Source organism: Mya arenaria, chromosome 3 (genome assembly GCF_026914265.1).
Source record: "Mya arenaria isolate MELC-2E11 chromosome 3, ASM2691426v1".
NCBI classification, from domain to species: domain Eukaryota; kingdom Metazoa; phylum Mollusca; class Bivalvia; order Myida; family Myidae; genus Mya; species Mya arenaria.
This window is the reverse complement of record NC_069124.1, coordinates 20,387,235-20,459,323: the sequence shown is the minus strand read 5'-3', so window position 1 is coordinate 20,459,323 and position 72,089 is coordinate 20,387,235. Positions and strand designations below refer to the sequence as shown.

General features: G+C 33.6%; 3 protein-coding genes and 1 long non-coding RNA gene across 7 annotated transcripts in view; all 4 read right to left on the bottom strand.

Annotated features, from left to right (window-relative positions):
* The window catches only part of LOC128226505 (uncharacterized), a 9,466-nt gene extending 7,878 nt beyond the window's left edge, over nucleotides 1-1,588 (bottom strand). For all 3 annotated transcript variants that reach the window (XM_052936409.1, XM_052936410.1, XM_052936411.1), the window contains exon 1: nucleotides 1,395-1,588. In XM_052936409.1, the coding sequence (XP_052792369.1) occupies nucleotides 1,395-1,493 (99 nt within the window). In that variant the 5' untranslated portion in view covers nucleotides 1,494-1,588. The remainder of the gene's footprint in view (nucleotides 1-1,394) is intronic.
* A 674-nt stretch (nucleotides 1,589-2,262) lies between these two features.
* LOC128225799 (uncharacterized) lies at nucleotides 2,263-11,651 on the bottom strand. Its single transcript, XM_052935697.1, has 10 exons — nucleotides 11,474-11,651; nucleotides 11,163-11,218; nucleotides 7,566-7,784; nucleotides 6,114-6,251; nucleotides 5,752-5,895; nucleotides 5,008-5,148; nucleotides 4,663-4,707; nucleotides 3,904-4,056; nucleotides 2,657-2,890; nucleotides 2,263-2,473 (listed from the first exon to the last, which is right to left on the bottom strand). Exons 2-10 carry the CDS (start codon nucleotides 11,201-11,203, stop codon nucleotides 2,263-2,265), a joined length of 1,326 nt encoding a protein of 441 aa, XP_052791657.1. The 5' UTR covers nucleotides 11,204-11,218; nucleotides 11,474-11,651.
* An 8,905-nt stretch (nucleotides 11,652-20,556) lies between these two features.
* LOC128227854 (uncharacterized) lies at nucleotides 20,557-52,634 on the bottom strand. 2 transcript variants are annotated; one of them, XM_052938752.1, is made up of 11 exons: nucleotides 52,539-52,634; nucleotides 38,333-38,464; nucleotides 37,855-37,986; nucleotides 37,001-37,138; nucleotides 35,174-35,311; nucleotides 34,379-34,516; nucleotides 33,344-33,484; nucleotides 32,988-33,053; nucleotides 30,996-31,064; nucleotides 21,928-30,676; nucleotides 20,557-21,790 (listed from the first exon to the last, which is right to left on the bottom strand). In XM_052938752.1, the coding sequence occupies exons 1-10, from the start codon at nucleotides 52,607-52,609 to the stop codon at nucleotides 30,643-30,645; spliced, it is 1,059 nt and encodes a 352-aa protein (XP_052794712.1). In that variant the 5' UTR covers nucleotides 52,610-52,634; the 3' UTR covers nucleotides 20,557-21,790; nucleotides 21,928-30,642. The 2 variants fall into 2 exon arrangements, with proteins under 2 accessions (XP_052794712.1, XP_052794713.1); XM_052938753.1 differs by lacking the exon at nucleotides 37,001-37,138.
* A 6,473-nt stretch (nucleotides 52,635-59,107) lies between these two features.
* LOC128227853 (uncharacterized) lies at nucleotides 59,108-65,030 on the bottom strand. The gene is made up of 3 exons (XR_008259861.1): nucleotides 64,255-65,030; nucleotides 63,208-63,277; nucleotides 59,108-62,508 (listed from the first exon to the last, which is right to left on the bottom strand). It is a non-coding gene; the product is annotated as an uncharacterized LOC128227853 (long non-coding RNA).
* Between the last annotated feature and the right edge of the window lie 7,059 nt (nucleotides 65,031-72,089).

The window sequence follows — 72,089 nt, the reverse complement described above, 5'->3', positions numbered from 1 at the left end:
ATTCAGAACAACTAATACAAAATATTTTCAAAGATACGATGCATTCATTGTTTGAAACTATGAGCATCACACACAATATGCCTTATAAATTCAAAGGTTTTAAACTGTGTGATCATAGAGTTTCATGATAAAACGGATCATTGTAGTAAAACTGGGAACAAATAAATAAACCATTATTAAAATTAAAAGCGACATGTATTAGCTAATCTTTCCTTTCAAATGAATTGAAAATGTAAAATATTTGAAGGAAATGAAGTCACATATCAAAACACTCGGAGTCAGCCAAAAAAGGTTTTAAAGATAACATAAATTATCAAATCTTCATAAAATCAAATTACTGAAAGCTTAGTTATGTAAGGATGCAATATTCAACCCTATATTTTGTTTCAGGAATATATCTTCAAAAACAAGAAGGCAAGTACTCTAAATATTGTTTTTTTTTTTCACGGTTTAAATAAGATCCAAGTAATTCATTGAGTCTAATTGCCCAACTAACTGCTTGAAACATTTTAATTTTACCAAATTCTTTAAAATATCACCATAAAAATCGGGATGAGCAATACTTTTAGCAATCAGCAATTTAAGACTACGTTTGTACATTGATATAAGGTTATAATGACCATTTACAAATTTTGAGAAAGATTTCCTTAATTCATAATATCTGAAACCCTGTTTTAGAAGTTTTTCCGTCATAAGTTTACTGCGAGAGCTGAATTGTTTTACATCTGTACATATTGTAGCAAATCTTATGAACTGTACAATAAAACACCATAATTATGATGGTGAATTACCTAATGAAGGGTAATTCATTATTTTAAAATTAAAATCTAAGGCAACATATGCATTGTGAAATGTTGTGTTTTAGCTCGCAAGTCGACATAAAACGAGTAAACATGACTACGTGAAAACATCACCAGTATGTACGATGCACACAAAAGTACAGTGTTAAAATAGAGCTAACGTTATCTTTATAAAACTTAATTAACACAAAACCGCAAATTCTGCTAAAATTGTCTGACTTTTAAATCGTGTTAAATCTGTATCTCAGACTCTTCATATTTGTTTATGAATCGGAACGACTACGCCAATAAGGTTATTTTCTCCGAGTCGAAAACTTGAACAAATATAATAAAAAAAACGAATTAGAAAAGTTAATTTTGTCTCTGTGTGTGTATAATATTTCATATTATAAATTCATGGAACACAATGTTGTACGTTCTGTTCATTAATTATGTATGAATCTTTTCTTTTCGTTAGTTCTTTCGATCTTCACCATTTATATTCTTGTCATTCTGAATTAAATAAGTATAACGCAAAATATTTTCATGAAAATCAGAACAAACTCATATAGTTCGATTCAACAATCGATCCAATTATATCAGGGGCATACTTACTTCTAAAACATCACGCTCTTCACGAGTCGCGTCAGTATTGGTATCAGGTTTGATTGTTTGTCTCGTTGTTTCATTCTTATCGTCTTCTCCTCTTTGCATATCAGTCTCGGGCTTCTTTTTGGTTTTATAATTGATTGAAAGTGTGGTCAGACCATTCCTAACGGCATCAATATGTTGTTTGTAAAGTTCGTCACAATGATCATCAGCCAACTAAATTAAGAACCCAACGGAAAATATGGATACAACTTCATTTATAAAACGAGCGTTTGCTACCATTTAATTATTGCAATTGTCTCAATAAAACTAGTTTATACATTTATACTGATAATGGGTCATATTATCAACAAACGTATGACAAATATAATATATCGCAAGTTCAGAAGATTCACGTAAATACTAAGGGAGCGTCAGACGTCGATGTAAGAATTTTATCGGTAAATTAAAATAAACCTATTCTAATATTTAGTTATCAAAATATACCTCATTACGAGCAATATGAAACGATCTTAGAAATAGAACGTGCAAAAAGTTTTTATGTTAGCTGACACCTATATTCATTTGTATAGTATAGTATCACGTTATTTCAAACTATCTTCTAAAAAGTCCTTAAGCAAAGGTCTACCCAAGTTAATTGTGAAGGTACCTTCACTTAGCCCTATGACGATTTTTGATTCGAAACATCTAGATATTACCAGTTTTGGATGTGTATAATTAATTAGAAATATGTAAAATATATCCAGGAACTTCGAATCTTTTGAATCGTTGTTTTATTAATTGCATCAGGGTTTTGACTGAATATATTTATACAAATGTGGTTAATCATGACCAGTTGGATTGTTCACATAGCATCAGTTGTTTTTAACCCGACTTATCGGTTAAACCATACCTTCAAGATTGTCAGCATTCGTTGTACTTTCTCAGTGTCTGTAAAGTCTCCAAATCTATCAAATGCATCCGTCCATTCATTATCGTATAGTTCGTTGTAAACTTCTGCAAGTTTTGTTGGACGTCTGGGATCGCCAAGATCAGCTATATTTGGATTCTTGTACGCGAGGTTATCTCCGGCAATTTTACTCAGTCTGTTTATGAAATTATAAGTATATACTTACAATATCATCCTGTAGCTAAAATGGAAAACAATAATAGGCAATGGACAAACAAATAATCGGACGTTAAATTTCAAACTCATTTTAGCAGTTTTAATTTTAGCAGAATGGAATCGAGAAAGAATGTGGCTTCAACGAGAAGTAAAATAGCTTAACCTCAACACAAGACTATTCTTTTCTCGTTCGAGTTCTCTGCAAACTGTTTGTGACTTTTCAAACTTCCATGTGCATTCCTGTGCATTCAATAATTGTTGTTGAAACTGGTTGTGCCAGTGATATGTGTAGGTTTTTTGCGTTTGCAAATCTTGCAGTTGTTTACTTGATGTAGACTCTGCTGCTTGCAACTCTTTTTTGAGTTGCATAATGATTTTGTTTTTTTCATCCCGACACCTCAAAAACAAATAATATCTGTTATTTACTGGAATCATTTACTAGCATAACTGTAAAACATGTATACAATGTTATATGGAAACATTGGTGATAATACGTAATGCTTGCCTGTAATACAAACATATATGAACATGCACTATCGACATTTTGTCGTAACACAAACACCATAGAAATTAGAACATAAAAAGATAGAAACGTATTGCTTTTATCAATAGCGGATCTTTACATTAACTTAACTGTGTTATCTACCTCACGAAACTGTTCACTAAATGTGAAATTTGCTAATAGAAAATACTATATATTTCATTTTCTATGCAAAGTCTAAATGGAACAAGAACTTCTTTGTTACAATTTCGGAAATATCGAGGACAGGTCGTTTTCATACAGTATTACCCCAAAGAATGAAATAAAAAAAATATATTATCAAACTCGGGTAGCTGGTGCGGTTAGTTTTATATTAAGTAAAAGGGCATTTATTTGTTATAACATGGTTATAAATAATAGGAAGTTTTCAGTCCTCTGTCAATTGCCAAAGTGTTTGCGTTGTTTGTATTCCCTTTCAAAAATAGAACGATGGTATGCAAGACATTTTCATCTTAAATTAAATTAGAATAAAACATAACTTAATCTTACATGTCACGATTATAAGATATGATCAAAAAACAATTCTTAATAAGTAAATATGTTAAAAACCCATCAGATTTACGTAATGAGTAACAGTGTTTTCATGATTCATTGATACACAGTTTTATAATTATTTCACATAACTGCATAATGTTCTACACTAAGAGAATACCAGCGTTTATCATTTCCTTGGTTTAAATAATATGTATTCTATATAAGAACATTTAGCAAATACGTACATTACATACATAATAATTAAGGATTGAGGAGATAGCTTAGAGCTAATATTTATACCTCTCTCCTTCTTATCATTTCCTTCGTATCTGAGCTTTAGTAAATAAGTATGTTAATACGTTCTATATAATATTGAAATATGTGCAAATACATACTCTTGATTTCTCATATCTTTCTCTTTTATTTCACTTAACGAGTCGTTTGTCTCTTTAAATTTGGCTTCCAACCCGTTTACTTTTAGATTTTCTTCGTCGAGCTTCTTTGCGTAGTAATCTAAATTTGCCTCTGTCGCTTTAAGCTGTTCATCTCTGTAAAGGTGAAAATCACCATTTAGTCACATTAACGGAATTCGTTTAGTACACTCGAGGAACAGAGAGTTTGTACATGAAATTTTATAACAGTGACTTTTCAGAAGCACGGACCTATCATGGACCTGCCACAAAAATGTCGGCATTCCTAGTTTTTTTCTAAAAAGTCTTGTTTTGTTTAGAGTGACGTAAGATATTAAGTAAAAAGGCTGTGCGAGAAGCCATAGCTGCAGTGTTATTGTCTTCCATTGTTCAATCTACTGCTCTTCCTTTCACCAAACCCTCAGAATGTTCTGGGAATTATAACAAATATTCTGAACATTTCGTCAATCATATGAAATTGTCATATATTATACTATTTACATCTAGCGCTTAATTGTTACAGTATAAGAATACGGTAGACCTTTGTTTACATTTGACTGCATGTTCGACTTAAAATATACAACGAAATGTTTCAAATGACGAAAAATATTTAAATATGGTATACATCATTTCACTTCTACTAACTGCATTTGACAATTAATCGTTGCGTTTTGAGATTTTTCATAGTACACAGTTTGTTTTACGGCATATTTTATTCGTCATTAAGGAATAAAGAAAACTTACAATAAGATCTCTTGTTTTTGGAGTCGATATATTTCGTTCACAAAACTGCAATTAATAAAAATGAAAACAATGAACAATTACAGAATTAACAAGAAAAGGTAATATAAGACTGCCATCTCATCAATGAGCCTTGATAGAAATAAAGGAATGATAGAATTAACTTAAGAACTTACCTTGCCAATTCAAATGTATGTAAAATGTTCTGTGTATAACTTCCAGCCATTCTATGCATCCAAAAATATATTGTATAACAACCAAGAATAAATCATTTGAAAATTTGATAAGACCGCCGCAATATCGAGTACGAAGAATAATTAAATATAAATAGTTATACTTCAAACAAACCTTCTCTGCTTCTTGAATTCTTCCTGTGCTATTTCTATTTCATGTTTTTTTAATTTTTCATTCTTGACCCTGTACAATTCCTTAAACAAATCAAGATCCTTTTCAAGCGTCATTGCAACCTTGGAACATTCTGCATTGCCACTGGAGTTATAAATGTTAACTCATATACGACCTTTTAAGCATAAAAAATCCACAGGTTGTTGCAAAGGTACTACAAGCTAACGAGAACGACAAAGCCTACAACTTGGCTAAGTCAGTTCAATATATTGTCGAAATCATATTTATGCTAGTCACACTCAAAGTTTCGATCAATCTGGTATTTCAATAAATTTTCAGATTTCCAACATGAAATATTTAATCTCTAGCCGTTGCGGTTTGAGAAATATCAGTCATCGATTATAATGCATGGACGATGTTATGGGAACTTTAGTTTTATATGCTAAGGGATATGAGACTTTAAATTTGGCAGAACTGTTCGAGTGGGATGTTTTTCCAACAATTCAATATTAGAAAAAAATGCCAAATGACGGTGAACTTATAAGTTACAAACAATGCTGATGTACTGCCAATTTAATATATACAAACGTAACCGTGTGTAAGACTATTCCATTCGGTAAAACGTATGTGTTTTTGTTTTTGGCATTCGACAATTGACAATGTTTTAAATACACACGGCGGTAACAAATTATATGAACAGCTTTTACTTAAGTGGAAAAAGAATATAAAGTATACAAGTTGTCATACCGTAAACCATTAGCTTGTTGGCAGTGTTTCTCTAAAATGTCAATCATTCCCCGAACGCGAGAACATCTACGTAAATAGGACTTGAACGCTTGTGTTAGTTTTTTCATCGCTGTGTCGCGTTTCTTAAGTCTATCGTCTGTTAATCTTAAATATAATTTGTGTGCGCTAAAATTCGTCAAAACACATTAAGAATTGGATAATGGTATCATTCAATAGTTATTTTTGTTACAATGATTAATTGCATGTTTTAATACACAGTATGTACGAATATAGATTTAAAGCGGGATGAGACAGATGGTAATACTTTTCAAGATTTGCAAACAATAGAAATTGGAGCATTTGAACTTAAAGTGTGAACATACCCGCCTTCAGTTTCTTCGTTCAAAGCTTCTTGTAAACAAGATTTTATTTTTAAGTCCTTCATAATGCAATATTTACGGAACAGTTTGTGTTCCTCTCTTACGACGGCTATGTCTTCTTCGAACATGTCAATGTAGAACCTGTTCCGAAACAAGTGTAAGTCTTACATATAGCGTAAGAGCTGGTTTAATTGAACAGTATAGCTGCCATGTCTTCATTTTATTTCAAAACTAACTTAACCCGTATATCCTCTTACGTCTTAATTCTGAGATTGAGATTAACAACTCAAAACTTAAAATTATAAATCTTGATTTTTGACAAACATAAATAAATAAAAAAAACTTGAAATAAAAACTCACTTTTCTGATTCTGAGTATGAAACTCACAACGTTAATGAATGAAAAGAGAGATCAACTTTATTTAGTCTACTAACGCATTTTCCCGTACACAACAATTAACAACACCAACAAAAATCTACCGATATGATCCGTGTTAACAATTGATGGTCACAAAAACAATATGCCGAATTGTCCTGTACCAAAATTGACCATTTACTATCGATTCATTACATTTTTAAATCAGGTATGAATGTTTTTTATCAGTTTACTAGGATTTTACTTATATATCAGAACTATCACAATTGAAGATATTTAATGAACTGTGAATTATAAACTACAGAATAATGTAGATTTTCTTCAAACCTCAAATGACAGTCGCTGCTCTAGCATTTTTATGGCTTCAGTTATTGTATATCTTTCAATCTTTAACACTCTTTCGTAGGTAATAAAAAAACATTACTGTGTTTATCACGTCAAAACATATCAAAATATGTCATAAAAATAATATTTAAAAGGAATATGAACAGCCCTCGTAAAAGGAATATACAGCTAATTGTATGAATATTTTTGAATTTACGTCTGATTTTCCTTTTGATTTACAACAATCTGTAAAAAAAGACAGTTGTATAACGTAATGTGAAGGTAATGTAAAGTGAAAAAGTCATCAGCGATATTATTTTCAATTCAGCTTTTTAAAGAATAACACCATGTATGTAGAATACACGAAGCGATATACTTTTAATTTCATTTTGCAAAATGAAGTCTGACAACATATAGCACAGGTCTTGTCAAATTCAGCAAAAAAAAATTCAATGTCGTCTTTCTTGCTTTCCAAACCAAAATTTTATCTCACTGTAATGACGTTTAAGTTGACGGTGTTGTTTTATCCCTTCAAAACTATTTCATTTTCATTGCAATACAAAAGAAAGATAAAGGTAATGGTTTCGATCAATTGGCCGATAAGAGGCGCACAAATGATGCCAAACATCCAACATCCTGAAAACTTTTTGATACTTTCCGAAATAACAAGATTTTATTAAATTAAATGCAAATTAACACATCTGAACTACACACATGGCAGCCGCTAAACAAGATTTGTCCAAATACATTTCATACCTTTCTGTTATCGGTTTTGTAGTCGACCCCAGTGGCTGAGCGCTGTGTTGTGAACCAACTTGCTCGTTAGATGTAATGGGTATTGAAGTTTTATCCTGTGGTACTTCAACATCGTTGTTTTGTTGAAGTGTTTCCGATGTCTGACAGTGTGGGTTTGAAACAGGCTCGTTTTGAATGGGCGATGCCGATGCATGGCCTTGTGTTGCTTCAGCAGACTCGCTGGAAAGAATATATTCGATTGTTTTATACTGATATAACATGATAAAAAAACAACTTGCTTATATCATCATGCGGTGCCAAATCTGGTGACAGTCGTCTCATGCATGACAATGCATTTTTCATGTCTTAAATTGGAGCTTATTACAACAGTATTCCGTAAAAGTTCATGAACATATTAAAACTTAGTTATTTTGTTCAAGAAATATTATCGCAAATATCGTTTAACTTTCTCACGCGTTATTTCGGCCATTATGTCATTCGAAACGGATAAGAGTGTTTAAAGTTTTGGTCAACAGCGGCTCTTTAAACAATTGCCTAGAGTATTTTAGAAAATTGACAAGAATGACAAAATTGATTCTTATTCCGGCACTCTTTTACTATGAAAGTCTACTACTCATGCTACTATATTGTGGAACAATAGAAGTACATGCTTTAGAGGGTTAAAATGGTTAAAAGAACGGACTCAAATAATATTCATGCGATTAAATGCTCATTAATTGTATAAATAGATAATAAATAGGGTTGCTAATCACGTGATTGCACATCTTCATTGACCGAATAGGCCCTTACGCCTCCATGTGCTATAAACATAGCCATTACGTTTCGTATGTGTTGTTTTATATCTCGATAACTTGCATTCCCATTGTCAATACCTAGATTTATTACACTGGTTAAAGTTAAATTGAATTATTTGTTAAGAATGTGGACGGGCGGGATTTGGGTTCTTTCTCATACACAAATGATGTACTCTCCGTTCGATTCAACACGTATAAATACATTTGATAAGGGTCAATTTCAAAACTATAATAATATTCACACTATACAGCAGGTTGTTACGTTTTTTTAGCTCGACTATTCAAAGAATAAGGAGAGCTATACTACTCACCCAAGCGTCGGCGTCGGCGTCTGCGTCGGCGTCACCCCTTGGTTAAGGTTTTACGTGCAAGCACACATAGGTTAATATCTCAACAACTACTTGAGGTGTTGCATTGAAACTTTAAATAATGGTACTTAACCATCCAACCTACTTAATTAACCAAGTTTGATAACTCTACTTTGCATTTAATGCCAATAATAGGCCTTTAGTATTTGACTTAGAAATTCTAGTTAAGGTTTTGCGTGCAAGCACACATAGGTTAATATCTCAGCAACTACTTGAGGTATTGCATTGAGACTTGATACAATGGTACTCAACCATACAACCTACTTCATTAACCAAGTTAGATAACTTTATTTTGCATTTAATGCAAATAATAGGCCTTTATATTTTGACTTAGAAATTCTGGTTAATTTTTGCGTGCAAGCACACATAGGTTAATATCTCAGCAACTGCTTGAGGTATTGCATTGAGACTTGATACAATGGTACTCAACCATCCAACCTACTTAATTAACCAAGTTAGATAACTCTATTTTGCATTTAATGCAAATAATAGGCCTTTACTTTTTGACTTAGAAATTCTGGTTAATTTTTGCGTGCAAGCACACATAGGTTAATATCTCAGCAACTGCTTGAGGTATTGCATTGAGACTTGATACAATGGTACTCAATGATCCAACCTACTTAATTAACCAAGTCAGATAACTTTAGTTTGCATATAATGCAAATAATAGGCCTTTATTATTTGACTTAGAAATTCTGGTTAAGGTTTTGCGTTCAAGCACACATAGGTGTATATCTCAGCAACTGCTTGAGGTATTGCATTGAGACTTGATACAATGGTACTCAATGATCCAACCTACTTAATTAACCAAGTCAGATAACTTTAGTTTGCATATAATGCAAATAATAGGCCTTTAGTATTTGACTTAGAAATTCTAGTTAAGGTTTTGCGTGCAAGCACACATAGGTTAATATCTCAGCAACTACTTGAGGTATTACATTGAGACTTGATACAATGGTACTCAACCATCCAACCTACTCAATTTACCAAGCTAGCTAACTCTAGTTTGCATTTAATGCAAAAAAATGGCCCTTTATTATTCGACTCAGAAATTCTGGTTAAGGTTTTGCATGTAAGCACACATAGGTTAATATCTCAGCAACTACTGGATGAATTGCATTGAGACTTTATAAAATGGTACTCAACCATCTAATCTACTTAAATAACCAAGTAAGATAACTCTAGTTTGCATTAAATTCAAATAATGGCCCCTTTTTTATTTAACATAGAATTTTAGTTAAGGTTTTGCATGTAACCGCTTTTAAGTCAATGCTTTAGCAAATACATCATGTATTGCGTTGAAACTTTACACACAGGTTCCCAGCCATTTTACCTTCTTATTTAATCAATAAGGATAATCATATAGGATAATATCTCAGCATCTTCTTGATGTATTGCATTGAGACTTTATACAATGGTATTCAACCACTCAACCTAATTGAATAATCAAGTAAGATAACTGTGTTTTTAAAATAATGACTCTTTATTATTACATTAAAAAAACTCTTGTTAAAATTTTGCATGTAACCACATTTATGCTAATATCTCCGCACATCATGTATTGCATTGAAATCTAATCTAACAGTGATCCATGCATGTTTCGCCAAAACCTTTCAATCCTTACACTGAAATGTAGCGGAATAGTCGAGCGCGCTGTCTCTGTGACAGCTCTTGTTACACAATAAACTCCGTAGCCATTATATATTAAAGAAATAATGTCATTTAAAGGGACTGAGATTGCGCACTCACACATTTTTCTTAAATAGTAGTTTGTTGTTAATGACGTTCGTTCAAACATAAAATTGCAATACCTCAATCTGTGTTTCTTTGTTATTTTTTCGTGCAATTTTTGTACGGCCAACATTATTTATTTTCTAAATTCTGTTTTGAGAAAACAGCCACCATATGGGTTTGTTCGCATTATCCGCGCTGTGATGGAACAAAATTTCGTTGCACTTGACTAGCAATATCGTAAATCTCGACAATACAAATTATCAATGGAGAGTGCTGGGTTGACCTTAATTTTTAAGTGGTTAAAAGATAAAATTAAACAAGATCGATCAAATGTACGAGATTCTGTTAAAGACAGCCATTGACAAATAATAAAGACTTCCAATGATTTAATGTTTATTTTCTCTAGTAACGAAGCAATTTAAACGTGCATTTATAGCACACGCTTAAATCATGCATTTAAGATTACATTAAGATTGAATTTTAAATATGTATTCGAAAATCTACAAAAACAAGCTCAGTAGCAAAAAGTTTAAACATAAACCCGGTTTAATGGCACTGAGTAAAGGCCAAAGACATAGAAAATCACAAACAAAAAACATGGAAGAACAGCACAAATCCACAAGCAGCACAGTGCAAACATACTGTCCATAAAACACTAGGTATGTTTATCACGGATAAAGCCAGATAAAAACTAAACTTACTCAAAATTATTGTGAAAATGTGTGTTCTCTTCTTCGCTCATGGCGATTTAAGTTTTCTGAAATGTAAAATAAATACACCAGGAAGTAGTTCACACAGTCTTTGTTTCGACAAACAGCTACTACTTTCGATTTCATTTTAGTGTCATGGGTTTTTAAGTACACTGTTTATATCTTATTGCTTCTGTAATAACACTTATAAAACCCATTGTTATTACAAGTATAAATTTTACAACAATCTTAACGAGCTTAAATTTATATTAAAAGTACGCTATGTATATGAAACTGTCGAGTATAACCAAACGATTGATTACCTGAATATTATTAATCCATTAACACAATCGTCATATTTGTTCGTATACGCATCGATTTAGTGTGTGGTTTTATCAGAAGCGATAACTAGTATATTCACTGCACTATTATATACAACGTCTATCTTTATCTAGTTCAGGCAGATATGTGAAAATAGTATAAATACCCACTCAATCTGTTTCAATAATCTTCCTGGTTGAAGCGCGTTGATTTATCCAGTAGTGGAATCAAATCTACTTCCGTTATTGGAAGACAATGCTGTAAGTAATACACTCGATAAGTAATACACTTGAAAATACGTTTATAATATGTTTTATCTTTGACATTTTATTTCATCACGTTCAATGTTAAATGCTTGCAAATGCAACCGGGGCATTACGTCGTATGTCGTACTACTTGACAAATGTGGAAATAATTTGAAATTGACAAAACAAAACAAACAGAAAAGTTTACAGACAACGATTTTACAATCAGAGAATGAATAAGGTTTTAACCTGAATTAACAGCCATTGAGATCGCCGTACCAACGTGATGCAAATCTTATTTTCAATAACGTGATGATTGTTTGCTAAGTTCTTTTTTCCGGTATTGGTTAATTTCATCAATTGATACAAGTGTTCAGACACTTAGCGATATGGTTCAGCGACGGAGCTTACATTTGGGAATTTGTTCCCTAGGGTAATTACGTTCATTTTGACCAACAAAACACGTTATCCTGTCACTTGCATACAAATCGGTCCAATACCAAGGTGCCGTATTACCTTTAGTTTATAAGGATAGTAGACCACGTGATGTTTATCTACAGTCTGGTGGTCATGTGACCGCGAAAATGATTTTTTTTCTATATTCTGCAATGTCAAAGGAAAACCACAAATAGTGTTTAAGTATCTTATCAATAGACCGCCACTAACCGAACTCGACAATATTCGCCCATAAACTCCCATCACTCTGCATAATAATGACACTGGCAAAACAATCGACCTGAAAATCTAAATGTGATGTGAAAATCTTACCCCACCCGCAAATGCTGGAAACTGTGAAACAGCATTCAATACTGTCGATAGTTTATTGCATTTCTGTGGTGAACAAGTTCAAAATTGCTGTAGGAGACAGAAAAAAAGGCTCGTTCTAAATCGATCTATAGCAATGTACACTTAGTGTTTTGTGAGGGGGCGAAATGGGCATTTTCAGTACTGACACGTTGAAATTTGAATCAGCTTAGGCAAACATGGATGAGTATCCAAACATTCAGGACATCTTTCAAGCTTAATTTTACTTTAAAACAGATTTTGAGTAATATACATTAAACGTTTTGTAATGAGAACTTTGTTTGAAAAAATCAAAAGCTGCATTTTGAAGTGCTGAAATTAGAACGAATAGGCACTATACATGACTATAAGGCTAATTTGTTCTAGTCATTTTGGTCAGGACACAATGTAAAATGGGACGAAATGAACTGAGAAATATTAGGTGGCACTTTTATTCAAACTTTGAAATTAAAACAATATAAATGCAAGTTAAAAAAAGGGACTAGAAATGAGTGTGACATGATATTCAGAATGCAATCAACAATATATGATAATGAAACACAGATGTGTCCTTCAAGTATGAAATATGCAACATATGTTATACACAGTTTGAAAACATATACAGGTACTAATAAAAAACCCTGAGAAATAGCAATTTAATTTAGCTATTAATACCATTCAGAAGTAAGGGCTTGTTGTCGGTGGGAACGACATTGGCCGTAGATCAGCAGCTGCAATAATAGAGGGAATAAAATAGAGAGCTAGGAGGAAACCCACTTGTCAGACCTGGTAAACGTTTAGTACTTGCCTGCCATCAGTTCACAACAAATAACGAAACAACGCAATAACTCAATTCGTCAAAGAAAGCATTAATTACATATTCGTCTTTGTTTCAGCTTCTTCAATCAGAATGCAATGGGGCTGTTCAAAATGGGTGGAGTCCGAAGGACTCCACCAGCATTTTGAACTGCGCCATTGCATACCATACCCCGATAAAATGCAACATGTCGAATTTTAATACTTATATTTACATTAAGTTAAATCTACATTTCTGTTAAAATAAATAGATTATGCAAGAGCATATCTTTTTATTCTTTCTCTCGTTGTTCTCAACGGTGGGTAAATTAGAACAGCTACCGTAACCTCATTTTATACGACAATAAATGCGCAGATAAAATAGTTCCTTATTTATATGTTTATTTTCTCTTTTTTCAAGGTCAAGTATATTATAAATACGTACTACAATTGTAATACTACTAAAAATATACAACTTGAGTTATGAAAAAATAACAGTAACAAGAAATCAACAAAAATATCGCCACCTACAAATTCTCATTATATCTCGCGTGATACGCGATACTAGCGTTTGTTAAGTCACGATCGAGTTTTCAAATTGGAGAGAAATTCCAGTCAATTTACTTGTTGAGCGTTATTTTGAAGAATCAGTTGGTGTATGAATCATGTTGGAATACGGTGTTGGACAAATCAGCAATGCATTGTCATTTCTTTAGAAGTAAACATTCAATGAGGATGAAATGTCTCTGTGAAAATGCCAGTGGCGGTGGGTGGGATAACCTGAACTCTCGGGGAAGGAAAGCCAGAGGACGCTAAAAACACTTAGAACTGAGCTATTTCTTCTGAACGTTGCTGGATGCACTACAATATGATATGTAATTGTTTCTTTCCCTCGATTTCATGTTTTGTCAGATGCTTTATTTTTACCAGATGTCAATTCCAAATTCCGAAATAAGTCGTCATCATTTTTATGTAATATTTCTTCAACTGTTCCATCCATCATGATATCATCTATATCAAATTCAATCAAATTATGGTTGCTTTATGGTAATTTGTTTTAACTGCTTTACTGCAGATTGCAAATTACAGTTTAGCATGATGCCAATAATTTTACTACGATTTCATTGAAAAAAAAAATAGTTTCGTAGTAAATATGCCCCGCCCATTAGTAATATTGCGCCCAATGACAAGACAGAAGTATCGAATAAACGCACGCGATGTCGATGGCAAATGCCATTGCACTTCATACAGAAATAATGTGAACTTGATAAACAACAAACATCGTTAAGGAATGATGTGTTAATGTAAATATAATAAATATAATAATAACAATAATAATATTAATAATAATGATAATAATACAGACGGACAGACGCACAAACAGACAGACATACATACATACAAACAGACATTTATACACACGCACAGACAGTTTCATAGACAATCAAACATACGGACATACATACATACGGACGCGCATACAGACAGCCGCACAGACTGATGCACATACAGACGCACATATAGACATACATACATTCAGACGCACAAACAGACGCACAGACAGACATAATAAAATATATTTTAAAAAGATATAATATCTATAAAACATAGCAATGCGTATTTTAATTTGGTCCGGTCCGGCCAGTCTTTTTATACCAACACAAAATTAGGAAAATTCCGAACGATATCCGTAACAGGTCGGGGATTTATGTTGGTCCGGATCATTCGGAACTCCTCGGCCATTTTTTCGAAAACAACCTCGGATGTATGCCGGTACATCGGTTTAAGTCGTTTGTATTTTTTTTAATTTTATCATTTATTTAGTGTTTTTGGAATTGTATTTATTGATCTAAGTTTAAATTGATTACCAGTGAAGTATATCCTTGCAAACATAATTAAGATTTCCAAGAGTAAAGTCATAAAGTTGAACTGCTAAATAAAATCTCCACGCGATCTACTTACAGCGGACTTAAACGTACCTCTTTTGGGGTATGTAAACCGTCCAAATACATCCGAGGTTGTTTTCGATAAATATGGCCGAGGAGCTCCGAATGGGTCCGGATTTGGTCCGGTCCGGCCAGTATTTTATACCTTACCCTTCTTTGCGCATGCTGAAAAATTGAAAGGAGCTATTGACCTCAGGGCCTTTGATTTTACGCCTTGAAATCGACAAATTACATTATTTCTTTACACCTTTTGCCACTTAGGTAAATGAAAAACATTTTTACAAAATTTAAATCGAAATCACTCTCACAGTATTCAAAATAGTATCATTCTCTAATTCTAAATTTTTAACAACACTTTTCTGTGCATACACTTAAAATCGAAAGGCTAAAATCAATCATGTCCGTCCCCAGTACGATCTCATAAACCAATCTCGAAAAAAGATTGAAAAAAAATGAAAAAAATTCCACTTGAAACAGAAAAGAATTATCTCTTTGCCGGTGCAGTTTTGAGCATCGGCCTTCGGCTCACCCGATAAATTCCTCCGCCTTGCCAGATAAACTTCATCCACGGCACTAACCTAGTATTCTCTATATATATCCTCTGTCCGCATCACAAAATTCTGAAGTTGAAGGGAAAACTGTCTTATACGTTCCCTAAAGCCAACACCAAACTAATGTATTGTCTGTCGCATTACCCACACATAGTACTTCTAAATGCAATAAGTATAACTTTTCTTATGCGACGGTCGCACAAATGCCACAGATGCATCAGTGTAAATTTATTGTACATCAAACAATTCAAAGTAACATTACAATAATATAGTTAATTACTAATAACAAAACACGAAATGGCTTTTTTTGCCCTCCCGAATCAGTGTTTTTTTTTCTGCCAAAATAAGTCGAACATGAGTTTTGATGTCTATGAAATGAAAAGAAAGTTCGGTATGACTGTCCGCAGTCAGGGCGCTCCAAACTGTGCTATCAAAGATTACACACCCATATATCAAACAATTGGTTTAAAGTAAAGTATCCGCACCGTGGATGTATTTAAAGAAAACAAAAAAATTATCAAGTTGGTTCTCTCACGGTAATGAATGTAGCCATTATGAAAAAGGTCGCATTTAATGTCACATAGAGAGCGTCAAAATCTATATTTCACGAGCAGCGTAGCCATTTGTATTAAGTTTATTTTTGTGCTAAGGAGGTAAACCTTTTTTGCGATCGTATGTGTAAAATCTTAGCTGATATTTTATTGTCGTTTTTAGACTGTAGGTATCTTTTGAACAACTTTTTGACATGTCATTTTAAAAGAAATAATACGTCGGGTTTAGAAAATGGGACGAATGTTTTTACGCGTTTTAAAAAGAGCAAAATAAAAGACCACTTCATCTAAATACGCTCATTAGATCGCACCGCAAATTTAAAATTGAAAGCAAGCCGAAAGGTCTTAAATACATAGGAGCCGATAGGAATATTAAATCATACAGTTTATTATGCAGGGAATGGAAATGGGTTGACTCAATGACCCTTTCCTAATTTATCCACTAAACCTATCTGGGTTTGAACTAGCAATAATCTTACTAGATGAAAGTAGTGCCCATATCTCCTTGTACATATGGGTTGATCAGTCTCTGTTATAGAACTAGCTGATTGTTTAAATAGTTAATCAATTAACACAACGTATTCTTATGGGTTATAACAGGTACTTAATAGCTACTGTGTGGGGCCAATGAATAAATTGTTTGGATTCGAATTTGATTTCATGTGAACACAATTTCAAAAACGTAAAATCAAGCTGGTCACAGCGCTTCTATTTAAGGACCGTGCGCCAAATAAGGAAATGACATCGTTGAAATGGTGTCAATGCACTGAACGCGCTGACGTTTGATTTGGTAGTAGCAATGGGCTGTGAATTTATTTCACGCTAAATCTCAAAAACCATCAGAATGAATATACTCAAGACAAGGTTTTCGGCTGCAGTCACAAATTTTTCAGCGTACATACATGTCTGTTTCCTCCATCTGCTTTTTCAATTGCATACAATCGGTTTGAACAGCTTTAAAGCAAGGAGAATAATGGCGTTGACGAATCAAAACAAAAAGAACATATTTTGAAAGGTTTATATCTCAGAAGCACTTATCACATCAAAAGTAAGAAAACAAACGTTTCCGGTTTCCTTGAAACCAGTTATGAAATGTGCAACACTGACTGTTTGTACCTTGTTTGCAACTTAGAGTCGAAACGCGTTGGCTAGATATCGGTTGGCTCGGTTTCCTCGCTGGCTTGAAGACGATGTAAAGGGCCGATTTTGTTTTACTCTTTGTAAGCATTCCAGCTTGGCTCGATATTCGCGAGGCTCGAAAAGTTTTGGCCTGTCCCTGGGATATCAATCCAATGGGTTTCGACTTAAATTGCTTGAGATGCTAGCTATCAGATAAATAACTTCTTACTTTAAATCGATTTAATTAAGGCATAATAAATCAAAATTGATAAGATAGACACTCTTTCAAAAACAAACGTTGTTATGGAAACAGTCTTAGTTATATATTCGGACCAGAACTGCTCACTAACATATCTCACAAAATGCTATTCACAGTCACATTCAAACGACCCGAAATTAAGGCGTGCAGCCGCTTCGCATGATCTTTTTTTTAAGTTCGCAGACAAAAAAATAAGAACAGATACAGTATAGGTATAAGCATATATGTAAGTAATTACAATGTACTTTAATAATACAGCGATTTTTCGTATATATCACTGTATGTAGATACTTATTTGTCATATCTGGGAAAGTATCAGAGATTTACAAACAATACTAATAAATGCGATATATAGTGATAGCAGTGTATACAATATGCTTCTGACCCTATGTGAATAAAACAGATATACGAGTACATGCACTTTATTTTTATAGTATTTAGCATATACTGAAATGCTACTCTCGTTTCATAGATAGAGCACAAACTACTATACATCTTATTGTTAGTTTTTCAACATAAGTTCCCTTTTCAAACATATCTACAACTTTGTAAAATATTATAAAGAAAACAAGAGTCTAGAGTCCATTTAATTCTTCTACTTTCCTTGTGCAACACCTTTGGAAAGCATAGGTCCACCTTTATGTAGATAAATTGGAGGCCAGACAATGTAATCTACGAGGGGTCCTGTCTTTGTGTACGGCTTGTATACGCTCAGGTCAAAACGCATGTTTTCTGTAACCTCCATGAAATCGACGTAGACAGGTTGGTTGTGCGAACGGGCAGTCCAGCAAAACTGATTTCGTGTCAATATATAAATAGATTTTTTTACGCGTTGGTATGCCTGTCGGTACCGTTAATCAATGCCGAACAAAATATAACATGAATAATTATATCGAGGGAACAACACTGATGTGCTAGTTTGATATGTCATGCGGCGAGCGTATTGCACATGCGCATTGGGACAACATACACTGCTTCCAGGATTTACTTTAATTTGATTAAAGCTAACTTTTAAATTGTACGCACTGAAAAGAAACATTAAAAGTTATCGTCCAATGGGCATTACTGGTTGTGTTAAAGGGCGTTTTCCATGGTCAAACTGTCGCTTTACAATATGACCAGGGTGGATTGGTTGTAACGCAGGAGAGTAGACTCAGAGGTCATTTATATCAGATCAAAACAGTTCACATAATAAATTTTCCGATAGTTAGTATACACTTCATTTATTCTTCAGTTCTGAAAATGGAGGCAAATATTTATTATTTTTTGGTTTTGTTGGCGTTTAACGCCATATCGACAGCTTTGGTAAATTGAAGTAGTCGTCAGCCTATACAGGATATTACCTTGGCCCAAAAGCCAGTGATTCCTCGGTTGCACTACAAGCGACTGTACGCTTTCCAACTTGAATCAGGAATATATGATGCATTGCCCTTTCGATTGCCTGTTCGTCCGCTCTTTCGTCGATACTGTGCTACATGTATAACAAAAACAGTTTTGGAAATATATGTCACTTATCCGCTATTTTTGTTCTTCGAAATGTGTGACAAATGATTGTATCTTAAGAAGTTAAATGCTTTCTCTTTCAGATTAAAATGTACCAGTGTTCCTACTGTGCCGATGCAACAGACGACTTAATATCACCATTCATTATGTGATTGATGTGCGTCCAAACAATAAAATTAAAATCTAAAAGGTCCTATGGTAATGGGTAAAAAAAACCAAATCCAACATATCCGAGAATACCCTCATGGTACCCACGGTTGATATTTATTAAAGGTAGTATCACATCTTTAGATGACGTCCACTCTCTAAATAGCTATTTATAACAAAACATAATTCAAATGACGTCCTAATGAATGTGCACATGAAACTTCCAGTAAGTGGGAAACTTATCTGCATTCATAGTTAAAAATCACATATTTTTAAATAATGTTTTCATGAAGTATATATTCATCATGTATCATCCAATTAGAGCTAATATTGGCACAAACTAGCGTCGTCGTGGTTTGGTTTTGCCAGTGAAGTGTAGCTTTACTCCTATTCCAGACATTATGTAAGTATACTAAGTATATGAAGGTTAATCCAAAATAATCTGGACTTTAAACATCAAACAATCAATTAAAAATATTTACTTTGAAAACCTGTTATGTCAAAGTCGTCGTGACCTCGAGATAAACTTTTAGATAGCTAAACTCTGACATATAAGAAAATCTGAACAACTAATATCGAGAGGAAATAACAAAAAATCGGAAGTGATTACTCTGTGTTACAGTTATATCTTTCTATTTTAACGCACGGCAATGAATCGCAGCATGGTTATACCATCTCAGAATATTGCCTACTTTCCATCTTTTAGGTCTTGAAGCTGAATGATTTGTGAATTAAAAAAAACCTTCTGAATATACTGGATCTTCATGATTTACTTTTTTGTTTAGATGTTTACTTTATCGAAAGCATAGTAGTAACTTTCAACGAACTGCTGTTGAATCATAATATACATCACTTGTTCTATTGCATTGTTTAATGATTAGTTCACAAGTGGAACTTTCTTCCCATGTATTGTGTTGTGGGGATGCGAAACACTTGAAATCAGTGTTGTTTCACCTCCCATATATAATATATAGAAATATTTGAATGGTCGTTCACCTCGATCTCGATCCATACTTAAACAGGTCTCGGACATTTTTTCCGTCGTAATAACATCAAAGTTTATATTGAGAAATAAAACATGAATGTTTCAATTCCATTACATGTATTGATAAATAAATGTATCCAATTATATTTTGCATAAACAATTTTACTAAACAACTATTAAACTATTATTTTCTGACTCGTATGTAGGCAACATATCTGTTTATACACTCTTTTATTATTCGCAATTACCAGTTATCCACCAATCAATAACAGTTTATGGTAATTTGTAGTTATATTATTCAAATTATTCTATTACATATTATCATAACGGGCATAACTTAATTCTATAAAACTGAAACAGCCGTTCTGAGTAAATAGCAGCTTATGAGTCAAAGAAAATTATTTTAATAACTCGAAAACATCCACTTTATAGAGGAATTAAACTACAGATTAAGACATGGCTGTCACTAAGAAACGACATTTTGTAAACTAGTCAAAGTGAAACAAACGAACATACATATCACACAAACAGTTATTCACAGATATACTCCATTATAACGAAATAAGGCATTGTAACAGTTGTGTAGCATTACGTTTACATTTCCAGAAAAACGTAAATTGTAGATACAGTACAAGTAATAACGATTTATGACATCGTAAAAACCTTTTTTTACATATGGACATAGACACTTTGATAAACACTTGATAAAAACCAAACATGTGACGCAATACAATTGACAGCAAGATTCAATATGTTTTTGCTTGATAGAAGTAATATAGGTATAGCTTAGAAATACATATTATGTATTATGTTATTTAAATGCCTTAGATAGAACACTTGATTTGCATCAACTTATTTGACGTATTGTTATAGTTCGAGAATAGGTTCTTTTTGAAACATGTACTAATTATTTGTAAAATGATTTCTAACTTATATATAGACACCAATGTATGAACGTCCATTCAATTCTTCGTCTTCCCTTGTGCAACACCTTTGGAAAGCATAGGTCCACCATTGTGTAGATAAATCGGAGGCCAGACGACATAGTCGACAAGCTTGCCCGTCTTTGTGTAGGGCTTGTATACGTTCAAGTCCAAAAGCGTATCTTCCGTTACCTCCATGAAATCAATATACACGGGCGGGTCATGCAGGCGAGCAGACCAGCAAAACGTAACACATTTCCTTACATATGAAAGGATCTCCGAAACTTTTGGTAGTTCCATCTCTTCTACAATGACTTTGCTTGTGACCTGTACATATAAAACATCAAGCTCGTGCCATGTTCGACAAGTAGTTGTTAAGAAAAATGAACTACGGAATGAATGCATTCCTAATTCCGTGTATTCAGGGTCACCTTACCAATCCATCAAAGTCTTTAAAACTTGTTTGTAATTAGTGCAATCTAGCTTTCAAAAACTTGTATAAGAAATAACACCTGCAAGTAATACAAAATGGATGTTTTTTTTTCTAAATTGAGGGCTAAGGAATGATCCTGTATATTGATAGAATTTAATTCTGCCTGTAAGTATAAATGAAAACGATGAATAGTTCAAAAAATACAAAACAAAATACCTCGACTATGTTTTCTTTGAGCGCATTTTGTACAAAACGACCAATATCAGCTATTGCCTGATTTTGTGTGTTGCTTAAGTCGTCGAACTCGAACGGTATTTCCTCAGTGTTTTCTTCGTAATCAATCTGAAAAAATCTCAGTATAGTTAAGCAATGACAACGTTTTTATATATTGTCGATGTCAGTCAAAACTGTGATCGAGTTGTCGCGTTTAGTCCAACAATGACAACCTTGTTCGAAGTGTCCATGTCAGTTGAACAATAACAACCTTGTTCAATGTTTTGATGTCAGGTTTTGCCAACACAACGTTGTTTCGATAACTAAGGCCACACCAAATTGATCTTTCGTTCCTCAGATTCGCCGCACCTGTTTTTTTGAAAATGTAAAAAAAATATTTTTATTTTTTTCATGCAATCGCTCCAATTTTTTTACCTGTGAACCAGATATTTTGAGTTTAAATATAGGTTGAAGTGTAATTTGTCCATTTTTAATATGTTTTTCGCTTGCGCTCGCTTCATATTTTATGAAAAATGATAAAAAAATAATTTTATTTTTATTTTTATTTCGCTCGCTCGCTCCATTTTTTTTTTGGCAAAAATCCGAGGAACTAAAGATCAATTTGGTGTGTCCTAATCACACATTAGGCCTTGAAAGTTAATCAAATATCAATTTTGTGTTTGTATTCATAGGCAAAAATTGATTAAATGCAATGAATGTCATTTCCAGGTAGAGCTTCTCTTTAATATCAAACTCAATAAACATAAATTAAAATACCTTCATATCAAATATATTGTAATGATAACAGCGATAAAGAATTCTAAAAAAGTAAATACTAAATGTAAAATATATTTATAAGTTATGATGTGTGACATTGTTTTTCACTTGTTATCTTTGCTTACAATATTCTCGAGGAAAGACCACTTGTAAGAAGTAAAACAAATAGTATTAAACTAACGAAGTAAATCATGTCTTTTTACGCGCTATATACAACATAGTAGAACACTCTTTATAATTCTTTATTATTTTGTTCATCATTATAATTATATTGGAGTTTGGTGAATCCAACACGAAACCAAATTAACAATATTATTCCTCGTGAAATTTAGATGTTTTTTACGCTTTAGTAAAACTTGATTATGAAAAACCGGTTGAATGCATAAATTTAAAAAAAAATAACCATGGTATTATTCTTAGATACTTCAAGCAAACCTTTTTATATGCTATCTGGGTAATTCCCACTTTCATCGTTTATCAAAACGTTATTTTTCGGTTAAACATTTTATTATAAAGGTGTTTCTATTGCAAATAGTTTACATAACCCCGGTTAAATGGCACTGGCTAAACGCCAGAGACATAGAATATAAAATCACAAAAAAAATGGAAGAACAGCAAAAAACTCCACAAGCAGCACAGTGCATACATACTTTATATAAACAAGAGGGTCCTGAAGGCCCTGTATCGCTCACCTGATCCATTTCAAATGTGAAATAAGTGTTTTCAGGGCGAGGCCAATTGTGCCAGGGGGAGGGAATACGTGTTTGTCAGAGAGGAGACTTAATTAAAACAAATTTAGGACTAGTTTTCAATGCTACATGTTAAATATTTAAGTTGAGGGTATTACAGTTTTAGAGAATTTGAAATGTCAGTCTGGTGGTCTGCTACCTTAGAAAGGATGTATACTTGTCTTTGTTTGTACATTTTTATTTTCTGTTCTTGTTATGGTCGGAGTAAAACATAAAAATTGTTTCAATAAATTCAGAATGTATTTTAACAGCGTGATTAAATCACATGAAAGTACACGAAACATTGAAACTTATTATACATACTTTTGACTACATCATGTAAGGACTTTTTTATTAAATTACAGAGTATATTTTCAATAAATCTGCATATAATCATGAGGTATGGAATCAAAACATTAATACCTGCTAGAATTAAAAAGTATATGTGTTAACATGCTTTTCCTATTATTTGACCTTGTGACCTAGTTTTTGACTGCACATAACCAAAATTCAAACTTGGCCTAGAGTTAATCAATATAAACATTCTGACTAAAATTCATGATCATACATTTATAAATGTGACCTCTAGTGTACTAACAAGCATTTCATATGATTTGACCTAATGACCTTGTGTTTGACCGCACATGACCCAGATTTAAACTTTACTAAAAAATTAATAATATAAATATTCGGACTAATTTTCATGAAAATATAGTTATAAGTGTGTCCTCTAGAGTGTTAAAAAGCTTTTCCTTAAATTTAACCTGGTGACCTAGTTTTTGATCGTCAATGACCCATATTCATACCTGACCTAGAGATCATTAATATTTAAATTCTGGCAATGTTTCATGGAGATACAGTCATAAATGAGACCTCTATACTGTTAACAAGCGTTTCCTTTAATTTGATCTGGTGACCTAGTTTTTAACCCCAGATGCCTCAATAACGACCTCGTCCAATATCTTATTAAGGGTAACATTCTGACTAAGTTTCATTAAGATTGTGCAAAAAATTGTGACCTCTAAGAGTGTTAACAGTCAAATTGTTAACGGCGGACGACGACGACGACGGACGACGGACACAGGGCGATCACAATAGCTCACCTTGAGCACTTTGTGCACAGGTGAGCTAAAATCTAGGTATGTTTATCAAGGTTTGTTAGGAACCGCATTGGAACGGTCAGTAAAATATAAATTTATTGGGGGTTTAAACCAGTTTATGTCCACAAACCTCACACTTATTCCAACAATCCTAAATAAAGATAAAACGCAAAAGGTAAATATTATCAGTATGCATTAACTTGAGGAAACTTAATAATAAAACAAATAATAATAAACCAATAGGTAAACCCCGAGTACTTCTATGCTTAGAGATCCCAACTCTACATGCAGACGGATGAATACAATTCATGGCACCTAATGCAATCAAAGTGATGAAAGCACTGATGGACTAGGGCGTCATTCAGGGGAATGTTGACAACCATGTTCTAAGCATTGAAAAAATCGGCTCACATCACAAGGGGTCACTGTTTAATGGGCTAGCTTAAACTTTAGACTAAAACTGCTTGCAAGCTGCAAAGAAAATTTGAAAAATCTAGTTAAGTGTGTGTAGAGTGAGGGGGGTGGGGGGGGGGGCTAAAGCGTTAAATCAGATAAAGTCATAGTTCTTTTGAATTTCTCAAAGTCGTTAAATCAGACTTGTACAAATTAATTTACGTGGTTGGCACACATACTTCTTTAATTTGATCAATACCTTTTATATCGAAGGACTGTTATTTGCAGTTTCAGAGAAGATTTTCAATGATGTAATTATATACTATATAGAAAACCTGTTACCTCTTTTTCAGGGGAGCTTTAAACCACAGGGCCATACTTTGAACAATCTTTGTAAAAGACATCTACATTGTACACCTATGTCAGACTGCATACACAATGCTATTAGGAAGTAGTTTTTATTTAAAAAGTGAAGAATTATTTTCTCCCTCTTAGTTTGTGCTCGGTATTCAATTCATATAACATGTTACCATAATAACTTAGTTCTGTTGATAAATATTAGGCACTGCCTTCTGTCTAATGCTATTCATATAACTGCTGCAGACATTTGTACATAGCAAAGCAAGTTGAGTAGACTAAGATGAGATGAATATCGTTTTTAAAGTATGAAATATTGAAATATCTTTTAAATACTTTGACCATCAAATTGCATAACATGGTGTCAGCAGTTCATCACACTGCTAGTGAGAATGGAATACCAAACATAATTGTATTCTTTATTTTATACCCATCATCAATCCACATGCAATACATATCACAAAATACTTTAACCCATATTCCGCTCCAGTGCAATACGGCCATATACCACTCTTGTGACGTCACGTCATAACAAGTATGTTGTGCAATATTAAATTGACGTCATTAAACCAATGAGTATATCCTTAAAATGAAATTTATTATGCAAAGATGTGGCTTCTAAGTCATCTAAACAGTAATGTATATAATAAAAGGGTTATTAGTACTGCGTTTTGATCCGGATATGGCGGAATGTCATATTTGATTCTGGTAGTTTTTTGTAGATTTTAATTTTACTCGGCTTGTGCCTTGTGGTGTCCGAATCTGCAAAAACCTACATGAGTCGAATACAACCTCCTGGATCAAAACGCAGTACTAATAACCCTATTATGTACAAAACCTGTTACCCCGTGGACAGAGCATCTTTAACCCACAGGGTCATTGTAACTTTGAACAATCATTGTAAAAGACAACTACATATATGTACAAGATGCTTAAGGAAGTAGTTTGGAAAAATTTAGACTTATTTTCTCCGTCTTAATTTGTATGCATTAGATAACTCAATAAATGCAGCAGTTGGCCATTCTTATATTGTCCTCTGTCACTGTCCTGATAGCTCCCTATCTCAATAGATGCAAAAGGTTGTAGGTTCATGATTCTTCTGGTCCAATATGTCATACAGAAAGAAGATGTTGAATGTAGAATCAAGAAGCTTTCTTTTCAGGCACTCCAAATTGAATAGTACTGTAACATTTGGAGTGCCAAGAATTTGTTGGATTCCTAGGCAACAGGTATCAGGTGTTGCAGTACATTTGGCAAATACTTTTCACCCGTCCTTGTAAATCTAAAAAAGCTTTCATTTCGCATAAGTAGTTCATATAACTAAATTAAGGTTGCTAAATCAGAGTTTGAATAATTCTGAAAACTAGATGTGCCTTTAATTGCAGCAATTTGAACACCAACTCATAATGTCAATGAAGCTGGTTATGCAATACTGCAGTTCCTTGGTGTTGGGATTGCTTTATTTACTTGAATAAACAAACAGTTCTTGTGTTGGAAAGTACAATGTATTAACATGCATTTTTCTTGCCCTGACTCCATCCAAGCCTTAAATCTTAGATCAACATGTACTTGGGGCTATGTGTAATATCAATGAGAACTATAAATTATGTTCAATTTAGTGCCACTTATGATATTTCATTCCACATACAAAAACACTGACATGTTCAAACCAATATCCTATGTTATGATAAAACCATTGCCAAGTTGGTAATTTGAAAAGACAAGAAATTATATCTGGTCAGAGTTTGACATAGTCTTTCTAGACAGCTTGACTTGTTTTGCAGTTACTTTGAAAATCTTCAAAAGCTAAACTGAACAAGACTTGAGCAAAAAACTCACAATACCAAAAGGGTTTTTAAAAAATATATGAGATCATTCTCACATCACCTATACCATTAGTTTTTATCTACAAACTTAAGTCAACATAATAATTAATGTTTTACATAAATATTGCAATGAATAAATATATTGCAATAAGTGCCAATAACATAGCAATCAAGTATGATCACTATAGGCCTAAACATGAGATTTCAACATTTTCCTGATAAACAATAAATAATTTTACTTAACAATTTTCTCATTTTTTACACAAGCTGAAAAAATGGTCTCTTTTTGAATACTTCACATATTTCATGGCTTTCATCATTCAAACTAACATTTCGCTTGTTATTTCAATATTCAATGATTGTGTAAACGTTCATAAGTGATGGTTAAAATTAACATTCATGCTAATCATGCCTACCAAAAGCACCTGACTGGCCAATCAGAATCCAATTTTGGCAGAGCTTATTGGTGGTTCATTGAAATCAACCATGACCTCCCACAATCTGCACTGATCAACAGTAGTTACTGATTTGTTTCAATTGTTCTTATTTTCATAAACTTAGAAAACAACTGCAGTGAAAAAAAAATATTCCTCATCACTGAGAGAAAGTTTAGAAAAATGAACGAAGCCGAGTTACATCTAGTAGGATATCAAATCCTACAAATGTATTCATCATTTTTATATAACTGTATTTAGTAAATGTTAAATATTTGAAAGTCTAAGAAGTTTCATTTTTTGGTATATCAAAGAACATTTGTGTGTATAATTTTGATGATATTTTGTGATTCATTTAATTTCATTCTTGTTTCATTAAGTGTTCAATCCCAAGCTTTCTTGTTCACATTTAAGTGCAAGAAAAGTCACTTATCTGAATAAATTCATTATAATGTAAGGTCACATAAAGGATATATTGTGCTTTTTAAAAATGATATTTTTTCATCTGTTTAAAATTATGTCAAATGAAGTGCATTGACATTTTATTATGAGTTTAAAGCTGCACTCTCATTTTGACAACTTTTTTATTGTTTGTCTTGGAACGACAATACCTAGTAATCTTTTTTAATGGAAAAACACGAAATAACTGCTATTAATAAATCATTTGTAAATCTTTTTCAAATCTTTGATTTAGATTACAGAGTATAACTTCTATAAATAAATATATATTCTTAACTTTATCTGAATACACAAGCTAATGCATCAGTCAATTGTAACCATGCCCCCCGCCCCCCGGTCCCGGAATAGCGGGGACTTTTACTTTCGGTCACATCAGCTAAAATCCCCGACCTGCGGAGATAATCTGATGGTAAAGTCCCCACCAAATGCCCCGCACCCAAGGGACATTAGATTAAGCCCCATCCACACTGTATTTTCCGGGAAGACCTGGCACTGCGGGGCCACCTGAAAGGTAAAAACCCATTTCGCCGGCTATCCCCGGTATACCCCCGGATGTGGGAGCCGTGGTTACAATTGACTGGTGCATAATGATACATAGTGATCCAATCTCATGCCAAGATGATTTCTGGTCTGACATTGCGAGGTTAGATATTCTTAAGCATAAAAAAGCCTTGACAGCATTTGAGAAAGACTGTTGTGAGATTAAATCTTCATTACTTTACTATTCCACAACATTGGGTGATAAGGGATCTTTATTGAATATTTTGATTTTGTCCCTTAGGGCCTAAACGCCACAAGTCAACTGATTAATTAATACAAATTCAATTCTATCTCCAAAATATTCGGCACTGTATTGTTAAATAAAACTCAAAAGTTACACTTGTAAATTATTTAATCAAATACCTTTCCCTCAAATATTTCACAAATTTATATTGATCTATCAACAACAATGCATCACCATACTATACCTCTGACTGATTTTTGATTTTCATTCTTGGCTAGAAAACAAAAAGTGAGCACAAAGCGTCTTCAGAAAAAGAACTTGTAAAGTATGCACCAGTCAATTGTAACCACGCCCCTCACCCCCCGGATTTTCATCCAGCCAATCCCCGGTAAAATCCCTGCCCTGCGAGAACGAACTGGTGGTAAAATCCCGTTAATAACCCCACACCCCGGGGATCTAAGGTAAGAGCAATTTCCTGATATATTTTGAGGGAAGACAAAACCACCGCAATCACCCGGCATTGCGAGGACACTAGTTCTGGTTTCCATAACTGTAATGTTGATATTTATTTTTTAATATGTACAACACGTCCAAAAAGGTAATATATAATGAGTTCGCTGAAGTTCTTTAGCTACGAGGACACCTGAAAGGTAAAAACACAGCCCTTTTCCCTGGTATATCCCCGAGGTGGCCGTGGTAACAATTGGCTGGTGCATTATATAAGAGAGGAAATCAAAATTGAGCATGCAAAATTGTTTTATCAATGGCGATGGTTTATCACAATGTCATGTACTTACACTGAGAGTGGCTCCAAGATTTTTCTATGCACATAGGTAAACAATCATCTTATTCACAGATGCTGTGCACATATTCATACATTTGGCTTCATTTAAAATGAAACTTCATAAATAAGTATGCGCATATTTGATATTTTTTATCTCCATTTTGCAAAATTGAAATCACATGATTTTATCAAACGAACTTGTATTGCTCGAAAATTAAAGTGTCAAATTAAAAATGCTACCCACGGTAAGATGAAAATAAATCGGTTTGATGGTGGTAATCATTCATTGGCGGATTTATTGATAAATTTCCTCAATAAAACACTATGAAATTCACATCATCAGCATCCGGAAGTAGTGATAACATACATGTCTGAATCATTCGGCCGCTCTGATCAGAGTAAATTTTGAGGTCAATAAATAGACTGGTACCCTGATTTACTTTTTCTCAAAAATATAAAGTTATACAGGTACGCGGCATATGGTGTTTAGTTAACATTAATAGTATATGAACAATAAATACCAAAAATCATGTTGTATTTATAAAAAGTGCCATGCGATGATTAGTTAAAAAAACTTTGTATCGAAAAGAAAATATCACGGAAACATGCAAATTAAGTCGAAAAAAAGATCAGGGACCGACTTCGAAATACCAACATTGTATACAAAGGATAACAATACTTTTTTAAACCAACTTTCCTGGTTGTTTTCTACTTAGACCACACGCTTTATTCGCTTTTAATACGTATGAATTCACAAGACATTTCGAATGCGCGACGGGCACCGCGGTTAGCTGATACTGATTTCTTTTCGGATAAAAGAGAAAGAGGGTACCAGTCTATCAATACAGAGCATTGAACGGAAAAATTTCGATGCGTACTTTTCCAATATGTTCATATTCTTATTGCATATAATCTGACCGCAAGAACATTCATGTAGTTAACCCGATTAAACACTCGCTACTTATGCATCTCTTGTGCTTCATTAAAAGAACATACAGTAAGCTTGAATTGTTAGGATAACTATTTTTATTGGATGTTTTCATTGTAATCAGTTCTGGTACTACTTTGATTATTCAAATTCGCTAACGGCAATCCAATCAAAATGCAGCGTATGAATACATTACGTCAGTGAACCCTCAGATGCGGCTTGAGAATGCAGAGTGCCCATACCTGCAGAAAAAATGTGTTTTAATACATACTGGAAACTTTGGTCGTATTACCTTCGTATAAAGTTCTTAGTTTCTCGATTAAAGCAGTTTGTACAAATGTTATAATAATACAGTAATATTTTAATAAAACACTCATTGCTTTTTATTTCGTAAAGCACTCCGCTAATACATGATATCAGATACAATGAACTTTGATCGTCAGAAATATATTTCACAGTTCCTTGCCATGGTCTTCGGGAAGCAAGTTTTCAGTGGTTGCATTTCTTTAATCTCCTTAACAAAACTAAAGAATGTCTTTTTATTAGGTTATGTTTACTTACGATTTATTGTCGTCCAATTGTTTTGCGAAATCATCTACAATAGCTTCTGTCTCTTTAAGCTGTTTCCGTCTGCAGAAGTGAAAATCATCAGTAGCATTAACAAAATATATTGTTTACATCTCATTTACAATAGAAGCTTGTCAGAAGCACTGATATAACACCCGCCACAAGATATCGGTATTCCTATAGATGTCTATAAAAACGTATTGAATTGTTTTATTCATCGTAAGACAAAAGAAAAAAATAGATAAGGTGATGGATGGAAGTATATATAAATATATAATTAAACAGAATATATACATTAGCTACATATAACCAATGGTTCTTTTTTTCTTTTATCTCGTACAGTAACAACAAAACCAAAACACATTCATATGCGTATATATAAATGTATACGCTTTATGAAATATATTATTTACGAGGGTACAACATCAATATTAAAATAGTGCAATAATAATATCATTACATATAGAGGTAATTTAACAAAGAATGTCCTTACAATATTCTAGAAGCTTGTCAGAAGCACTGATATAATATATGCCGCAAGAATATCGGTATTCCTATAAATGACTTCAAAAACGAATTAAACCGTTGTATTCATCGTAAGACAAACGAAAAAAGTGATAAAGTGTTGAATGGAAGAACATATATAATTAAAGCGAATATATACATTAGTTACATATAAACAGTGGTACTTTTATCTTTTATCTCGTACAATAACGACAAAACCTGTAAACACAATGTATACGTTTTATAAAATATATATCATTTACGAGGGAGCAACATCATGATAAAAGTAGTGCAACAATAATATCAAAACAGATAGAGGTAATTTATGAAAGTATGTCATTACAATATACCCGCGGCAATATAGTTCATATAAGTTATCTTTTGCAAGATTATTCGACAACTTAGAACTGTGCCCGTTCAGGTCGATACTTCAGATGGAAGGGATTTTGCCGGAAAGGTAAGCACGGGTAATTTGGTTAGATAAAGCGCCACATTTAAATCTATAAATAGCTCACTCAGACACCAGAGAACCAGAGTGACCATTTTCATACTATACAGGTCATAAAACAGGTACATACACGACATACAGACTATACATTGACAATACAATAGCAATACATTGACTAATATCGCGAATTTATCTTCCTGATAAGATGATGAATTGAACGGCGTGTTACGTACATATTTATTGTTATTTTAAATTAACAAAACTTACACTTACACGTAAAATACACTCGGCAACATTTCTAAGGCAACATTTTCAACATCAAAATCCCCTTATATGTTTGCTCTTTTAAGTAAACAAATTAAAAGAAAATAACTGTCATTATGTTATAACATGAAAATAACAATATTTTGTCATTGGAAAAGCTTATAATTAGACGACCGTCCCAGGGAAATTAAAGTTAGGTAATTTTTCTGGGCAATGTGAAATCATGATTATTAATGACTTGACATAACAACGGATATTTCAATGTCTTCACATTCAATAAATGTTGTTAACCTTAGCACGTATATTTATATTTCATATTGATTTGTGTGCACGTATCGAATCAATGAACTTTGCGCATCGATTTAACTTTTTGTTCTGCTTTTAAAAACGAACGTGGTCGTGACATTTTACTCTGTTTGGTAATTGTAATGCTAAAACATTGAATACTTATCAAGCAAACAGACAGTCATTGTAGGGAAAATATTAAGAGCTTAAAATAAAAGGCATCATTTTTTGATGATATACATGTATAGAAATATTAACATTATAAAAACGTCTTTTTTTCGTCTATGGATAAACTACATTGATTTAGTGTTTGAATGTACCTGCACGAAGTGATTCCAAAAGCAAACATATTGAAACATTCCCCATATTCATTTGGACTACGGGAACCGACAATAAATCTCTGCGTATCGCGTTTTGCTAAAAGTACAAAGTAAATTGAACGACATAATGTTAAGTGTAGTCACCCAGGAATAACAAACACTTACACCTTAGTCTGTTGTTCGCAGCTTGAACGAAGTTGTTTTTTTAGTCGATCAATTTCGTCAATGAAACTGCAAAATATGAACATGAAGTCGATGAACAATTTATAGACATTACAAGAACATAGTACCATGATTGGGTCATCTCATCAACGACAATATATGGTAAGATCAAGAACGAGACTGAGAAATCGAATGTTAAGCATACCATGCAAATTAAAATGAGTATTGTGTTGAAGATCCAGCCATTGAATTTGTTTAAAATATAATGCAATTCAACCAATGGAATAGCATTTGAAAATAAGATTAGACCATACATCCGTAACCAAGATTGAATCATATTTGTTATATTTCAAACAAACCTTTTCTGCCTGCTGAGTTCTTTCTGTGTTATTTCCTTATCATTGTTTTCGAATTCTTCAAACCTTTTCCTGTGCATTTCTTTTAACAAACCAAGCTCTGTTTCAAATGTCATTACAACCTCGGAACATTCTGTAGTGTTTCTAGAATTATACACGTTTATGATTATATACGCCCACTTATTATCCAAATATCCACAGGTTGTTGCAAGAGTGAAACAAACCAGAAAGACAAAGGTAAAATGTTGGCTCAGACGTTTATTGAATGTAATATAGAAGTCATATTAGTATTTCGAAATTTAGTTACTATCAAAGGTTTGATCAATCTTGCATTTCAACAAACTAAGTGAGTTCAAACAAGAACTATTTAAACTACAGGCATAACGGTTTAAAAAGTTTGCATAACCAATTGTATTGGAACTATTCTTTTATGTTCTCAACTTTACCGTGTAATTTACTTTAATTCGTGCACACCAATAGAAACCCAGAAGCACACGTTCAAATACGGTGGATTTTATATGTCTAACGTGCGAGATCAACAAACAAGGCCAACAGATCCCTTCAGAGAAAAGCATGCTCGACCCTTAAGGGGTCAACTGGTCTTTATATACACTAAAATCTCTATTCACGCAGAGCCCGGGCTTTGCTTATTTGCATATTACCAACCAAGTTAACATAAGTACTATGAACGTACTTCCGTTTATAACGGAATGTTATTATGAACGCACATCAGCCTCCTACAGCGGACCGTTAAACAATGTACGCACATCCGCCGCCTAAAGCGGACCGTTACATAAGGGACAAACACAGCACATTTAATGCCAATTTTAAAGATACTATCGTAACTATGTGTACACCTAATTCATGTTGTGTTTCTATTTTTCATATGCATTTATTTTATTGATTTACTTTTTATTTTATTTATTAGTTTATTGTTCATGGGGGGGTAAATATACGGTTGACAACGTTTAAAAGACATACGGAGGTTACAAATACATATGATGAACTTTAAAATATAAAGTATATAACTAGACATACCTTTTTGCTCTGTGACAATGTTTCTCTAAAATTCGAATCGTTTCCTTAACGCTACAGATTTTACGAAAATAGGACTTCGACGCATGTGTTAGCATTTTCATCGCTGTTGCGTGTTCCTTTAGGCATTCGTCTGTGAATCTATAAAATTGTAAACGATTAAAAGGCATACGAGTATTAAAACAGATTAAATGGAATAAAGTTCACTTATCATTCCATGTTTACTTTACAACGATCATTCTCATCTTTCAGTACCCTTAGACAGTCAGAATACATGTAGCGGTTTCGACAACTGAATGAATTAAAAACAACTCAATATTTGCTAACAATCACCTAAAATTACTTTTGTAAGGAACTAAGATCAAAGTTGGTGTAGAAAGTATAAATGTTTTCTGATACTTTAATGAACGTACAAAGGCAATCTTTGTTGGGTAAAATGATAATTTTGTCAAAACATTAGTTCATGAAAGCATTTGTTTGACGTAGGTAAATAATAATTATAAATACTGTTATAAAATGGAATAAATCAGCAAACTTCAATTTTTTAAGTTCCATTTAGACAAAAAGGCTACTTAAACTAACGAAAACCCATATTTAGTGTGTAACATTTAATTTGTCATTCATGAGTTAAAGTTCTTGCATTTTCAAATAAAAATTAGATAGGACATAATTTCTGGCATAACTTCTGTAACTATACAGTCAAATTCTTTACAAATAGACAAGTTATATAAGGTAATTACTTTAATTAATCGTACTTGATATTAATTGCAGCATTCTGAACTTTTAATATGAACATACCCGCCTTGCTGTTCTGGTTTCAAAACCGCTTGTAAATGGGATTTTATTTTCGAGTATTTTTCATCGCAATATTCATGGAACTCTTTGGCTTCAGTTCTCATTACAGATATGTCTTCTTCGAGCATATCAACGTAAAATCTGTTCGAATAAAATATATACATTGTAAATTTGAGCATATGAGCCAGTCACTTACTTATGTCTCCGTTAGAAAATTACTTGGGCTTTTTGCTTTTTCGAGTCTCAATCTCAGCCACCAGACGTTACTGAATACGAAGCCCGACATTGCATTAAAAATATTGACGCACTTTATTGATTGCTTTATCGAATTGTTTTGTTCCCAACAATTGACTGCAATAACACATGTTCTAATCCATCAAATTAGTATGTATCTACACTTGACCATAACTATAACGTGTTCAAGTCCACCGATTCTTTATGTACCAACATATAAACACAATAACAATATGTTAAAATCTACCGAATTGTTCTGTACTAACAAACACAAGAGTAACAATATGTGTATATACTGGATTTTTTCTGTATTAACAGTTGACAAAAAACAATACTTCCATAATTAACCACAGTAGCAAAATGTTCAAATATACCATACTGTTTCTGTATCTACAGTTGACCACATTAACAATGCATTCAAATCCAACTCCTTGTACGTTTACCATAATTAACCGCAATAACAATGCTTTCAAATGTGATATGCCCGTGCGTGAAGATAACACACATTGCAATGTTTCTTAGTATTGTTCTTCAAGGTTAGGGTTACGTTTGTAATGACATTTTACTTACAGTAAATTCAAACTACCACCTTTTAGCAGACTCTGTGTAAAAATAGGTATGTTGACATCAATCTTTATACAATATCTACATACTGTTTCTTTCAAAACATAATTCAATAAGGCTGTTCAAGACGTTCGCGGATCTGTTCCATTACCATTTAATGAAGTGGACTTGAGACAATGTTTTTGATATGTAAGTCTTGTCAGAAGTTATGTTCTTCATAATATACACGATCGCATTGTGGTTCTATTTAATTATTCTTTGTATTCAATAGTACGGGATGAAGTCCTTTTGAATCAATTTGTTAGTTTAAACTTTTTATTGACCGGCCTGGTAACCAATTACCAAACAAACTCACATGCACCAAGGCCGGGAATCGAACCCGGGTCGCCATGTGAGAAGCGAGTGAGCTAACCACTGCGCAAACCGGATTATCACTTTGTTGATAAACTGCAACTCATTATTGTCTTAACAATCAAATAATTGTTTATGGCATGTGTTTGTTCGGGATAAAACTTACATGTTTAAGCGTTTTAATATATGCTTTAATATTTCAGTGCAAACAAAATATTAATTAAACAAGGTTAAAAAAAGGTTTACAAAAGAATATTTTGACGTCATTTGTTTCTTAGTGGAAATCCAAGTTTGCATTATTAATCATTGAAGATAATATTTATGTATAAGTTTGTTCTGTCCGTTTACTAGGTATGAGGGAACACAGCATGGATGATAAATACTTATACGTGTATTGTTTATGGTACAATTATGAAGGTTTACTCCAACCTAGCATGCGCCGCCATAGCATTAAATGGCTTCACTTATTATATATATTTAAGTCAATCAGGGTAATTTTAACATTGTTCTCATTGTATGTGATACCGATCATATTCATTGTTTAGCCTGTTCAAAACATACCTTTATATGTCATAAAATTTGTTTTTCAAGAAGTCTTCCAACTTCTTGAGCAATCCTTGTAATGAGTCAATCTACAGGTTTTTGAGTAAATGATTTACCAAACTGTATATATATATATACCTGTTGGAAGTTTTGCGGTCGTGGTCTTTAAGTGTTTGTGAATAGGATTCATGCCGTTCGCTTTTGTTTTCTATCATTTGCATCAGCTTTTGTAACTCTTCCTTCAGTACTTTTACAAACTTTGGAGCTACTTTCCCTCTGTATTGTAACAAATGAGTAATACATTATAAATACACTCTTAAAATTTAGATTGCCTCCATAACATAATATTAACACTCTCCACCTCGTTTCTGTACAAATAAAGTGACGTTCATTTTCGCATAAATGTCCCCGACGAATCACCGCCGTTTGATTTCGGCGGCCTACTTATAATGCAAATATAAGTTACGCATATATGGGCAGTACACGCTTCATATCATAACCATTACAAACGTAACGATGAAATTATTATGTAAAAAGATACTTAATACATATTTTCCTTATATATTAAACACGTTTACATGGTTTAAACGATAATGTGCATGACTCTGCGATAATTTGTTTTGCCGCCAAGAAAATTATCGCTTGTGTGAAATGGGACGTTATTTCGATGTTTCATTTATTGATAAAGTCACGCGTAGTTCCCTTTCGTATGTTAAAATTAGGCTTTTCAATGGTTTCAGGAAAACAACTGGATTGCAATAAGTGTAGAGAACATATCTAAATAAAAGGATTGAAATTTATTTCGGGGGCATTAATGCAATTCCGTATGTCCCGCTCAAAATGACAAGTAAACCATAAATAACTAACGAATATCACGGAATTGCCATTTAAGATCGCATGAATTCCCCCTGAAATGAATTATTTATTTTTATTTCCTTTTCCCAGGATTTTACTCGTCAATATAGTGTGATCAAATAGTAAACGAAGCTTACTGGTAAGTGTATTCTTCAGTGATATTTAAAACTGCTTCTTTAAGTACAAATAGCTTCCCACTTTCAAATGTGCAGCGAAATGCATACTCTCTAACATGTTCTTTAAGAATATTGACATCTTCTTCCTTGTGTCTGAAATGATAAAGACGAATGGCTAAGTTCTGATCGATAAAACAGTAATGGCCAATAATCGAATTCTATATATACAATCTCCTGATCAATATATTTCATCACTGAAAGAAGTTACATTGTTCGTAGGAAACCATGTTACTTAAAGCATAACTAATAAAAGGTCACGTCAGCCCAGGACGTACTACAAACGATTCCTTCAAACCGGATCAGACTCATCAAGGTATAATTATGTAAACACTATTAACTATTCCAGTCTGTTGACTGTTATTATTGTAAACAGATTACACGCCGCTGTTCCCCGGAAGTACTGTTAATTCAAAGTATTCGTAATGTCAGAAGTATGCACCCTCTGCCTGTTTCCTTCAGTTTTGAAAATAATGTAGAGATCACGCTTTCCCTTTCCTGGCAAAATAGTGTGAACTTCACAGATGTATCTCTTAGTAAACGTATTTTTCTTTTAACCTCTTCTTTGAAATTTCTGCAATTCAATACAAGGACGGTTATTTGTATATAATAATTTAGAAACTCAGGGCAATATCCTGAAAATCATGCAAGCACAATATTGGTCCAATATTAGCGTTTTTTTTAAAAAAGCTTATGTGATATATACATGTACTATTAAATTCATTTTGAACAGCATCCGGAATTTTTGCAAACTTATTTTCTTTGTTTTTCACCCAATGTTTTTATTTTTTTATTTTTGTATTTTTAAAATGTGTTAGGTAATACTAAGGCCAAATAAAAAATAGGTCTGTTTCAGGTTACCCGACCGACGGACCTTTTTTCCCGCCGACCCTAACCTATTTTTCCCTGAATAAAATGTGATTTGGGTACGAAGAGCATTTGTTACGAAATGTATGTACGTAAAGTTGACAATATTAGAGTTGGATTTCTGAATGTATTTACCGTTCTTTACCTTAGAGTTCGGACACCTTAAAATAATTAATTTTTCGCTCTCCGAATTTATAGAAATAACCATTTTTACATTTTATCTATATGTATGGTAAGCCTGCCTTTTTTCTTCATGTCTGCATTTTACCACTTAATTAATTTATCCGTAGTTATCAATGGTTATTACGCCTATAAGTGTAACTCCTTCATCAAGTTAATTAAAATCCCATTCAACACCATTTTATACATGCTTTGAAATGAATAAACACCTTTTATCGGCTTCAGATCAAACAGTCACATTGTGTGACGTCACATAACTCTCAGTCATATCCACGAGGATCTCATGGAGAGCATGGATATTGTTATGCAGGAGTAATGTGTCTGGGTGGTGTTTTCGATTGTAACTTAAGTATTGCATTCCCAACTTTAATTCATCACATTAAATAGTTACATGTATCATTGAATGTGTTGATTTTTATTGTTCTATTGATGTTACAATGAGTATTACTGTACGATTATTGCTTCATAAAGTATATATTAAAAGTGTGGTACAAGTTTCAAAGTTTATTGGCGGATCGTTTTACAAACATGTCATGTCTGTGTTTTCTTAATCTCTTGATTGCCCTTGTTGTTTCTTTAATCCTCCATTAAATATATCACACATCCTTTTCAACAGGCAATAAATCGTTTAGGATGGGTAGTAACTAATTAACTTATCACAGTGATGTATACGGTTAGGTAATCTAGCCAGGCATTGTAACGATAAAGACCAATAATTTTTGTCTGTGAGACTTAGTAACTGTAAAAGTTACAATCGATCGATGTCCTTTGGGTGTCCGAAAATTAGGTACCTAAAATAAATTATTTTTGAAAATAATAATGGATGTCCGAATTTTTAGATTGTCCGAACTCTAAGGTGAATTACGGTTAGTTTGTGCTTGTGTGGCAGGTATTTTTCAATTCTTGAACTATATTTTCTTGTCAGATACAAATGTGTCAGATACTGACTTGCGGATTGATATGTCAGTTTGAAGTGTGCAATTTTGAAAAAAAAAAAAAAAAAAATAAATAAAAATATTCCGACCTACCTGCCCTATTTTTTTTTGGCAGCGTTACCTGAAACGCACCTATTTTTTATTTGGCCTAATAAGAGATATTTTTGTTTCCTGAAATTCAATTTAGAAATATGTTTTTTCTGCATTTAAAATAAAGTTTTCCAATGGGAGTCCCATTGGAAAATGGCCTTCCCATTGGAAAATGTTTTTTTTTCCAATTGGAAAATCAGCCCAACATTTTTTGTTGAAAAATTCTCCCACATTTTCAAAAAAGAAATTAGTGATAAATAACAATCATTATCATGAATGGTTAAAATGTTATCTAGAAAAAGTGCGTTTATAGTACTTTTTATCATTTTTTGTAAAAAAAATCCCGTCGACCAATTTTTCCAATTGGATATTTCCCACCACAGTGATTTTGAGGGAATGAGCTGAATTTTGACCTTTACAAAATTTAGTGACATTTTACCTAAAATAACCTAAAATATTATTTTTTTCTTTAGATTCATCAAAGGGGTCACTCTTACCAACTATCTAGCATAAATAACTATGAATTACGGCACTTTTACAAATTCAGAAAATCTCGAATTATCTAAATAGAGTAAAGTGAAACAACTCCAATTTCATCGAAATGTGACAGCTAAGAAAAACATGCCTACAAAAGCACCCAAACGAAAAGTTGCAACAAAAACATGCAGCCAACATGCAGATAAACCTTCAATCTTTCAACTGCAACCACTATTCTCACCTGAACATGCATCTAGTTGGAGAAATTTGATCAAGTTTCTGAAAAAATCCCCAAAAGATCTCAACACAAACTTGTAGTACACTTATGAAAATAAACCAGTCTATTTTTTTAATATTGTATATAATAATACAATCAACCTTACATGTTGTGACTACATTACACTATTACTTCTTCCCCAAATTCGGCTATGAAGAAGTAATAGTGTAATGACCTAGCCCCCCCCCCCCCCCCCCCCCCCCCCACCAACCACAACGTACCAATGTCGTCCAAGTTAACTTTTCGTTTCGAGGTAGGGGATACAGGTTTATCCAGGAGAACTGGAAAAAACAGGACAACTTTTCTGCTTGTGAAATTGCGTAAATTTGTTTATTGTTTGTTTAGTGAGACTCTTATTCAAAATTAATACATACACATCTATAACAAACATCAATTGTGACTGATAAACCTTTAACTACTTACTAAATAGTGCATTTATTGGAAATATTTATTACTGATAACAAGATTGCAACCGTGTATTTAATAGCACAAAGCGCAAAAATATTAAATGATTGGTGAATGCTAAAATATTTCATGTGGTCTACTATAGTGTCATAAGGTAGAAATACCGTGTGTAATCCTCATTTCTTTCAAATTTAACTCGATATCCTTCATAAGAGTCATTGTTTTCGGCATTTATTTATCATTTTAGGTATATTAAAACAATATTATTAATTGTGGTAAACCTTATCTGGGAGTAAGATTGCATTTTTAATACTCGAGTGAATGTACCTTCAAACCGGTTTAACACAAACATGTCACAGTAATCAATACCATCTGCTTTAAGATGTCGGGGATGTGTTAGACGAATGCCAAATTGATATCTCAAACACCCATTGGTAAGTCATTTATTTTTATTTTGAATATATAGACAGTCGTAAAGAAGGTTCACTCACAGTGATTTGGAGGGAATGAGCTGAATTTTGACCTTTACAAAACTTAGTGGAATTTTACCTAAAATAACCTAAAATATATTATTTTTTTCTTCAGATTCATCAAAGGGGTCACTCATACCAACTATCTAGCATAAATAACTATGAATTACGGCACTTTTACAAAGTCAGAAAATCTCAAATTGTCTAAATAGAGCCGTTAACGAGTCTGATAAGAAATATCAAAATAATAAAAAAAAGTGTCCAAGTGGTTGCTCATTATAATGCACAAGTCAATTGTAACCACGCCCCTCCTCTCCCGAGGTGCGGGAGCATTTGGCCGGGGTTGGCTGGACAGAAAGTAAAAGTCCCGGCTATTCCTCGGACCTTTGGGGGGCATGGTTACAATTGACTAGTGCATAATTGTAGCAAGTTGGGATATAGATGGCGCATTTCCCACTAAAATTGTGTAAGAATTTACTCATTTAATAATTTAATACAGTTGACAGAGTATTAAAATAGTTCAAAATCAACCATTTCAGACAAAGTCTCTGCTATCCCCTGCACCTAAAACAAGTAAAGCTGTTTTATATTTTTGTTAGGCATATGTAATAACAGCATTGAGGAATGGCGTTTAATTAAGAAATGAATTGCGGGGTTGATGTCATTATCGGGGTATGAACGCAATTGGGCTGGTTAAGACTCCACGCGTACTTTGACCAGCCCAATTGGGTTCATATCCCCGATAATGACATCAACCCCGCAATTCATTGCTTATATTTACACCAATAGCGCCTTATTTTATTCAAGAATTGTTAAAACATAGTTCATTTCATTTAAGAAAACCATTCAATAATCCTTTCTCACCCATTCTGTAAATAGAACAACCCGATTGTTACCGGAAGCATTTTTTCAAATGACGTCACAATAACGCGGGAAAAGATCAACCGCTTGAAATCACTTTTAAACGTTTAATTTAAACACTAATGGCAACAATACGTTTAAAATATAACAAATGACCACTTTCTAAAATGTTGATTTATATTTTACGAGACCTGCTGACACAATACAAACAGTAACAAGATCAATAGTTTTCATGTATCCCGGAACAACCTATTTTCGACCACAACCTATTTTCGACCGCCTCCTGAAAAAGGGTAAAACACTTCTATTTTGCGTCACCGGTAAAAATAAGCTCCAATTGTTAACCATTACAGTAGAACTGTCAGAAAACTTCATTTGAAAAAGAATGGGAATGGAAGTGTTAAAAAAACTTAAGTTATACTTTAAACAACACCAATTTGTCATTTTTAATTAATGCCAAATTAGACCCTTCGTTTAAAATGATTACACATGTAAAATATTTCTTTAAAATCGTGTTGTTTTTGTTTGCCAGATCTTACATATCTACCAAAGCCTAAAACCTATGTTCTATTGTTTTCTATGTATAGTGCACAACATTAAAAGCGCATCAAAATATGGTATGTTGCTTATTCTAAAATTAATGAAATTTATCTACAGGTAATATTGAATTGCATTTGGGCGCTCAATTACCATAAAATTATACATATTGCAGCCTAGGCAGGTTATATGAGGCTCATTCAGAGTTGGACCAGTTATAACAGGGTCCATGATGGGTTATGATTTATCATTTCGTACCCATGTGAAAGCCATTACAAGTGATCATGCATTCCTTTGCCTCTCTTGCGGTGATAAGTAACTAAAAAGTGAATGTATAGCAAATATGTAAATATTTATTTACTTTTTAAAAAAATAAAATACATTAAACAGTTTAAACAAGTTATACAAATTAAAATAAAATATATTGGGCACAAACTTTTGTTGCAAAGTATAGTTAAAGATCATGTTCGAATGCATGTTGTATCTAGGTCAAATACAACATGTGACAGCCGCCATTTTGGATTCAAAAATGTAAACAACAGAGGATTGAAACATATTTTTTTTTTTTTTTTTTTGAAAGATGAATGATCGCTTTAAATGGTACACACAAACATTTCTTTTTTGTTATCACTTATTTATTATTAAAATGTAAATAATCCTTAAGCGGTCGAAAACCCGTTGTTCTGGGATATAGTGTTATGCGTTGAATTGCGATCCGAACATATCCGAAGATGTTGCGTTCATCGATTGATGAACGCAATTGCCGAAAGGCAGTTCATTTAAGGAATGGAAGTTGAGGTGTAAATATGGAATATCATCACTAAGCTTTTAAGGTTTTTTAAACTACATGTATATTTAAAGGTAGAACACCCTTTATGGGCATCATTTCAAACTATGATCAGCTTGATAAAATTTCTTATTAGTATGTGTATCATTTCCTGGTTTTAAAATTTAAAAGAATTTTACTGTCAAATCAACAAATATTATCAAACTGTACTTAAATAACCATATAGTAATTAAAATTTTAACACAATGTTTTGACGCGTAAAAATGGGTCCTTGTGATTGTCATTTTACAGCAAAATCAACAAGTTCTAGAAATACTCATGACCTGTTCCTTATCAATATGAAATATCTTGAACATTATCTATACTTTTGGAACATTATGCAAAAAAAACAGTATGTTTTACCTTCGGTATAAAAAATAACTAGTTTTTAATAAAACAACTGTAGAAAAATGTAAGTTAATGAAATGGCAAATAAAAAGATGCTTCTGGGCTGCTTTGAAGTTGAACCGCTCACATGAACCCACAAAAGGCCTGTGCTTAACAATAATGGATAAAACATTAAAATTGAAGCATTTCAAGTGGAGGTTTTCATTAGGGTAGTGCTACCTTAACCACACACTTTACAATTATTTTTCACTTTTTTAATCTATTTTCTTTAACCAATGGACTATACAAACAGTAGGGTCAGCCCCAGTATACAGGAAAATTATTCAATAAAATGTTTAACCTTTCGATATCATAATTGTTAAAAAAATATCAAAATTTTAAGAAAAAAATCAGAGACCGGGTTCGAACTGTGGTCGCCAAAATTGCTGTCAAGTGTTGTATCCACTGCTACGAAAGTTTACATTTGTCTTTTTAATTAATATATACCTAGCTTGGTAACATTAAGTGATTACATTGACTAGCCAATCCCGCATAAAAATTAATTATACTATGTATACACACCTAGTAATCTTTTTTATTAAATGGAAAAACTGTGAAAAATCAATTAATTGTAAACTATGTGGTACTTTAGTTTGTTAGTTCCAATGCATTGTACACATTGATACCAAGTTCATGTCAGTTTTCGACAATTTTCTCTTTTTTTGCTATTTCATCATACGGTGTATAGCCCCTTTAACACCTGAATAAAGTTTCACCCTGTTTCTTTGAGTATATTTCTAAAAAAAACCTTTCTTTGTTCTAATCAGCTTAAAGGTCACAGTCATGTGAGCATCTTTGAGGCCTCTCAGTTATTATAACCAATGCACCAGTCAAATGTAACCACGCCCCCCCCACAGGTCCGGGGGTATACCAGGGATAGCCGGGGAAATGGGCCGTGTTTTTACTTTCTATGTGGCCCCGCAGGGCCGGGTGACCGCGTTGGTTTTGTCTTTGAGCCAAATTTAGCCGAGATTGGGCCTTATATATAGTCTCTCACTCTGGGCCGCAGGGGCATTTGGCCGGGGTTTTACCATCAGTTCGTCCCCCATGGGGGGGTTATTATACCCAGGGTTGGCTGGACTGAAAGTCAAAGTCCCCGCTATTCCCCGGACCTGGAAGCGCCGTGGTTACAATTGACTGGTGCACAACATATAAGATATTTATAAATAAAAGTACAGTTAAACAATATTTTTTTTTAATTTTAATGTGGTAAATTAACAAAGATAGATGCTTTATGCAAAATCTCAAAAAGATGTATAAAAAAAATACTTTAGAGTACGGGTTTGCTAGTTTGTAAAAATATTTCATGGAATCATGGTAAATTGTTATATTATGTCCAATGACAGCCCATATAATTTTTAACTTCTTGAACCTTTCTTGTTATAATTCTTATTATTTAATTTTTTAGTTGATGTGTGATGCTGATAATACAGAGACAGCTAGAGTGACAGAGTTTGATGAATAAACTTAAATTAACAACAGTGAGTACAATTATCCATATTAACATGTCTTGTGTGTAAAGTGTGATTCTGAAGCAGTAAATATATATATATATGTATGTTTAAGTTTTTGAATCACAAATATAGATCAAAAATCTATTATCACACAAAAGTTAAAGAATATATATGAAAAGTCATGTGAATGGTGCAAGTCATATTTTATTTATAAAATTTATATTGATCAAGTCAAGCCATGCCATGTAAAAAACTGACATCATATCAAATATTATATGACTCTTTCCCCAGCAGAGCTATTGAAAATATTGTATTGGTTGTAAGCGGACCATGCACGATAATTTTGAGTAACCCCACTAGCCAATACAATTTGGCTATTTAGAAAGGCTTTGATAATATTTTTTTATCTAATGTTTATCTTTTCTTAAATATTTATATTTTTAAATCTATTTACGGGTATTAATCTGTATTTATTTATATATATTTGCTCACTAATATAATAAATAGTATATTTATGCTCTAAATTGATATATATATATAAATGGAATGCACACAAATTAATATGGGATTCTCATTAAGTTTTGATTAAACCATTTTTGTTACAAATTACAGTTACTTCCAAATTACATCTTATTCTACATAATACCAACTGGAGGACAGTTCTTTTTATTTGTTAATGTTAAGAGACTTGAAGACAAAAAAAATGTTAAATTCATAAAACCTTACACAAAGTAGAAACCTTCTATCAATTTTATTATCTTGAGAAAATGAATATGCCTTTTAGCAATTGTATCAATCTGTGAAAATCTACATTTTGCCTTCAACATGTTATACAATTTAAGGATATTTACATGGAAATTAAGTTCAATTCTAAACTGACAGAGTCGTGTATTTCTTCCAAAATTTTCATAGTATAAGGAACATAAATTGTGTATGAATTTAAGTGCATAACTGCAGATAATGATCATTATCTTAAATCAATTACAAGCCAATTCATAGTCATGCATATAGCCCCCTTTTCAAAATATGATTGTGATTGTCTCAAATGACCAGTCTTTCTCTGGGGGGGGGGAGACTGTCAGTCATAAGGAAACCTTTAAAAGGCATATTCATTCAGCCAATCAGATGTCAAGTTCAGTGAAAGGGGCAATGTCAGGTCAAGTAAAAGGGGTGGTGGAGCTAAAATAAATTCTGACATGCAATGTAGATGGATCCCTCTTTGGCCTCAAAAATATGTTTAAGTCACACTAGGGGGTGTGACAGGGTCAAGCCATAGTGCAGCCATAGGCAAGCAGACTTTTATTAACCCAACAACAACAACATGTGTAATTCTTACCAACTGAGGAAAATACTTAAAAGGTTTTATTATTTCTCATTTTCTTATACAAATTAAATATCTAACAATGACAAATATAAAATATGATAATTCAAGCATAATATTGACACCAAACATGACACATCTTGCAAAGGGTCTTGCATAAAATTCCTACAATTCTAATAATGAGAATACATGGGACCAATATCAAATTCATTATCCTGTTAAATAGGGTAATGGATTTGATATTGGTAATTCACAGACAATACAATGTAATTAAGTAAAACATATACAGTATGCACATCTGGCTTCAAAGAAATTGTTGCTTAGGCCAAAAAAAGTATTCATAGTTTCCATTTAAATCTCAAAAAAAGGTAGGCATACGGTAATTGTTTTTTTTTAGGACCATGTTTCTTTAGCAAACTGAACTATATCAGGGTATCAACTATTAAGATCTTTATAAAAATAGGGTCAGTTGGGCGGAAACAAAGATTTTTTAATCCCTATTTTGTAAATGATGTCATGTAAGTGATCAAAATGATCACAAACCCATAAGCCCTGCAATTCTTAATTGCATTCTGGAATGTGGGGCTAAATTCTTGATTGTATTATAGTAGGGCCAAAAATAAAATGATTTGGTTAGGGTTACATCCTTTTTAAAAACAGGAAGGGTAAAAAGTATAAAGCCTTAAATTTTTGAAATACATAATCTTGTTTTCAGTAAGTAACTTTTCCTTAAATGAATTCTTTGGAAAGTAATTTAAGGTTTATTATTCAAAATATATGTTAGTCAACTTGTGTATGTATTGATTTCCAACATTTTTATTTCTTAGTAATATGTACTAGAATGTCTTTGCGTAAATACCTGCTTATGTGATAAAAGACTGCTGATAAAAGATCAGATTGCAGATTTTGATGTTTCCATTCCAAATTTAATGTTTTACCGCTTAAACTGCTACTAACAGTTTAAGAAAAATGCATAAAACATCAATTTTGGGACGGAAGTATGAAAAGCTACAATCTGATATTTTGTCAGTAGTCTTTTATCACTGGTTTGCAGATATTTACGGAAAAATTCGCTCGTTTCAAGACAAAAATGTAAAAAAAGTTGTCAAAACGTTCAATCTGTGAGATTGCAGCTTTAATATAAGACTAACGTAAATATTAAAAACACATGAGGCCCCTTTAATATTAACAAGTCAATATCAAAAAGAAGATGAAAACTGAAAACTATGAGAAGGTGTTTTTATAATTTAAAATAAATTGCTTAAAGCAAATATCTGAAATTAATAATTGTCATGCAAGCAGTGAATATGAATATTAGATTTTGGCCTTGGACTCCTTTTTAAGACTGAGTGTTATAAGTAAGGATTATCATAATGCTGAACTTAATATTATACTGTAGCTTTGTAGCAAATCCTTATGATTAAAGTCACTACATGTATTCCTTATGCTGTGCTAATGATCTCCATAGTAATATTTCTAAATCTAATAAATTAAGTGAAAAAGGGTGTTTATTGGGGGTAATAAAACACATCTTGATAACGACCAATTAGTTTTAATCTTTCAAGTGTTGGTAGGACGGGAGGGGGGTCTTAACTTTTTGAACTGCCAATATTTTCCTGGTTATTTTGTCCACCATGTCAAAATGATCTGGGTTGTTTTGTCAACCCTGTCTAAATGGGTTAAACATGTTTTGTCCCCTTTGTCAAAAATGGCATGGGATGTTTTGTCTTACATTATTATAAAGGAGTTCAGAATAAATAACACATTAGTTTTTCATGCTAATATTAAATTAATGCAAATGACTTTCATTATAAGTTTAAAAAATACTCTTTACTATGGAAGCTTTTCAGTCATTTGCCTATATGTCTATTTGATTCAGTAAAAACGTCTTATGAAGCTAGGCTTATCAGGATAATTATGCTTATTTTTCATTGGGTTCTATTTTTAGCACAGCTTCATTACAAGAATATATTAATTATTATTAAAGCTGCACTCTCACAAATTTTCCGTTTTTACAACTTATTTTTATTTTTTGTCTTGGAAAGAGCACATTTTTGGGTAAGTATCTGCAAACCAATGATAAAAGAATGCTGACATAGATCATAACGCAGATTTGCATATTTTCTTTAGAAAACCAATGTTTTATGGGTTAAACTATTACAAACGGTTAAAGAAAAATGCATGATCTAATTTTTGTCAGCAGTTTTATATCGCTGGTTTTCATGGATTCTTGAAAACAACAACAATTTACTTCCTCTGTTGACCAATTGAGAAAAAAAATCAAGAGGTTTTGGGTTTCGCTGTTTACACGTTCTGCGATTTTTCCAAAGCATTTATTTATAGGACTTATTTTATGTACAACATTCTGTATATTGTCAAGTGTCCTTTTTTTTGAAAATTATGTACAACTTGTATAAATATTCATGTTTCAGGAAATAACCACCATCTCTCTCAGAGGTCGACTTTATCATTATTGTGGGGAAACCTCAAAGGGCATCAGGAAAACCTTCATCAACCTCTTTGTGCCCAGTGGCTTGTGCAACAGTGTTTCAGAAGTATAAATACCTTTTTAATGGGTGTATATCGTGTATAATGACTTGTTATATATATATATATATATATAATCATATGTATAGATGGTAAATCTTATGACTTCCTGATAGCATTTAAGTTGTGAAATATTAAATAATCTAATCATAAATATTGCTTGGAAATGACATTAAAGAAAGACATTTGTTGAATAGGAAGTTTCACCTGTCCTGTTTATATTAATCATTTTAAATCAGACAGAAAATTCAATATACTCGTAATATATTTATAAGCGTATCGTGATATATCGTGAATCGAGTACTCCGTATCGTGATACGTATCGTATCGTGAGTTGAGTGACGATACACAGCCTTACCAAATTCTTTGAGCTACACAGTTGCATTTATGCACCAGCCACTTGTAACTCCCCCCACCCCGCCCCTCCTCAGGTTCGGAAAATAGCGGGGTCTTTGACTTTAGGTCCAGCCAAGCCCGGGTAGAATCCCAGCTCTGCAGGGACGAACTGCTGGTCAAATGCCTCCGCACCCCAGGGACCTTAGGTAAGGCAATTTTCCCGCTATTTTGGCGCGAACACAAAACCACCGCATTCACCCGGCACTGTGGGGCCACCTGGAAGGTCAAAACACAGCCCATTTCCCCGGCTACCCTCCCGGAGCTTGTGGGGGGGGGGGCTTACCATTGACTGGTGTATTACTTTAGCTATGACAGCGACTTGTTTTCATAACCTTTCCTTTGGTTAAAATGTGATATCTTAATTGTCTGTTAATATTCCCACTGACATAATGTTCATAACTTCATTTAAGCGGCCTACACAATGCAAACCACACTAAATTCATTGAGCTACGTCATTGCATTTACTTTTTTTACCTATGGCAGCGACAGGTTTTCATATTCCTCTCCCCTGTTTGAATGTAATATCTTAATTGTCTGTTAATATGTTCACTGATATAACTTTTGCGGCCTGGCACACTAATTGCATCTCATCAGTCATGGCAGTATTTTTTTAGTTCAGGCTTCTATTTTTCAAAGTTCTAAATATGTTTTATTTTCTAAACTATTGGTTTATCAACACCATATTCACACATTCTCATTCACAAGAGGTTGGATAGTGATAAATCAAATGTGGAACGCATAGCACCATCACTCTGGTGAACGAGAATTATTTCGTATAGCACGATGTACATGAAATAATGACAGCATGGCGAGTCGTTCACTATTTTTACCCATAAAAACCATAAATTAATCCTTTTCATACAATAGATCTCCATCACCTCTCCGTCTCTTTTTATAATTTGTCTTAATATATGAACATAATCATGTGGTCTTTAACAATGATAGAGTTGTAAAAAATTTATATCTTCGACTTCATATTGCCGTACATCTTCACATTTGTAAAGAACTTCATAAATGCTAATTCTTGACCAAATTTTAGTTGCCTTTAACCTTGAAAATAATCGGTTAAATGGCAAGATGTATGTATTAAATCAAGCTTAACGACAGCGTTTTTGTGACATTGATGAAAGATGGATTTTTGTGTTTTTTTTTTACCTTTTTTCAATCGGATAAAAAATTGTACTATCTGATACAGGGTTAATGAAGCAATGCGATGGTTAGACGTCATGCTAACCATTGTATATAGTATAACAGCGATAATGAATATGGATAAGTCGACAGTTGACAGGTAAGGACATGTAAGAAGTGTCATTTTGCTAATGCTTTATGAATTTTTTTCTTTATTTCCATTTCCTACATGTTCCCATTACAAAATCTTACCTGTCTTTCCAATTGGAAATTTCCCATGCTACACTTTATTCTCCAATTGGAATTTTTCCATTCACCAAATTTTCCAATTGGAATTTTTCCATTCACCAAATTTTCCAATTGGAATTTTCCAATGTTCATACTTTCCCACTTTGAATGTAGGAATCCTCCATTTGGAAAGGTTCACTCATGGGAAGGATTCGCATACAAATGCCTTAAATGAATTTATCGGTTCTTCATTTTTAATGAATATATTATTTTTCATGTAGTTAGTGTTAAATATTCTTAATTAAACAGTCAATTTCAATTTTAAAAATTATGTTTCAAATTCTCCCACATTTTTAATAGAGCCAGTTTTCCAATTGGAAAAGCTTGAAAAAGCCATTTTCCAATGGGAAGGCCATTTTCCAATGGGATTCCCATTGGAAAAGTTGACTTTAAATGCCAAAAAAACATATTTCTAAATCAAATTTCAGGAAACAAAAAAATCTCTTAGTAGTATTACCTAACACATTTTAAAAATACAAAGATAAAAAAAAAACATTGGGTCAAAAAAAGAAGAAATAAGTTTGCAAAAATTCCGGATTTGCAAACTTAATCCGGATGCTGTTTTTGCTTGTTATGTCTTACGTCTTGTTATCTAAGGTAAAACATCCGTTATTCAAAATTGTGTAACAAAACCTTACATACGACAAGTCTATGGTATAAATTTAAAGATTTATTTATTTTATTTTGGTAAAGTCTCATCGTTTATTTTATGATTATTCTTGTTGTTGTTTGTTTATTCGAAGAAATATTTTCCTGTCATATGCATTTAAAGGTGAAAGGTAATACGTTTGATCCAACGGCCGATTATACACGCATACACTGAGGATTATATGAATTTTCGTGTTTGTAAAAATAATGTAACTAAATGCTTGAGATTGCTTTGGATGAATGTTTTTTTCAGTTATTATTATAACATCATAAGCCAATTTTAAACAAACTTAATTTGCATGTTTGCCAAATGATTTTGAATATACAAAATGTAGTTTAAATGACTGCAAAATGCTAGGTATGTACGCCATGCAGTATTAATTATAAAAGCGCGACTTATGAACGTGTCATTTTACATTTTGATTTGCCACCTACAACAACAATAATTAAGGGAGGCAAGTTGTTAAACAATAAAAGTTCAGTGATATATTTGTAATCTGCATAGTTAACGCATATCTTAATTGTTTTACAACCTTATTGTTGCTAAACTATACCTATCCGTGTTAACTCCCTTATCCTGTGTCAAAATAACAGCACTTTGATGGCCACCAGAGTCAGCAGGCATTTTACAGGCAGCGTGATCCGGAATCCTTAAAGCAAACAGTACATACTTTACATTTGCGTAAATAGCTGATCATAAAATACCCGTACAGTTTGCAAAACAATCTTAAAATAAAAGTATGAAACACATTTGCAAATACTTACATGTCGACAAATATACAGGTATACAATTAATATGTTTTTTGTTGGAAATAGCCACACAAATTTTCAAAAATAACACGTTTTTTAAAGTCTATTTATCAAACAGGGATCGGATATTCGATTGGCAAAATCTTACCAATTTTTTGACAATCGCCAAGATCAATATATTAATAACTTTCATTGTAAAAGCTTCCGTTCATTGTAGAAGTCAATATTAATTGAATTACGTATGAAGATATTTATGGAGCGGATTTGGGTCAAAAATGAAATTGGCAATGTGTTAACATTTAAATGCTTTATTAGTAATCTCTTACAATACATTCCATTCATGTATTGTTTAATTCGTTGTTATAAAGTGCTATATCGTTATTTACATTATGTTTTCCATGTTTCATGAATAGACATTGTCTGTATCATGCTAGCAAATTTCACGATGTTGCAAACCGCTATGTGTCTAATGCTAAACGCCAAACCGCTATGTGTCTAACGCTAAACGCCAAACCGCAAGACGCTTAAGTCGATTTCGATTACGAAACTAAACATGTAAATGTCAACTTATCACTGAAATGTTACTTCGTTTGATTCGAAATTGTCTTCATATATTGCGAATCGGAATGTGTCTATTGCTTAAGTTTAAACCGCGATACGATAAAACTAGAAATTTGATCAATACGAAACTGAAGATGAGCTTGTCAATGCTAGCTTCAACTAATCACGGAAAAGTTACTTCCCCTGACTTTAAAATTGCCATTTATACTTAGTTGGGACAACAGGGCCGATGAAACGATCATCTACAGCTGCCCAAATGAACGTATAAGTCACCTTATTACAAATGTGATTGATATTTTCCGTACCAATGTCAAGTATTCTTTTCATTAAGTAATGTTGGCAAACGAAAGTAATAATATATAGTCCATATAAAGGGTCCGCATATAAACGGCCGCGTCATTAGTCGGTCTAAAATGCCGTCCATGCTTTTTTGTAATGTTTATATCCAGGCTAAACATCATTTAAAAACGCCTGGACGGCATTTTAGAATGACTACCGTGTCAGAGTCATTTGACGTTCTTTTGTTGCTTGCTTATGCACCAGTCAATTGTAACCATGGCCCCCCAGGTCCGGGGTATACCGGGGAAATGGGCCGTGTTTTCACCTTTCAGGTGGCACCACAGTGCTGGGTGAATGCGTTGGTTATGTCTTCGCTTTAAATATAGCGGGGAATGGGCCTTACCTAGGGTCCCTGGGGTGCGGGACATTTGGCGGGGACTTTACCATCTGTTCGTGTCCGCAGGGCGGGGATTTTAGCCGGGGTTGGCTGGAGTCCCTGCTATTCCCCGGACCTGGGGGGGGGGGGCTGTTATTACAATTGACTGGTGCATTATATTAAGGTGGAAAGCAACGCTGAACATATTTTCGAGTTAATGTCTTAAAATTGGTATACAATTAAAACAGTATAGGTCTAATTAGAGACTGTTTTTACATTTTCAATATTCGAAGAACAGTTTTGAAGCTACGAGTTATCAAAATATACCATTGACGTCAATATTGAGACATCTTTAATTTTTTTGCGATACTGCATACTTGATATTACCGCTATGAAATTTCATCCTCAAGTGTGCCCTGTGAAATTCATGTTGTTTTTCTTTTCTTGGTTTATGTATTTTAATTTAAATGTGTCTAAATGTCAATTTTTTAGTGAATTCAAAAAACGTCAAATGACTCTGAAGTGGCCGTTTATATGTGGACCCTTTATATGGACAACATTATTTAGTGCATATTGTTTGACAACATTAAGATACTAAGTAGTAACAATACTTGACCTTAGTGCTTAAAATATAGCTCTTGTTTGTAATAAGGTGAACTTATACGTTCATTTGGCCAGTAGTAGATAATCGTTACATCGACGCGTTGTCCAAATCTGATTTCAAACCAAGGCAGCTGGCTCATTGTTTGTGTCTAAAATGTTGATTAATATCATTCTGGGTACATATAATGAGATAAACAACACATCTGAAGATAATTAATGTCTTTGATATACAAGAAAGAAACAAGGTATGTAACTTAAACGCATTATATTTCATGGTAGATTCCGGTTTTATTTTAATTGCTTAATCAACATAGAAATAATCCATTTTTCAAAAGGTGACATGAAAAGAGGAGTCATTACCTTTTATAATGGTATGCAATATGTTGGTATAGCTATATTGGTTTTAGACAAACAAGCCAAATTCAATCATCCCATTCTGTAGTCGGAGACTGTATGTAACAATTCCAATTTTCAATGTGTCCCCGTGTAAACAACTACAGAAACATTGATGTGATTTTATGCTTCTGTAAATAGATAATACATTTTCATTTGGAAATATCAGAAAATGACAAATGGCACGATTTCAGGAACAACCTACATGTATTTTAGCAATCGTAACACCATTCTCTGGCAAGCTTCGAGATAGATCACGTAAATAGTATAAGGGATATACGAAATTACTATACGGCGATTAACACCATTTTCAATCCGGCCCATTGAAACAAAAGGAAATGGATAGTGTTAAATCAAATGTGCTTGTTTGTAACATTAAAGAATGTTCGCATATGAATGTTTAGATGTTTTTTATACCTGAAGTACACTTTTCCCTCTAGAAAAATGGTGAACACAGAAAATGTACTTGACAATAATCAAAATGGTCATATTGTTCATGGCATGCATTAACCAATATATCAGATTAAATGCATGTATGGACTAAATGTCAGCATTTTCTCAACCAGCTTACGATTACCTTATGTAAAGTAAGTTAGAAGTTAGATTGCGTGTGTGTTTTCAGCTTTCCTTGCCATTCAAAAAAACATTACTATTCTGTTTAAAAAAACAACATTGATTGCATTGTCCAGAACTCTGTGGGTTGTAATAGAGTGGGCGTGAGCTTGCCCCCCCCCCCCCAAGACAGCTTTATCAGTTGATACCCATGCATGCCTTTGATGCAGCATTATTGGGTTCGGGCTGCAAACTGAACATTTTTGTGTAATAAGTTATGTTGGGTTGGGATAGGGTGGTGACTTGCCACTCAATGCTCAATGAATAATATTCCATACAAGTGCGTAGGAGTTCGTCCAAATCTTTGTGTTGGCTAAGTTGGCAGAACTTGATTTGTCTTCAAATAGTATTTGATCACGGTAGATCATGCTTCACATAGAGCTCACTTTTTCTTTTAGGCTTTGAATAAACACTCTCATTAAAAGTATATATTTATCTAAATCAATAATTATTAGTCTTAATATATATGAGTAAATTGTCCTTTTTTATTAAAAAAAAACAACCAAAAAAGTAACTGATAAGATACTCAAGTGAACATTTATTTTTGGTAAATAAAAGCCTAAAACAAACTATTTAGCTAGGTTACTAAGCTTTTCATCAATGTTCACCAGACCTTTTTTCAATAACACTTAACAACCTTTTTTGAATAATTAGCCTTTTTAAAAGATCACTGTTCACATAATGACTTTAATGTCCAGCTCCATAAAATGCAAACAAGTATACTGGTAATTCCAGTAACTCTCAGATTTGATCAACATGCATAATTATGTCCCTTAATTTTATTTCAAATATTAGACAAGCAATGATGGAGCCATCAGTATGCAATCCAATGTAATATTGATTATAATTTAGGTTTTGCTCCTATTTTTAATTTCATTTCTGTGCAAAGCCCTTTTAAGTGCATTGAGTATTTTGGCAGACTACACAATCTTTCTGTTTTTTTACCCCTTATACATGGCTTTAAGTTGCGAATACAAAATTAAATCTTAATTATACAAAATACTGAATGTCCCAGTCTTCACCATAAACTAAAGCATAACTATGCAACCGAGTTATAGATCTTTCTATGCATTTTATTTGTCTTAATAAATTACCAGTCTCTTTGGCAATAACCTTATGCCTCTTGAGTACTTGGCTTGACCGTATGTTTTTTTATTACATTGTTTGAATGTTTTTGATTTAAACAAAACAATGATGAGGACACTATGCTTTGCCAAAACATCAACACATTTTCTTCAAACAAGAACAAGGAAATTCAGAATAACTTATATTACATCATTTAATGATTTTAGAAAATACACCCATACAAGCAATGAAATAACAAGAGGGCCATGATGGCCATTAAATCGCTCACCTGAGTAAAAGAGTTTAACCTTTGTATTCAATAAAGCTTGATATTTGTTCTCAAAGAATATTGAAAAATATACTGATCTAACATGTTGCCTGGATAATCAATGACAGGACTTGTCACAGTTTCCTGCACACTGACAGGTGACAGGACTTGGTGATTGACTTCACACTGACAGGATTTCATTCTGTTGCCTGCACACTGACAGGACTTGATGATTGACTACACACTGACAGAATTTGATTCTCATATCTGCATACTGACAGGATTTTGTTCAGTTGCCTGCACACTGACAGGATTTGATAATTGACTGCACACTGACAACACATGGTACAGATACCTGCACAATGACAGGACTTTTTTCAGTTGCCTGCACACTGACAGGACTTTGTTCAATTGCCTGCACACACACAGGACTTTGTTCAATTGCCTGCACACTAGCAAAACTATGTTAAATTGCTTGCACACTGAAAGAGTTTTTAGTATAGATACACACAAAAAAAAATGCACCATCCAATAAAATTAATAAAGTGCCTTAAGCTCTAATAAACAAATATCAGAACACATTAAGCACCTTCCATTAATATCATTGCTTCTTCCATCTATGTCAACATCACCTTCCTTCACATGTTCAAAACCAAATTTTCTTTAAATCCATAAAGGCTTATTCACTATCCACACAGAAGATAAGATTGTAGCTTAGAATAATCTACATGAAGTTCAATGGGAAAGTCTGATTATTAAATGTATTATTTAGTAAAAATGAAATTCCTTTTAAAGAATAAAGTTTATAATAATTATTTGAATCTATGAACCTAAAAAATGAGCAATAATTTTAAGTAACTATGTTGGAGACTTAATAAAATCTAAAATCTACTCCCTTGTTACTAAAATAGAAAGAATTGGAATCTCCATCAAAAAGGGAGACCATATAGCAAGACTTCTGCCCTTGCTTCAAGAGTAAACTTTACATAACTATCAGTTATAACATTTTGTCCATTTTGTTGTTGTTGGTCGATCATGATCTTTGGTGTATTTTTATAGAGGGTCACTTAAGGAAGCTTTCTGTAAAGTTTAATAGAATTTGGACTGGTAGGTTTAGAGGAGATACTTTTTCAAAGCAAAATTGGAAGTTAGCCATTTTGTTGTTGTTGTTGTTGATTAACCGTGACCCCTTGTTGTATTTTTGTAGAAGGTCACACAAGGAAGCTGCCTGTAAAGTTTCATTGAATTTAGAACTGTAGTTTAAGAGGAGATGATTTTTTAATCTAAAAAGGTCAGCCATTTTGTTGTTGTTGTTGTCTTTGTTGTTGTTGATCAATCATGACTCCTTGTTGTATTTTTATAGAGGGTCACCCAAGGAAGCTTCTTGTAAAGTTTCATTGAATTTGGAGCGGTAGTTTTAGAGGGGATGCTTTTTAAGCAAAACAGGAAGTTGGCCATTTTGTTGTTGTTGTTATCAATCGTGACCCCTTGTTGTATATTTGTTGAGGGTCATCCAAGGAAGCTTCCTGTAAAGTTTTATTGAATTTGGAGTGGAAGTTTCAAAACAGATGTTTTGTAGTAAAACTGGAAGTCAGCCATTTTGTTGTTGTTACTGTTGTTGTTATTGCTGATCACTTATAACTTATTTTGTAGAAGGTCACCCAAGGAAGCTTCCTGTAAAGTTTCATTGAATTGGACTGGTAGTTTCAGAGGAGCTGTTTTTTAAAGCAAAACAGGAAGTAGGCCATTTTGTTGTTGTTCTTGTTGTTAATCAATCGTAACCCTTTGTTGTATTTTTAGAGGGACACCCAAAGAAGCTTCCAGTGAAGTTTCATTGAATTTCGCCAGGTAGTTTCAGAGGAGATGTTTGTTAAGCAATTGTTGACGGACAGATGATGGACAAAGACCGATCACAATAGCTCACCTTGAGCACATCCTGCTCTGGTGAGCTAAAATTGTATCAGTAAAATCACAAGTCATGTTATGTGCGTTAAATTCAACTTAATAAAGACAAGAGCCGTCATAAGACAGCGCGCTCGACTACGCCGCTTTGACTTAGAAGTGAATACAATAACGATGTAATATTACCAAGTTTGGTCTCTTTATGTCAAACCTAACTAAAGTTAAATTCGAAACATAAGGTGACTTTGATGCTGCCCTCCCACCAGCCCCCCCGAACAATGACACAAGTCATTCAAATAACTTGATTTCCCATATGAAAATGTGGTTAAGAATATACAAATATGCCTTTCAAAAGAAATTTTAAAAACAAGAGATGTTTGTCAAACATTATGCCCCCCCTGAGCGCCATGTTGTCAGGATTATATGGACAATTGAATGAAATATGCATGGACCGAAATGACAGCTGATTTGTTGCTGTTTTAAGATTATGACCATTAAAGTGTGAGGATAAAGTGTGTTATGACCGTCATGACCTTTGACTCTATGAACTCAAAATCCAGAGTCATCAGCTGGTCACCAGAAACCTAAATGTCAAGTTTGAGGGCCATGGGTGCAGGCATTGTCAAGTTATCACAAGACAAGTTTTTTCGTTCAAGGTCACTGTGACCTTGACCTTTGACCTGATGACCCCTTAAATCATAAGGGGTCATCTACAAGTCAGATGCAACTCCAAGTCAAGTTTGAAGGCCATGGGTTCAGGCATTGTTGAGTTATCACTCGGACAACCTTTTACCATTCAAAATCACTGTGACCTTGACCTTTGGCTCTATGAATCCTAAAATCAATAAGGGTGATCTACTGGTCAGGCTTAACATCCATGTCAAGTTTAATGATCATAGGTTCAGGCATTGTTGAGAAATCAGTGGGGGAAGATTTGTTAACTTTTTTGCGTTAAAGGTTACTGTGAAATTGACCTTGGCCTGATGACCCCCAAAGTCGATAGGGGTCATCTACTGGGCAGGCCCAACCTTCATGTCAAGTTTGATGACCATAGGTCCAAGAATTGTCGAGTTTGCTTTCAAGGTCACTGTGACCTTGACCTTTGACCCCTAAAATCAATAGGGGTCATCTACTGGTCAGGCCCAACCTCCATGTCAAGTTTGAGGGCCATGGGTGCAGGCATTGTTGAGTTATTACTTGGACAACCTTTTATCCTTCAAGGTCACTGTGACCTTGACCTTTGGCCCAATGACCCCTAAAATTAATAGGGACAATCTTCTGGCCAGGCTCAATCTCCAAATCAAGTTTGAGGGCCATGGGTGCAGGCATTGTCGAGTTATCACTCGGACAACCTTTTACCATTCCAGGTCACTGTGATCTTGACCTTTGGCCAGATGACCCCCAAAAACCATAGGGGTCATCTCCTGGTCAGGCCAATTCTCCAAGTCAAGTTTGAGGGCCATGGGTGCAGGCATTGTTGAGTTATCAATCGGACAACCTTTTACCATTCAAGGTCACTGTGACCTTGACCTTTGGCCCAATGACCCCCAAAAACAATAGGGGTCATCTACTGGTCAGGCCCAACCTCCAAGTCAAGTTTGAGGGCCATGGGTGCAGGCATTGTTGAGTTATCACATGAACAATCTTTTACCATTAAAGGTCACTGTGACCTTGACCTTTGACCCATTGAGCCCAAAAAACAATAGGGGTCAGCTACTGGTCAGGCCCAACCTCCAAGTCAAGTTTGAGGGCCATGGGTGCAGGCATTGTCACGTTATCACTCGGACAACCTTTTACCATTCAAGGTCACTGTGACCTTGACCTTTGGCCCGATGACCCCCAAAAACAATAGGGGTCAACTACTGGTCAGGCCCAACCTCCATGTCAAGTTTGAGGGCCATGGGTGCAGGCATTGTTGAGTTATCACTCGGACAAGCTTTAAAATTATTTTACCATTAAAGGTCACTGTGACCTTGACCTTTGACCCGATGACCCCCAAAATCAATAGGGGTTATTTACTGGTCAGGCCTAACCTTCATGTGAAGTTTGATGACCATACGTCCAGGGATTGTTGAGTTATCACTCGGACAAACTTTGGTCTACCGACGGACCGACCGACCGACCGACCGACATACCGACATGCCTGTGCAAAGCAATATACCCCTCTTCTTCGAAGAGGGGCATAAAAATAAAAAATCACGGGCCATAATTTGTATTTAGGGTTAAAATGGAGTTATGTTTCTTGTTGTAAGATGGTCGTAAATAATTTTGAATTTTATTAAGTGCATTGGATGAACGGTATAGAAGTTTTTTTTATTAAAATCCCAACTTTCCCCTAACTTTTACTTGCCTAAAACTTTAACCTAAGTCAATCAGGGGCCATAACTTGTAGTAAGGATATGGAGTTATGTAACCTCATTGGGTAACGGTCCTGAACAATTGTGTGAAGTATTAAGTCAATTGAATGAAGGGTATAGAAGTAATTAATAAATATCCCAACCTGCCTAAAACTTTAAGTCAATCAGGGGCCATAACTTGTATTAAGAATAATATGGGGTTATGAAACCTCATTGTGTGATGGTCCTGAACAACTCTGTGAAGTATAAAGTCAATTGAGTAAAGGGTATTGGACTTATAAGTGAAAATCCCAACTTGCCCTAAAACTTTAACCGGACACCGATGCCGGGGCGAGTAGTATAGCCCACCTATTCTTAGAATAGTCAAGCTAAAAATGAATATTAGTTGCAGTAAGCAATGCTCATCACTTCTAATAAACATTCTAACAGACTGAAAAACAAATCAACACAAATGGAAAAAAAAACTGTTTGAAAGTCAGCAAGTATCTTATTTTAAACCTAATCATTTCAGCTAGATTGCTACGCAAGCTGAAAGCTTGCATAACCACTCTCAAGTCTGTAGCCTTAGAAGAAACTAGTACAGACATCCTTTTGCTGAGGCCATCAGAAAGTATCTCGGTGGGACTTGAACCGTCAACCCACAACCCTGGATTTGAGGCTGACACCTCTAGGCTTATCCTCTAGACCACATTCACCTTTTCACATTTTAAAGAGCCCAATTTACAATATGGCATGTGCCCTATTAGGACTTAAGTATTTTAAATTGAACTAAACAAAATCGGTTTTTTATTTGGTCTGCCAATTCCATCTGTTTCTGTTTCTGTTATCTTCTCTCCTTCTTATGAAAACCGTTTTAAGCGAAGATGATTCCTTTACCACACAGTTGCATGAATATATATAAATATGAACTTTCCATTGTTAAAATGATCCACAGTGAAGAAATATGTGTCCGGATTAAATGTAAAGTTCACTCAAATACTCTGAAAAATATGTTTAACTATTTAAAATTGACTGCAAAAGGGTTACCACTGAGTAGCACTACCAAGCATAATTAAGGAGTCTGGCTCTATCTAGGTTGTAAAGTGAATGTCCAGATTCGGATTGTATTGCCTCAGGCATGAATTAATGATACTTTTTGTATTTACTAATCACTGGCCAACAGTTGACTATTATCTGCAACTTCACATCAGTATGTAAGTCATCAAATATCAAGTTGTTCCACTGAACATGTTGTTCCACATTGTTTCCATCTTGTACTTATTTTCCCTTCCAGATTGGCTTTGCAGTTGTGTTACGTGTTTTCCACGTATTGCAGGTCAATCCTCAGTACAATGGCATATTTGATTACATTCCAGTGCCTGAAATAAAAATCATAAAATATAACAGAACTAATAGGAATGAGATTTTCAGATCAATTATTTTAAAAGCCTGTACAATAACATATATAGAAATTATTCAAAAACTATTAAGTGCCACACCATTTTAAGGCTGCATCCTCACAGATTTACTGTTTTGACACCTTTTTTATTTTTGTCTTTTAACAAGCAAATTGGCAATTATTGTGCAAATGCTAGAAAGTTATATTAGACTGCTGACATAATATCAGATCACAGCCTTTTATACCGGGTATTCAAGTTTGAAAATTTGCTATAAATCCTTCAATTTAGTCATAAAAGGTCACACAGTCATAATATGACAGATTTCAATTGTTTGGAAAACTGCTGAAAAAATCATTTTTCCATATTGCTTTAAGCCATCTATTTGTATACATTTAATTTAAATATTCACCTCCCTTACTACTTTAATATCAATTGAAAGGCTTTTGAGATACGACCAAGAAGAACTGTCAATCTGTGAGAGAGCAGCTTTAAGCTTTGGACCAAATTTAAGATTTGATGTAAAATGAAATTGTTATCATGTTAAAATTCCAATACAATGTTGATATAACCATCATTCTTTGTTGATTAATCGTACAAACATGCAAGTACATTTTGGTTAAAACTAGTAGGGTACTTAATTGTTGAATAATTGTCCGAATAAAAAAACACAACCATTACCCCTTCTGCCATTTTTCATCAGAACAAGCCAGGAATTCAGAGCCGGTCGCACCACTGGAACCATACTGCCCTTTGAAAATAACGATAAGATTGAAATTTAAATGTCTGCAATATTCATTGACACAGTAAATATGTCAGCATCTTGCAATATTTCTGCATCACCACCAACGGTTCATATTTTAGAATTTAACCTTGAAAGAAATGTGTGCTGGTTTTTGTGTTCAAACCCATTTTGCTAGACCACTAGCATGATGATCTAATTTATTTTGAGAGCTATATTAGTGAACAGGCATCCAATTGTGCCATTACATTGAGCTCTCAGTTATCAAAACACTCTACAACTTTGATGAATAAATGTGTTTAACTACAATTATGTCACTAACAGTCAAAGATTATATTTGGAGAAGAGGTATGTTTTAGCACGAACATATAAACCGAAAGTCTATGGTTAAACTTAAAGAAAAGTAAATTTTAATTATAAAAAATGAAGTTTGTAAAAAATGAAGTTTGTAAAAACACTGTGTTTATGCACCAGTCAATTGTAACCAAGGCCCCCCAGGTCCGGGGAATAGTGGGGACTTTTGACTTTTGGTCCAGCCAACCCCGACTTAAATCCTTGCCCTTCGGGAACGTACAGATGGTCAAATCCCCGCCAAATTACCCTGCACCCCAGAGACCCTAGGTAAGGTTCATTCCCCACTATATTTATAGCGAAGACAAAACCAACGCATTCACGCGGCACTGCAGGGCCACCTGGTTACAAATGACTGGTGCATTATAAGAAAGTCTTACCTATTATCAATCTAAGTAAAGTCAGATTCAGACTTATTTGTATTTCAAAGAAATCAAATTTATAAAGAATTTGTGTTCTTAATTTTACCACTGGTCAATGGAGCTCAAAAAATATTATTTACTATCTTAGGATCTGTCAATTGGAAGCAGACTTGACCCCACCCACTAAAAATAAAAGACATTTCCATTAAGTTTCTCATATGGGCACTTTTTATGTTTTAATAAAATATATCAGGTATATAAAATAACACTTACCCACAAATAGGTGGTAATAGTTCTCCCCTCTTCTTGTCTTTGGTCTAACATATCGCTTGGGTGTTTGAACATCTCCTTGGTAGGCCATGATGGATCTTATTATTTCCGAGACCAATTCCTGTTTGATACTGGCCGAGGTATTTTAGGAACTCAATGCTCCAGATGCCTGTGATTTCCACCATAGTACAAATGGCAATTTCAAAGCAAGGGGAAGTAACTTTTCGGTGATTAGTTGGAGCTAGCATTGATAAGCTCATCTTCAGTTTCGTAATCAAATTCTAGTAATATCAAATCACGGTTTGAACTTATGCAATAGACACATTCCGATTTGCAATTTAAGAAGACAATTTGAAATCAAACGAAGTAACATTTCAGTGATAAGTTGACATTTACATGTTTAGTTTCGTAATCGAAATCGAGTTAGGCGTATTGCGGTTAGGCGTTTAGCGTTAGACACGTAGCGGTTTGGCGTTTAGCATTAGACACATAGCGGTTTGTAATATCATGAAAATTGTTAGCTAGTTACAGAAATGTAAATTACGATTTAACACTTTATTACAACGAATTAAACAATACATGAATGGAATGTATTGAAACAGATTATTAATAAAGCATATAAATGTTAACAAATTGCCAATTTCATTTTTGAACCGAATACCGCTCCATAGATATTTCGATGGAATTAAAGCGGAGCTTTGGTTCCTTTCTCATGCAAATGAATGTAGTTTGCGTTTAATTCATTATATACAAAGTTATTTCATTGACGTAATTTTCAAAACAATATGTATTTACACTGAACATCAAATTGTTACGATTTTGTATAATAAACTCGTGAAGCATTGTTTTACATATTTATAAACAATGGCGTTTAAATTGGCTGAGATTTCAGACCCAAACATTTATTTCAATTGTAGCTTGTTTTAACGACAAACTGAATGCGATACCCGATTCCATCTTCACTTGCAATTTTCGTGCAATTACTGCAATGCCGATAGTATTTACTTTCCAGATGCTGTTTTGAGAATATACCGTATGCCACCAAATATATTTATTCTCTTGTCCGGGCTGTGACGGAATAAAATTCCGTTGCCCTTAATTAGCAATTTCATAAATCCCGACAATTCCATTTAGAAGGGGAAAGTGCAGGGTGGACATAAATATTGAAATGGTTAAGTGATACAAATAAACAAATATGTACAAGATTCTACAATAAGCAGCCATTGGAAAATACAAAAACAACTACAAATGATTTAATGTTTAATCTTTAAGTAGTTATTTTCTGAGTGTACAAGCCGAGCACTAAAACGCTCGTTTAAAGAACAACTTTTACTAATGCAAATTGAATTAAAGATGTAAATTTTAAACTTAATTAAAAACTAGGCTTACTCAAGATCCTTTTGAAATGTTTGTTTGTCTTCATCGTCCATGGCGATTTATGTTTTCTGAAAAGTACGAAAAAAAAACCAGGAAGTAATTAACACAGTCTTTATTTTTGCCCAAATGCTACTACTTTCGATTTCATTTTAGAGTCATGGATCTTGAGATTCAATGGTTATATCTTATTGCGATGTTACAACACTGATATAACCTATCGTTATTACAAAAAAATATTATAAATTTTACAATAACCTTTAACAAATTAAATTTATATTCAAAGTACGCTATGTATATGAAACTGTCAAGTATAACCAAACGATTACCTGAATATTAAACCATTACGGTGACCTCAGTTGTCGTATGTGTTTGCATACGCATTGTTTAGTCTATACACTTCACTATTATTTATAACGTCTAATTTAATCTGGTTCAGACAGATACGTTAACATATCATAAATAACCACTCAATCCATTTAAGGACGTTTCAATAATCAATAATGGTTTAAATGTGTTGACTTATCCGGTATTGAAATCGGATCTATTTCCGTGAATAGAAGGCAGTTTTGTAAGTTATGTATTCGATGAGTAATGCATTTGAAAGGCGTTATGTTTTATCTTTGATTTTATATATCATCACAATGCAATGTTAAATGTTTGTCGATGTAAATGCAATCGGGACATTAACGTCGTAATACGCCTTAACTCCTTTGACAAATGTTGAAATAATCTCGCGAGATTGACTTAAATGGTTGTTGTTTACTTTGCTTAGCAATCGGAATACTCGGTCGCTATCCTTAAAGTTAATACTGATTGAATCACGATATTTTAAAGTAGTTTGGTACAATTTTGAAATAGATCGATGAATCGAGAGTGTCTCTTTTTTGGCAAAACTTGTGTTGTGTGGATCGAAAAAGGTATTAATAGAATGTTTTTCCTTTTTACCTTCTTTAGTATTTACCTGTTATATAAGGTATATATGTAATTTTGTTTGCTAAAATTTGCTCAGATGGATTATATATTTATTATAACATTGATGTCTCTTCAGGGGGTGTTCGTCTTGAAAGCGTGTAATCTGAAACGGTTGGGGAACAATGGATTCTTAATCGTCATCGGGATACATCTGGAGTGTAATCTTGTAATACCAGGAATGCCACGTTTACACGTGCAACCGCTATGCGATGCCATACTTATGAAGATGTTTTGTTACATCAACACATGAATTCTTACCTAGAAATCATTGTCATGAATCACTACTGGAAACATTTATCATTTATGTCCAAATATTGAACCATTGAGATCGGAAATAGCCATTATCTGTTTGCAAAAAATATTGCTATAATATAATTTAAAACCAGTGTAATTTAAATACAGTATTTATACACTAGAATCAATTAATTTGGGATGGATATAGATATATATATCGCACTTATAGTTCCGTTGCTGGAATAACAATTTCTGAATAAGTTTGCTGAATCTCTATTACTCAAGGCCAGCACGCACTAGACTTTTGCATCTTGATGTCGCATTATTGCGTTGCGTTGCCAGGAGATTGCGGATATATTTTGCGAGTTTTGCAATGGCTATTGACAATAGAATCTTTTAAATGCTTACCGTAGTTGTTGTTGTTTTTTATTTTGCTAAACAGTCTTTTCCAGCACGGATAGGCCATAGGACACTATTGCATTAGCAAACTTTTGTATATACACAAAATACAACGGGTCAGTCTAGCCTCTCTCGGATTGCATGGTTCCCACTCGGACTTTTAAGAATCAGAAAATGAATAAGGATTAAGGGTTTAGTGAATTTGACATCGCCATCCTGCCTAAAAATAACGAATCATCTCCTTAATGTCCTTTTAGGAAAGTTTTGACGAAACGTACTAACCACTTTATTTTAAAAAATAACTACAAATGGCCTTGATCAACTCTAGGCTATTCATTCACTGTCTTTTAAATTAAACTTTGAGTATGATGGCAAACAAACTTCAACAATGTCTGCTGTACAATGTATAGAATTGACAATAAACGTACACGGTTAAGGTAATTGGTTATTATGTCGATGCAGTCAAGATAGAAGTATGGCACGATGCAAATAAAAACGTCCTGCTACTCATATTTTCAATAACGTGATGATTGTATGCTAAGTTCATTTTTTCCGGTAAGAGTCTTTGGATTAGTTTCATCAAATGATACAAATGTCCAGATACTAAGCGATACGGTTAAGCAACAAAGCTTACATTTTGGAATTGGCTCTCTAGGGTGGTAACGTTCATGTGAACCAATTAATACATTTGTAAGGTAACTCTTCCGTCCGCATCACAAACTTATGGGGTTATATTTGGAAAACTGACGTAAACGTTCCATGAAGCCCACACCAAACACATGTTTTGTTTGTCGGATTCACCGCTCATAGTATTTTGAATGCAATAAGTATAACTTTCTTTACTCCACGGCTCACACAAATACCACAGATGCATCCTTGTATAGTAATTTTACATCAAACAACGCAATCGAACATTATATTAAGTATTCAATTTACTCATATGAGTGTTTTTCGTCGAACTCGTCGAACAAATCATTGTAATAAATTAGCCTAACAGGAGCTTTTATGTCAATGGAAGTTAAAAAGTTCGGTACGACAGTCTGCAATCAGGGATCTCCCAACAGTGGCATTGAAGATTACACACTCATTTATCAAAGAGCTTGTTTAAAGTAATCGCCTCAGTCATTTCATTAAAGGAAAAAGAGATTTTCAAGTTGGTTATCTCACGGTACATGATTTAGGAGTTTATAACCTGTAGCCACTATGGGAACCGTCATAGTTGCAGTGTAGGTTCGCATTTAATGTCACCTAGAGAGCACCAAAACCTATATTTCACGAGCATCGTTGCCATTTGTATTAAGTTTATTTTGGTGCTCATCAGAAGGCAAACATTCCTTACGATCGTATGTGTAAAAATATTACCTGACAGTATAATTTTTTTGTAGGCTGTAGGCCGCAGGCCTGCATACTAACACATCGCAATCAAAATCAGGTATCGTCTGAACTACTATTTGACATGACGTTTTAAAAGAATTAACGGGGTTACAAAACGGGACGAATTGTTTAATGCGGTTTAAAATAGTGCAAATTAAACCACTTACGTTTATAAGATTGCATCGCTAATTCAAAATTGAAAGCAAGCCAAAGAATCTTAAACCTACCACACCTATCTTGGTTTACTCTAGCAATAAACCTGTTGGATGAAAGCAGTGTTCATGTTTACTTGAACGTATAGGTTGGTCAGTTAATTGTATTAAACAATAATGAATTTAAATAACCTATACTTATGAGTAATGACATGCATTTAACGGTTACAGTTTGGGGCCACTGAAAATATTTTTTATTTGATTGATTGTGAACAGAATTGTAAAAATGAAGTAAAATAAAGCTTGTCGCACCTACAGCTTTTCAACGCTTTCAGCCCTTTCATTTAGAATAGCGCGCCAAATAAGGAAATAACGTCGATAAAATTTTATCAAAGCACTGAGAACACTGTCGTTTGGTACGTATGTAACTGTGGACAGTGAATTTATTTCACGGTTTATCTCTAAAAAACACTAGAAAGTATATACTGAAAACAAGGCCTTCGGCTGCAGTCACAAATTATTCAGCGTACATGCATGTTTAGTTTCTCCATCTGCTTTTTCAATTGCATACAATTGGTTTGAACAGCTCTAAGGCAAGGGAAATACTGGTTGACGATGGTAATCGAATTGAATAGTAAAAAGTGGTAAAACAAACAAACAAACAAACAACATATTTTGAAAGGTTTATATCTCGGACACAATTATTTTTTGGTCATAATTTACATATGATTAATCAGTCAGCAATACTATCAGGTATAAAATGTATTTGGGCACCATTCCCCCAGGCATCCAGTCGTAACGCGTTTTCCAAATAAATGGCCGGCTCGAACTCGATGTAAAGGACCGATTTTGTTTTACTCTTTGTAAACATTGCAGGTTGGCCCGATATTCACGAGGCTCGAAGTATTTTGGCCGGTCCCTGTGATATCGATCTAATGGGTTTCGACTTTAATTGTTTGAGAAGCTACCAGACAAATAACTTATTAATTTAGACTAATTTGATTGATAAGACACCCTTTAATAACAAACAATTTTATGGGAAAAAAGTCTACGTTTTATAATCGGACCAGAACTGCTCGCTAACATAGCATATCTCACAAAATGCTATTCACAGTCACATTCAAACAACCCGATATTAGGCTGTGCAATAAATGTATTAGTCACTGTTTGTAGATACTTATTTGTCATATCTAGGAAAGTGTCAGAGATTAACGAACAATATTCATAATTGCGATATAAAAGTGAAAGTAGTGTATGCCATATGCTTTTAACCCTATGTGAATAAAACAAGTATACGAGTACATGCACTTTGTTTTTATAGTATTACACATATACTGAAATGTTATTTTAGTCCCATAGATAGAGCACTCAATACTATAGATCTTATTATTGATATTTCAACATAAGGTCCTTTTTCAAACAGATGTACAACTTTGTAAAAAGGTTTCTGACTAATATATAAAGAAAACAAGAGTCTCTGAAGGTCCTTTCAATTCTTCTTCCCTTGTGCAACCACTAAAAGGCATCGGTCCACCTTTATGTAGATAAATTGGAGGCCAGACAATGTAATGTACGAGGGGTCCTGTCTTTGTGTACGGCTTGTATACGTTCATGTCAAAACGCATATTCTCCGAAACCTCCATAAAGCCGATGTAAACAGGTGGGTTGTGCGAACGGGCAGTCCAGCAAAATCGGGAGCATTTCAAGACAAATTCACGTATTTCGTCGGCTTGGTTTCGACCCATCTCCTTGAGCACAGCGTTACGTATTGCCTATTGAGTTACAATAATAAATTGTTTTGTTTTTTTGTTTCACAATGAATATGTATTCCTTGATTTTACCTGTTATTTAGTTAGTAAATTAACAAAATAAATTATATTAACGGAAAACTTTCGGCAGCGACCATCATTGGCGAGCAAAATGTAACACGAATTTTAATGTCATAGGGGCAAAATTGTCGCGCTAGGTTTATTATTCATCTTGTGGTGTATTCCATCAGCATAACGTGACCTTAAACACGCTTCATGAAGTTATACACATGGATAAAACACTAAGAAAAATATATAATTCATTTAGTGCAGGTGAAATAAATCCAACTGACTTCGTTTCAATGTCAAAGCTAACTCAGGTAATACAGGGGGGGGGGGGGGGGGATCGAATAAATCCTAAATTTTCTGATAACATACGCTGTCACCACGTTTCACTATCTTTTGATGAACGATAATTATAATTATAAATCAATGTACGAAAAAGTGAACTCAGTTTTAACGTTTAATAATAATAACGTTAATCATGAATTAATAATAAACTCTTTATTTACTGTCTAAATCAATGAAGATGTTGTCGCCGAAGACCTCAAACATTTTAACATATTTATGCGGCACAATAACGTTAGTATTCATTATAAACTCGAAATGGGGGATCGTGTTTAGGTATAAAGAAATAAGAAGAGTAGTGTTGAATGACATTTGTATCAGATCATAGCAGTTTTCTCTGTAAAATTACCGGTAGTAGGTATAACTTTGAGGCTTAACTCTTTAAAATGATTATATTCCAGTACGTGAAATTAATAGTGCTTAACATATAAGAATAACAGTAACTGTCGTCATCTCTTATATATGTTCTTGATAGTATGAATCGTAACACTATTACTTGGCAATAGATCATAGTCACATCAGATTCAAATACTTACCTCGGTTACTTGTTCTGCCATGTCAGATTGTACCCTGCGTCTGATGTCCTCAATATTTTGCTTTTGCGCTCATCAAACTTGAATTGAATGACTTCACATTTCTCTTCATATACTACCTATAATACAAGCTATTCTAGTAAAAAATACTTATACCAACCAATATTTCCATCATCTTAACAGGAACCAATAATAAGATTTCGTCGTTGTATGCACGTTAAGTTCAAGGGTTCTAACTTAACACGTGACCCATCAGCTGTTGTAGTAAACTATATGATAAAACTAATTTTCGACATTAATTAACAAGCATGAAAGCAAGAAATGAATGAAATAAATTCTAGGAATGTTTAATTGTAACTGTAAACTAGAAAATAAAAAAGGTTAAGCTTGTCAGCGGCGTGAAACATTTGTTATTTAACACTAACCACAATTGCATGAGTATATAATGCTATTTCAAAACTGTAGTGAAATTGTCATCATTCAAATGTATATCTTTATATTAAAAAGGTTAAGTGAACAGGCTATTGAACAATTTGTTTTGTCGACACATTTTCGCTATCGGGCACATTGATAATAAAAAGCGTTTATAAGGCCGTACCATCATATTTCACCAATCATTTGTTTCTAATGTAGAGAGAATA

Excerpts from the sequence above, each read along its gene's own strand:
- LOC128225799 (XM_052935697.1), bottom strand. The coding sequence starts at position 11,203 with ATGAGCGAAGAAGAGAACACACATTTTCACAATAATTTTGA. Across the intron at positions 7,785-11,162 it reads CATTTTCACAATAATTTTGA|CGAGTCTGCTGAAGCAACAC; the intron begins GTAAGTTTAGTT and ends TATTCTTTCCAG. Across the intron at positions 6,252-7,565 it reads ACAAAACCGATAACAGAAAG|GTTCTACATTGACATGTTCG; the intron begins GTATGAAATGTA and ends GTTTCGGAACAG.
- LOC128227854 (XM_052938752.1), bottom strand. The coding sequence starts at position 52,609 with ATGCCTGCTGACTCTGGTGGCCATCAAAGTGCTGTTATTTTGACACAG. Across the intron at positions 37,987-38,332 it reads CTGAAGGAAACAGGCAGAGG|ACACAAGGAAGAAGATGTCA; the intron begins GTGCATACTTCT and ends TTATCATTTCAG. Across the intron at positions 34,517-35,173 it reads AAACCAGAACAGCAAGGCGG|ATTCACAGACGAATGCCTAA; the intron begins GTATGTTCATAT and ends ACAATTTTATAG.